Raw genomic sequence first — 72,089 nt, forward strand, 5'->3', positions numbered from 1 at the left:
GACCTCTTTTTCCCAAGTCGCCTCTTCAACCCCGTGGTTTGACCACAAAACCTTGACCAATGGAATCCTCGAATTTCTCAACTCTTTTACTCGGGTATCTAAGATCCTGATTGGTCGTTCCTCATACACCAAAGACTCCTCAATCAAAAGCGGCTCGTGAGCTAGAACATGAGACGGATCATGAACATACTTCCTCAACTGTGATACATGGAACACATTATGAACTTTTGCTAAACTTGGAGGTAAAGCCAACTCATAAGAAACTTCCCCGACTCTCCTTAAGATCTCAAAAGGTCCAATAAATTTTGGACTCAACTTTCCTCGAACTCCAAAACGCTGGACACCTCTTGTAGGTGAAACCTTTAGGAAAACCTTGTCGCCAACCTCAAATTGCAACATCTTTCGACGATTATCAGCATAACTCTTTTGTCGGCTCAGTGCTGCTCTCATGTACTTGCTTTTTGCATCAAATGACACCTTTCATATGAGCAGTTTGTGGATCCGTGCTATAATTCTCAAAGTTATGCAAGTACATATGAGCCTTGCTTCATGCCAATGATCGATAAGAGGTCATGGCCTCAATACACGGGCTTTGAACTTAGACATGATCCCGATCAAATTCGTGGGAAGGAAGGCCTAAGTCTAAGAGGATTTCTAATGAAATGGATGAGGGAAGAAAGAAACGCAATAGTTGTCGTCGTTGTGGGAGTGAAGGCCACGACACTAGAACCTGTAACTCCAGGTAATATACTATATATATTATAGTAGTATAATACTATATAACATATAGATAAAACTACAAAATATAATATTAAAGTTATAACACAAATGTATGATACATAATTAAATAATAGTAATATTAATTGAAGTCACTGCAAACACAGTAGTACAGGAGATGGATCCAACAGTTCTAGGACCCCAAGACGCTAGTGTCTTGACTATGTAGGAGGAGCATAGGAGCACTCCTCTTTGGGATGCCCAGGTTAGTATACTGTTTTGTATCATTTGCATTTTACTAATGATAACATAGTAATAACTTATTTAAATGTCTGTTTTCATAGGTGTCCGATACAGACACGTTAGGTATTAGGCATCCAGATTCTGTTCCATGGGTGATCGATAAGAGGATCATCCCGTACCTTAAGCGCACGAGGTTGTAAGACTTTCACCTCATTGCGTACGGTAGAGTTGACCATGCTATTATCACAGCACTGGTAGAAAGATGGCGTCTAGAGACGCACACCTTTCATCTTGCTCTCGGTGAGGCTACCATCACACTACTTGATGTAGCCTTACTAACACGACTTCCCATTGAGGGATGTGCCGTGTCTACCGCAGGACGCCAGCTATCAAGTTGGCGTGACATGGTTCTCCGCATCCTGGGAGAGCGCCCTCCAGTGGGTGTCATTAGGGGGAGCGGTTTGGGGTTGAAGACTCAACTCTCATAAATGATGATAATTAAAAATACATATTAATTAAAAAAATAAATTTAGTAATTATATTTAGTTGTTTAAATCGGTCCAAAATCAAATTAAATATAAAGTGAATAATTGATATATGAAGAGATGATCAAATGCAACAAGAGGGGGGGGGGGGGGGGAGGGGGGGGGGGTGAATTGTTGTGTATTGAGTTGTACTACGTTTTTGCTCTAACTTGCGGAATTTTAACAAACAAAATAATACTTAAGCTTAAGAAGCAAGAAATAAAAAGGAGACAAAGATTTTACGTGGAAACCTTCTTGGCCTAATAAGAAGGAAAAACCACGACCCCCCGGGATTTCAAAATTCTCACTATGTTTAGGCAATCAATTACAATTACACAAAACAATGTTTGCTTCACTTGAAGCTTCTCTACTCTAGGCCTTATTCTCTTTCTCTATTCTCCCTTTCTATTTCTCTTCTCACGTTTCTCTTTTCTTATACCCTTAAACTTCCCACAAGTCTAATTACAACAAATCACACATCAACTACCCTTACAAGGCCAATTATTAAAAAGATTAAAATTAAGTAGTTGCTCAAGAAAAATATAATGAATTAATTGGCAAATTCAAGAACAAAATATTTTTCTTATTTTGATCTCACCTTAAGGACACTCTTAGATGGATATCGGTTTAGCGTAGCATCCCTCGTTTATAAAGGGAACAGCCATCAGTGCACTCAACCCACGATTACAATGTAGTGCACTCACCCCATGACTTCCATTTACTTACTTGCTCCCAAAGAAAGTTGGGAAGTTATTGAAGATAGAGGTGGAAAATGACTGCAGTTCTCTTGTACGGTTAACAGACCATGAGTCACCAAGAAGATCCTAAATAATAGGAGACTCGTTCAAAGTAGAGAATAAATCTCTTGGGTGTCCGATTTTATAAGAGACTTATTCAAAGTGAGGAATAAGTTTTCTCCATATTTTTAGGCGTTTTTTGAAAAAACTTTTTGCCAATTAATAAATAAATTTAATTAAGCAACTAATTAAACTTTTAACCTTTTACATTAACCAAAAACAGAAAATAATTAATTCGCAATTTTCCTGTCGATGTTATTCTCCAGACCTGCTACGTAGGAACAGCGTACTGTCTCCAGCTTCAACTTCAGTCAGAATGTTCATTTTAGGAACAGTAGACTGTACGTCTATTTTGAACATTATAACACTTATCTAACATCTTGGACATATTAAGACATGTACATCTTCCACGAACCAAGTCATAGGCTTCATCAACGATTCAAACTAAATCGGATATATACCTACAAAACAATCTCTAAAAATATGTTTGTTTATTTAAAAGTGAAGTCATCATCAAAACCTTAAGAGGCCAACAAATTGATATATTTTTTAAGTTCGAAATATATTGATTGATGAAGTATTTTTTGTCCGAAATATTTTAAATGTTGGTAGATTATTTGATAAACTAGCTAGCTTGAAATATGCTTGAAATATGTTTAAATGACTTAAGTTTATCTTACGATTATTTATAAGTTTTGAAATAAGTTTAAATGGTTTTAAGATAATTATTATTTTCGTCATTATCATTTGAAATATTTTAATAGGTCAAAATATATTTAAAATTAACTTTGAAATATTTTAATAGGTCAAAATATATTGAAATTAAGTTTGAATTAAAAATAAGTTGTTTGTAATTTAAATGATGTTACACGGTTTGTATTTGAATATTTGAAATTAAATATGTTGTTAAGCTATACTAATTTTAAGCTTTCCTTTAAATAAGATGATAATTTAAATTGATACTAAAAATAGGAAAAGACAATTTAAATTAATGCTAAAAATAGGAATTAAATTTGAATTAAGCTTTACACGTTGTATTATCTGGTTTTGCTGAAGTTTTCAATATCTTGTATGAGTTCTAATGTGGCAGCATAACATTGGTTGTTAATAATAAAAAACAACACACAATGACGTAATTATATGAGTTATCAATGCAACGTCAGTTTGAGTTAAAGTTCAAGATCTTGAAGACTGGCACAGAATAACCAGATCAACGAAATTGACGGATGAAGCTTTGTTGCTCTACAAGGATATGTTGAGGCGTGACATATAAATACAAGGCTTCGTTCAAGGATTAAGATTGCACCTCTTCATACAATTTTCTCTCTTATTGATTTAAGATCTAGTATTCTCTAAACGTTCAAAAAGAGTTGTAATTCTTAGTTCATCTAGCTCTTACAATTTGTAATAGGATTAAGTGTTAAAAAGAGTTATATTTTTCATTGATTAATACGCCTAACCTAAGAATACTTTTTAAAATGTTCAACTTGTAATCTCTATTGTGAGATTTGGGATTTGTGCGTTTATTAAGGGACTTGTAAGACGTTCTTCAAGGTAAAGAACGTGGTGAGAGAAGATAGAGAGATCTTCTAGTTTGTCTTAAAGTCTATTAATCAAAGGCGTTGAATCCTACGAGTTGGATGAGAACCCATAGGCGGGGAGTAGGTTGTTTAGAACCGAACCTCGTTAACATATCGTGTGTTATTGTTTAAGTTTATTTTTTCACAAACATTATAGATCTATCAATCGACCTAAAACTGTTCTAGAAAACAGTTTTGAAGGGTCAACCAAGCTCTTGAGCTAACCTTCTCGACAAAAATTTTAAACGGGCATACTCGCTATTCACCCCCCCTCTAGAGACTATTCGACCTCCTATCAACTTTCAGGGGTGTACATGGTTGATGCAAAGCTTCTCACATCTCCCGGAGCGCGTACTGAACCCGAGTTGCACCTGATTTCACGCAAGAATCAGGGTACGGCGAATTAGACGGAGATCAACGGGCGCCTCATCGCTCGTTGGGATCATAGATTGGAGCTGCTTGCCCAAGGTGCGCCAATCGATGCTGTTGCCACGCCTACTACACGTGACTACATGCCGTGGTTCCTCTCTATCACTCACCGATGGATGACACCACGTGGCATCATTGCAGCGGCCCATTAGGCTTCTGCAACGCCTACGATGACCCAATTTGTAAGTCTTGATTCGCATTTAAATGATTAAGTTTCCGATTACATAATATAATATTACATTAACTAACTATTAATTGCAGGTACAAGGTGCGACAGCCGTGATCCGGTCTAGCCACGAGAAGCCGGTGAGGGGATTGCGCAAGGCATGCTCCTCGGCACGCAGTTCCAGTAATTCATACTAGAAGTCGCTGTGGAGTCATCACCGGCTATCGCCGATGTGTACGTCTCATCTCCTCCTTATGACGTTCATTTGGAGGAGATGGACTTGTCATACCCCGGTGACGTTGCGGGGACCTCGCAGGCTGGGCCATCCCAGCCATCAAAGTATCAGTCCCCTCCCCTACCAGAGCGACACACAAACACCTCTTATTACCGTAGGAGGCGTACGAGACCAACTCAGTTGAATAGGGTAGATGAGGGTGATGATCGTTAGCGTTAGGTTTTTTTGTATTTTAATTGACTATGTATATATATGTTTATTTAGTTGTATATTTCAAACATTTGTATATATTTAGCTGTATATATTTTTTTATTTAGTTTATCATAATTTCCAAGCTTTGAGTTACGAATGCTCGAACTTTTGGCGATGATTCATCCCGCCTGGAACATCATTGACTTGTAAAAACTTATGATGATGTCTCTATTGCAAATACATCAAACAAAAACGACTCAATAATTAGGGAGAATGATGCCAAAAATTCAACATAAATTCATTAACAACGATTACAAATACATAGGTAGTCCAAGAGTGGTATTTTAAAAGGGGAATGTTGAGTTTTAATAAGTTAGGGTTTTAAATTTGGGCAGCAGTTGTTGATGGTGTTCGCAGTTATTAACTGCGAATAGGATCAAACAAGTCAACAGGCCTGTTTGCAGTCATTAACTGCGAACAGCTTGTTTGCATTTTCAAAAAACTTAAGCACCTGTTCGCAGTTCGAACAGCACCAAACCTCAGGTTTGGAAATTAGATGCTTATTTTTTCAAATAAATTGATTTTTGTCTTATTTTGTGCTTTTTTTTAATAAAATATCTTATCTATTTCATTTTTTCCTAGCTAAGAGGCCCCCTCATATTACAATTTTCGAATTTTAAAAATAGGGTCATGGGCGGTAGCCCTTTAGGCCTCCTCAGGGCCAGGCCTGACTCCCTCTTTTCAGTCAAAGATTCCGTTTGCAAGTATTCTATTGTAGTAGTTGTAACTGAAATTTAAATAATTATTGAACAAATGAAATGCTTTATATTGACAATTGATATTTTGTAATTTAACTCAGTTGTTTACTTATAATATTCAATTATTAATATAAAAGCAAATATTCATATTTAATAGAGACATTGCATAGCATTTATGTTAAATTGAATATTTTAGAAGTAAAATTGAGATATTTAAAATGTCATAAGCGTTTTCAAATACATTTAGAGTATTCAATATAGCTATTGCAAGCATATATTGCAAATTGAATATGTTAGATTTTAAATTGAGATATTTAAACTGACATTTTGAAACCTATATTTGATAACAGAGAATTTATTGTACATTGTATGCTTAAAATTGAACACTTTAATGACAAAATTGATCATACCTGTATCAATCATTCTAATCGCGACATTACCTTCTTCGTTTTCACCATAAATCACCATAATTTGTTCATTGTCAATCTTCAAATATGTAAAACAACAGATTATCATTTAAATATCATTGAATACTACCATTTTACATACGACTTTTCATAATATTACTTTCAATTTCTTCTACATGTCTTCGTGATGTTTGTAATGTCATTTCCAAGTCGAATTCATTCATTAAATCCTCCATTACAGACATGTTTGAAATTGAAATGTTGATTTTCTTAATAATATTTGAAGAATTTCAGAGATTTTGAAAAGAATTGATGAGCAAATATTTTTGATTTTATTTCCTAAATGTCAAGTAAAGTTTGGCGGTTTTGAAAATGAATTTCCGTGTTTACTGTTTACTGTTTTAAATAGGAGTTATTATATTTATTGTTTTTCCTATTTTTAGTTGACAATAAAAATTGGATTGTAATTATTTGGGTCGTCTCAGACTGAGACGGTCTCGGCCAAGACTGGCTGTTAATATTTAGTCATAATCAGTATAATTAAAAAAAAATTAGATTAAATGAACTAATAAAAGGTTCCTAAGTGGAGACCAAAGGTACCTTGGAGCCAAATGAAATACAAAAGAGAAAATTTGAAATAAATGAGATTATTTATCTACTTAATTCCAATTATAAGATTCGGGAAAACTTATGTCCCAAAATAAGCTTCCGTACGTCCAAGCCTAGCCTCGGGATAAGTCGCTGTTAGTAACAGCGAAAGAGGAAAAAAAAAAGAAAAATAAAAACCCCAAAGTCGCTGTTAGTAACAGCGAATGAGGAAAAAAAAAATTAAAACCCCAAAGTCGCTGTTAGTAACAGCGACTTTAAGGTTAACTGATAACTTCTTAATCTCGTAGGTTGGAATGAGGAAGTAACTGAGAATTGAAAACTTAAAAAACATTAAGTCGCTGTTACTAACAACGACTTTGGGGTTTTTATTTTTCTTTTTTTTTTTTCCTCTTTCGCTGTTACTAACAGCGACTTATCCCGAGGCTAGGCTTGGACGTACGGAAGCTTATTTTGGGACATAAGTTTTCCCGAATCTTATAATTGGAATTAAGTAGATAAATAATCTCATTTATTTCAAATTTTCTACAAAAGAAGCATCTAAAATAAAAAACAGATTAAGAAAATTGGGCTGGAGGTAGTTGGGCCGTCTCAGAATAAGGCGACCTTGGCCAAGACTAGCTGTAAAATTAATATTCAGTAATGATCAGTATAATCAGAAAAAAAATAGAATAGCTGAACTAATAAAAGGGGCCCTAGGTACCTTGGAGCCTAGGCATGGCCACGGGGCGGGTTACCCGGAACCGAACCGGTCCCGAACCGCTTGGAACCGGATCCGGAACCGGAACCGTTTGCGACAGGTTCCGAACCGCCCCGAACCGCGAAACCGTGAAACCGCCGGAAAAAATCGTCGTGAATCGGGAAAAAAAACCGCGAATTGGAACCGGAACCGGTCCGGGAGAACCGGTCCAGCGGTTCCAGAGAACCGGAACCGGCCCGGTTGAACCGGCTCAACGGTTCCATGGAACCGGAACCGGGACCGGTCCGGGTGAACCGGCTCAACGGTTCCATGGAACCGGAACCGGTCAAACTAGCCGTTTTATTACCGTTTTCTAGCCGTTGGAATTTCCCCTATAAATACTCATCACTTTCAATCATTTTCATTCACAACTCATCTCTTCTCCTACTCTCTCTACTTACTCTCTCTACTTAATTCTTTAATTACGCAATTATTCTCTTAATTACATAATTAGTGTTTTAATTATTTCTTAATTTAGTTAATTACATAATTAATTATTTATTTATTTCTTAATTCTATATTTCTATTATTACTTCAATATTATCAATCATGTCTTCATTTTTGAAAAAAGCCACAAAAAAAGTTACTAAAGTGGCAAAATCATTGGGAGGTTCCAGTTCGTCCAAAAGAAAGACCACTTCTACTCCGTCGGTATCAACAACACCTTCCATTAGTAATTATAATTATGAACATAATTATCCGGAAGGGTACGACCCGGAGTTACATAATTATGCAGAAGAAATGGAAAGAGAAATACAAATTGATGAAGAAGAAGAACAAGAAGAGGAACCAACGACCCCAATTGGGATACATATATCTCGACAGTCATCAACAAGGTCACATGAAGAACAAGGAGAACAACAACAACAAAGACAAGCTCGTGGTAAACGAGTCAATTTCCAAACTATCGGTTAGTTTTATAATTTTATTCTTCAAATTAATTAAACTTTAAATTATTTATTTATTTAATTATAGTTTTATAATTTTAAATTATTTATTTAGATGAAGATGAACCAGTAAGACAACCTTTTCCGGCAATGCCACCTCCTAGTGGTAGAGCTGTTTCACGTGTGTGGTCGTATTTCACAAAAGAACCAACCGAGAATCCAGATGTTTTCTTATGCACTTGTCAAATTTGTGAAAGTCAAGGAGTAAAGCCCTTAGTTTCATACAGTTTCGCCAGAGGTAAATACTTTTTAAGTTTTTTATACATACTGACATACATAATACATTGATACATCATATATTCATATTTTATAAACATTTATTTATTGTGTTTTGTGAATACGTGTTAGGTGGTGGTACGGGATCTTTTAACAAACATTTGGCAAAGAAGCATGGAATCACAAAAGAAACTCATGCAGCAAGCGGGAGCGGGACCACAAGTGGAAGCCGAAAGACACAATGGGACATTCCCATCACAGGTATGACTTTTAGATACAATCGTAATGACATGATTGATGAATTTTCTAGGTATGTAATTTGTGATGAATTGCCTTTTAACCACGGTGAAAGTAGGGCATACGAGCGTCTCAATAGAAAAACTTTGCAACCACAATATAGAGCAATCCCTAGGAGCACTCTTAAAAGACGCACAATTAAATTATACGAATCAATGCGCTATGAATTAGTTGAAATGTTTAAATCGTTTAATGGTAGGGTTAGCATAACAACTGACATTTGGTCTGCTCCCCCACATTTAGAACCTTATATGTGTGTAACAGCACACTGGATAGATCGAAATTGGATTATGCAAAAAAGAATAATTGCTTTTGAGACAATGCCAGAAAGACATACCGGTGAAAACATAAAATATAGATTAGTAGAGATATGTAGAGAATGGAACTTATTAGATAAAATATTTTGTTGTTCAACTGATAATGCGACCGCGAACATTAAATGTATAGAACTTTTGTTTAACGAACCTGCTTTTAGTTTAATCCTTGGGGGTAGCTTATTACACATACATTGTTGTGCGCATATAATTAACTTATCTTGCCAAGCAGGCATAAAACAATTAAGTGATTTATTAGAACCAATTAGGGATATAGTGAAATGGCTTAGGATCGGAAAGATAAAAAGACGATATAAACAATTATGTGACCAATACCAACTTAAAAAAGTGTATTGGTCATTAGATACTCCTACACGTTGGGGCTCAACCAACGATTTATTAAGAAAGGCGATTGCTTATCGCCCAGTAATAACACAACTATATAGTGAGTGTACAGATAGTTTCATAGCTGATGACACTTGGGAATTAGCTATAGGTGTACATAACATATTAGAAGCGTATGACCACGCGACTAAGATTTTTTCTTATGTTTATGAACCGAACGTTCACTTAGTAATAAGTGAATGTATTACTATTTTTTATCATCTCCTTAAATATACACATGAAGATACTAACCCAAAATTAAGGCCGATTCTTGCAGATATGATGGAAAAATGGCAAGCATATTTTACCGATTTTCCTTATATTTATGGAATCGCAACCATTTTGGACCCACGTTTTAAAACTGAGGTCCTTACTAAAGTAATAGGATTTTATTACCAATCGTTAGATCGCCCGTCTACTGATGTACATAATTATGTAGGAACATGTAAAAAATATTTAGCAGAACTCTATGATTTTTACGCTAGTGTATATAACCCGAAACGCGATATGTCTAGGCGTGCTAGCGTTTCGACACATCCCTCTTACTATAATTTGGTAATAGCTAACATAATGACTCAAGATGATAGTTTTGTAGGATCATCTTCTTCTTCCTCGACCTCATATTTAGAACTAGATTGTTATCTTAAACACCACTTTGAAATAGACCAAAGTATCTATGATATTTTGGAGTGGTGGAAAGAAAAATCTGTTAAATTTCCCATTTTATCGAGAATTGCAAAGGATATCCTTGCAATTCCCGAGTCAACAATTACGTCGGAGTCTGCTTTTAGTGCAGGTAGAAGAGTTTTGGACGAAAAGCGATCTCGTCTTGCTCCACATAGTATTCAAATATGTGTTTGCAAGAAAGATTGGGATCAAGCGGAGATTCGAACACAAGGACTAAGGAATGATGATGATCAAGACGACGATGATGATCCATGGATGATGATGGATACATCTGCATCATCGTCAGGAGGAGAGTCAGCGGAAGCATCTAATCAACCACATGATGATGACGAAGACGAATAGGATCAATCCGACAAACGACAACGATAAATCAACATTCAACAACTATAAATAAAAGGTATGACAAAGAACTACGTGGGCTTTGATTCCTTCGGGATACGTAGGCAGCTTAGTATTCATTTGGGTACTAGGTTCAAGTCCATTTTCTCCCTCTTTTTTTATTAATCATCTTTATCGACATTATCATTGATTCGTTTCTTATTAATTTATTTTTTTCATTCTTTTTAGTAAATATTTCAATAACGATGACAACTTGACATGCAATGAATTTCGCTAATAATCAAGTAATCATCAAAGGTACGTCCGCGATATTATAGTATTTTTTTATTATATAAATATTTAAAGAAAAAATAAAAATGGAACCGATGGTCCGACCCGCCCGTCCCGTGAGTTGAAACCGCCGGAACCGCCTCATGAACCGCCAAGGAACCGTTTGGAACCGCCCGGAACCGGAACCGGAACCGGAACCGTTCGCGACAGGTTCCAAATGGAACCGGAACCGGGTAGAACCGGAACGGAATGGAACCGGAACGGAACCGGACCAACCCGGACCGTGGCCATGCCTAATGGAGCCAAATGAAACGCAAAGGAAGCATCTAAAATAAAAAGCAGATTAATTAAGAAAATAAAAACAAAGTAAAAAGGGGGTCAAAAACAGAAGCCGCGTAAGAGAGAGAAAACAATACTGCAAATAGTGCACAAGAAAGACTTGGTATATATCCGAACTCATTTGGTTGGGTCGAGTTCCAGGTTCGGGTCTACTTTGTAAAGAAAAGGGCTATTGTAGTGCGATTGATTTGAATACACAAATTGTCCATATTCATCTTCAGAGTTGAAGGAAGGAGGAGGTTTCAATGGTGAAGGAGACCGAGTATTATGATGTACTTGGGGTTAGTCCCACTGCCACTGAAGCTCAGATTAAAAAAGCCTACTATGTTAAGGTACTCGCTACTCGTTTTTCATTTCGATTCAATCTTAAATCCCAGGTTCTGTTCTGTGCTTTAGATTTCAATTTTGTTTAGTTTGATTGATTTGTTGTTGTCATTGTTGGTGATTGATTACTGGTCATATGAAGTTAATTTAACAAATTAATTGGTAGAAGTAATCAATTCTTTAGGCTGTAGAAATTATCATACCAAATCCCAATATCCATGGCAATACATTAACAACGTGTTTGGAAACACCAAACATTCATTTCATTTGGAAATTTAACATTGATCCAAATCATGTGTTAGTCAAATCAAAAAATATGAATTTGGATTTGGGCCAATTTTCACCTTTAGTTTAAAAATAGCTTAAGTTTAGAATTAGATAATGACTAACAATCCTTGTCATTTTCAAATTTTGAAACCAACAATCATATCCTTTCTTGCCCAAAGCAAATTTCTTACAATTCAATTTCTCCCTTATTCGCTTTCGCTCTTCTGTGTTAACAATCTTCTATTCTTAAGCATTCTGAAACATGGGGTTTTGGAATTTAAATTCTTCTTTATGCTCTCATTCACTTACTTTCCAAATTTAGTGTCCCTTCTTTGTTTTTTGTGTTGATTGTGGATTCTTTATTCCCACCGCATCGATATTGAATTGTTGACATGTACACTTTCCAAAGAGCATAGAATGAACTTTTATGCATCACTTATCGATAAATTCGTGCCCGCCATTGTTATCATAGCCAATTTGAATCTAAAACTGCTGGCTCAATGTCATTTCAAATTGTTGATGACATGGTTTGAGGAAAAATAAGATAGGAATAATATGGTCACAAAATCACATAATACTAAGTACTGTGCAAAAATAAGTTGGGTTGAGTAAAATTGAGTTCAATATGAAATCAATTTAGTGAATTAAGATGAACTAGATAAGGCCTAAAATCTAAGTTAGTGTTTCTGAGTACTTTATCAGAGGGACTCTTAATTACCATTTTTTCTCTCTTCTCATCTTTGCCCCTTCATTTTTCTGGATAAAAGCATTATTTTTTTTCCTTCTTTCTTTGTTTACTAAATTTTTTTGAATCATGTGTGTATGGCATATAGGCGCGACAAGTTCATCCAGATAAGAATCCAAATGATCCTCTTGCAGCTCATAAATTTCAGGCAAGTTTTCTACTATGATGCCTATTAGCTTTCTTTTTTTTTTTCACACAAGAATATATGATATGTGCACTTGTTGTTCTAGCATCATGTATCTTTGTTTGAAACTTCGACATGGGTATGACATTTGATGTCTCATTATGGACCAAAAACAATTAAAGATTCAAACATTATTGACTTTGAAGCTTTGGCACATACTTTAATCTTTTTTTTTTTTTTATAAGATGGATGGCATGAAAATTTCCTTGGAAAGTACCTTGTTGCTTCTAGTAGATAATGGAGAAAATCATGTTAGATACTACTACAAATTGTGCATCAATTCTATTTTTCTGCCTTGTATATATAGTTTGTATTCTCTAAAGTCAAAAAAACTGAGTAATTCTAACTCCATCACGTAAAATAATAATTTATAAAATAATTTTTAAAATAATTTAGAAGTTTAAAAGTACATAATTACATATCACTTAGTTAACTCCCAGGATAATAACATCCATAAAGTAATTTAGTAACAATAATGCTTATAATCCTTATATATATTTGAGATTGTCATTCAGATGAAATTGAACCATGCTAAAATTGCAGTCTATTAATTTGCTCGCCCGCTCGTGCTTGGACCACAAGTCAGTAGTAAGACTATATTATTAATCAATTAAATTTTCCTAGTTGGACCACAAGTTACGACAACAAAAAATCATAACATGCAAGCTAACTGTTGAACTGTTCATCACTTCCTCATTTATTTATGTGACCATACGTGATATTTATTTGTATTAATTAAAATTTGATTATTAGCCCCATTTGGAATTTTATCATACTTGTATCAATTGACTAATTCAATTCATGAATTTACCTCAACTTTGATATATTCATTTCAACCTCATTTTATATGAATTCAATTCATCCTCATAATATTTTATTTCTTAAATTCCTTTAATACATAAACAAATCCCAACCCAATTTAAGTATTTATTAGCATTATAAATATAACAATATCACTAGTAGTACTAATAATTCACATAGCATAAGTATTAATAAAATCGCCCGTCTCCAAATAAACTATATTAACATAATTAACATAGCACATAATATTCTAACAGGATCCTAATGGGATGGACATTAAAAATTACCTATCAGTACTCTTAATAATTGGGTTCACGAAATCTCCGTCTATAAAAATAAAAGTAACCCAAATACCCAAAAAATACATCTTTTATGAATTAAACTGCATTCGTATTAAATCGTAATATTTTCATCATGATTTTAAATACTCAAAGAGAAAGTTTGATTAAATAATTCGGTCTGAGATAGTACTACAAATAAAGTTATTGAAAGTTAGATGTAAAGAAACTAGAAATAGTTAATAGGATTAAGACAAAATGGAAAAAAATTAATAATATGAAACAAAATAAAAGGAAAATTATTTGGTTGGGGTGATAGAATCATGTGGAAAGTGATAAGATGAAGAGTAAAGTAAAGTAAAGAAAATTTTATCTTTCAAGAAATTTTATTGTTCAATCCCAATCGTGGGTCATTCGCGATCTGGATTGATCGGGGATGCAATCTGGATCGTCCAGTAGTCGTTTTAATCTCAGCCTTAAAATGCAATCAAATATCAAAAAAAATGGAGAGAAAGTAGAATAGAGAAGAGAACAGGGAGGAGAAAAGAAAAGGAAAAGAAAGAGATAAATAGAGAAAAAGAAAAGAAAAAATTACCATTAATGGGTGTTGAACTCAGCATCGATGGAGAAATCGTGAATTTTGTTTATGAAAATAAACCTTTCAGTTTTGCCGCTATTAATTTAGTTTCTTAGGGTTCTTGTGCTTTTGTTTTGATATAATACATCAATGGAGGAAAGGAAAAAAAATTATTCTTTTGTTGATTAAATTTAAAACTTCAAATTTAAATAATCTAATAAAATTTCTAAATTACTATATTATTTATGTTGAAATAATTTTTGGTCAAATTTATGGGTATTACACGGTTATTTTGGTGAGGGATGTTGGGCTTAGGATGATTAAAGGGTTGATTGATTTAGATTGAAATCAATATTAAGAATAGTAATGAAGTGCGATTAATCGATTATGGCAATACGTTTAACTTAGGGGGGATCTTTGAAAGATTTTCTAGTGGTTATGAGACTAAGGATGTTGCTCAAGGGTTGTTTTTGGTTAAAAATCCTATCTATAAATGTCTTGTCTTTGTGCTTATGTCCAATTGTAAGATAAACTTCACAAATATATTCTAGACTATTTTGGACTTAAGGGAGTGGCTTTTTAAAAATTAGCTAATGCCTAACAGACAAGAGTAAAGGCTTCAGACTCAAACAAAGAATGAAGTTCGAAAGAAAATAAAATTCCAGACAGCTTGTTCGAGCACAAGAAGCTATATAGATCAAGAAAAGAGCTAATACTAATGGTCAGTAAGGAAATTGGGAAGCTCATACCGAATAATTAACATAAATAAATTTTATATCTACAATAAACTTGTGGGTTTAATAGGACTAGCATTTCATTATCTTTTGGTGACTGGGTCTGTTGTGTAGATGGTCTTTGCGGACAATAGTTCTGTAGACTTATGCATCAAAAGTTTTCAGGTACTGGGAGAGGCTTACCAGGTATTGAGTGACCCAACACAACGTCAAGCTTATGATGCAAACGGAAAATCTGGAATATCTACGTTAGTTTTTTTTGCCCTCTTTTTATTCCAATAACCATTTGCATAAGCATTATACTTTCTTGCTTGCATGCATGAAGTATAAAAAATCATAATCGCAGGCTCGTTGATAATTCTTGTTGGCATATCTCAGGTGATTTTTTAGAAGTTAAGAAAGCATGAATTATGGCACCTCACATTAGTAACATCATATTGATGTCTTTCTAATGCATTTTATATTACATATTTTTTCTATGTTTATTGATCAACGTGTTTTTCTTTTTTATCTTGTGGACCATTTGTCTTCAATTTTTACATATTGTTGCTGTATCTGATATCGATTTGTCTTTTCTCGTAGATAAAAAGTACTCAAGGATAAATAATTGCAATAGAGAGCTAAAATCTTTTAACTCTATAATGTGTTAGATTTTCCAACATACCATAATCAAATATCTCGACGTAGATCCTAGTACATGATTGGCATAGTGCAAAAACAAGGTCGTATAGTATCGTATCATATCGTTCGTATCATCAAGGTTTTCACATTTACCAAACCGATATTTCTCGTATCGTAATGTTGTAAAAAAATCGTGTTTTAGGTCGTTTCAATCGATATTTCATGTTTTTGGCCAAAATTTGGTGATATGATAACCGCATCACCCTCGTTACAATATTACTAGTGTTTGTTACCACAACCACGACCATCATCGTATTTTTGTACCATGATGAAAGGTTATGTGTTGGATCCTTTGTGTTGCACAGTCTTTTGCCCTTGGAAAAGAGAGGAGAGAAACCCTAGAAGTACTTGCATCTGAGTTCATTGAGCATAGCTTGATATTTGAATATGGAACTTGTGGCATAGGAAATGCGTTGCATAACATATATATGTTTATTTCTAGAAAAATAACTCTTTAATTAGAATTGAAGGACGTGGGACTTAGAGAAGAGCATTCATACACTAAAGATGCTCTTTTCATTTTTGACAACGATGTTACATCATACATGAATAAATGAATGAACGACATTTAACAAGATTAGGTTTTTCTAAAGAAAGGTTATGAGGAAAATGAAGCCTTTTTTGTCACATTGAAATTAAATTAAGTAGCATGAGTATAAACTATTTCACATGAAAACTCATGATTGATGATTAGTCTTGAAAATTTAATTAATGCTGCCTCGTTCACAATTCCGCAAGGAGTACTTATACAAGATAGCATGCAATAAATTTTTCCATTTGTTCCTCCCATTGCCTTCAAACTTGATCTGTTGCATTGCACTCACCATGAGAACCAAAACACACGTAACTGATCCTTCTAATGGAAACACACCTATTTCATGTAAAAGATTTGAGCTCATAATTCTAGTAAATAGGGATCTAATCTTAGTTTTAAACGGCACGACAAGATGCAACGCATTAGTATTTTGTGCCTTGAACACGTGGACATGAAGCATTTTTGGAAGCACAAATTGAGGCACTAAATAATCTTGGTATGCCTCATGAAATTTCAGACTTGCTTCTAACGCTTCATAAAAACCCTAAAATCAGGGCTTGCTTCTGTTGATTCGTTGCCTTGTATATAGTGGGACATGTGAGAAGTCTAACATTCATTGTCGATCCCCTTGTGGTTGATAGTGATACGAGTCGCTATAACATAATATGTTGAGATTAAGGCTTTGGCATAAATGTTGTACTATTACTAAGTTTGATTATGAGAAAAACCATTGTAATTATGTGAGTGAAATTATTATTATTATTAGGTTTGGTTATAAGAATAGGGTGAAAAATTATTTCTCCTTATATTGCTTTGTAATCATGTTAAAAGTCTCCTTGGAATTTGTTATGTAATAACTGTAAGAGGAACCTTAAATTTTAAAGGAACAAGTAGAACCCTGAAGATAGTTCTTTTTGTTAGTACATGATATTCCCGTTCCTCCCCCCCCAAATGTATAATGCTTTTACATATCTTATAGGTCTTGTCATTCTCTTCCATCCATCTTAGTTGTGCTCGTTTGTAGTGGATTTGGTAAAATTGTTTGTCGGTGTCTAACATGGTTAACATTTAGGAGTTTTCCAGCTTTCTTTTGAAGCTTTTGGTTAATGTTATCATTGTACTTATTTTTTTGAAACTTTTCATTATGTGATACAATCCAATTCCAGTGAGGCAATCATAGACCCCGCTGCAATTTTTGCGATGCTTTTTGGAAGTGAGCTTTTTGAAGAATACATAGGCCAACCAGCCATGGCATCAATGGCTTCAATGGACCTTTTCACTGACGGAGAGGAGTTGGATACTAGGAAGTTGCAGGAAAAGATGAAGGTATGTTTAGAATCCTATTATTTCCATTGGTGTCTATGCTGGTGACATTCCGATAGATATTGGACAATGATTTTCCGGTACCGTAGAAATTATGTTTTGCATTTTTTTGTATGCATGTCCAAATTTGGTCTAGGAATTATGAATGTGGTCTCCTGTTTTAATTTTTTATGATTAGATGTGAGATGGTGGATTTTTCATTGCCATTATTGCATTTTTAGTTATACAATATCAATAACAATAGTATTATTTGTGGAGCTGTGTTCTTTTTGGAAAATGTTTGTAAGCAGTGTTACAAGTTATGACAATTTTTTCAAGCAACATAAGGATGCATTTTACTGTTGCACTTTTTTCCTTTGCTTAAGATCTTCAACTTCTTTTTAGAGTCAAAATGAATGGTGGTCACTTGGAGCTTGTCATAACTTGGACTTTTTTCTTGTATTAGGATTTATAGTTTTGAATAATAAAAAAGAAATTTTGCATTGTACTGGTTAAATTCAAGCTTAGACATATTCTGTGTTGCAAACTCATGTACTAGAGGGAAACAAGGAAGATATCTGTCACTAGTACGCTTTAGTATGTGGAAGGCGTACTGGTTTGGAGTTATTAGTTGCCCTTTATGTAATTTGTTGGGAGCTGGTGCTGTTTGGTATGAAGTTTTGGGTTAGGGTAAAATGTTGGATTTAAAGAAGATTTATATGCCATGATAGTAGGATTCTTTAAAAAAAAGTAACCTCATTTTTTCAAGAGGACATCTTAAAGATTTAAAATGACAACTTTACATGTTGTGATAAGGAGTCAGTATAAATTATGTCTTTGTGCTCCAATACCAAATCAAAAAAAAACTACAATCTGCTTGGACTATTCACTTCACTTCATGTACTCATGACACTCGGACATGGATAGGATACCTAGGACACTCAAATGTTGGGAATGTTTCACAAAATAGCCCAGTCGAACACAAGGACATAGTAATATTGACTACGGGTACCATAGATCCTCTATAGCCAACACTTTTATTAATTTTATGTTTTAATGATGCCAAATACCAAAACGCTGAGTTCGATTACATGAAGTGAATCAAATTAAACCATGAGATCATCGACAAAACCTTCCTTTTTTGTTCATTTAAACATGGGCTACTTGGTATTCAACTGACATATCCTTCTTTACCCTTGCATATGGGTCATCTTTTTTCCCATTTAGCTTTTTGTAACCTTCGTGCATGGAAATCTCTCAAATTACATAGATAGGAGGTCATTGTCACACATGCCCAAGTCAATGGACTCCATTCTTCACTCTATCCTTTATCTTATCTTAGTGTATGTCCGTACATCCATCTCAACAATTCATGCGTCAAAGCTTCTTGGCCGCTACCATCTTATTATGCTCCTTTTCTAATGCCTCATTGTATTGAATCTTTGTATACATTATTGAGTGGATCATACCTCACCTTGAAGGACCATACTACAACAATAATGCCAAGCCTATATCCCAACCATATAAGGCTGAAAAGTTCAAAATAGTGTTATTTTTTAAGCAAAATTGTTGCGAAAAGGGAAGGCCTTAGACATGGAGATAACATGGTCATTTCGTCATAAAATCACTAGTTTGTAACGAGTTTGAGAGCTAGCATAAAAAATATGCTAATTAAAGAAAATCATTACCAACTTGCTGCGTAAACCATTCATAAGGGCGTGGCATTTAATTTTAACCATCTCTGATGTAACTCGAATTTCCCCTACTATTAAATTTATGATTGTAGAGGACACTATCCCTATTGGTCGGTTGCCTAATGCAGCAGAAACCAAAGCTTTTGCAACCTTCCGAATCAAGCCGAAGGATCTAGGAGGTGAAGTACATACGGTATCTCCTGCTTTTACCTTTGAGAGGGAGCATTTATGAATCGCTGAAGTGTATGTTGTTGAAGTGATAGGTCACTCAAAGTATTGTTAATAGGAGCTTTAACTATGGTGTTTTAATTAAAGTATAATTAAAGAGGGAAAAGAGATAGGAGAAAATAAAAAATTATTGTAACACCCTCTAAATTAAACCCATACAACTTAAAAGTTTTTGTTTATTTAAAACATGATTTAACTTTGAGAGTGTTAACAACTACTAAGGATGATAAAAAACTACATCAAAATTATTCAACTTGAGATAGAAAGTTGAATAATACCGTTTCTTTACTAGGAGTACTGGACTAGCAAACAAATTGGTAGATGGTTGAATAATACCCATCTTCAACATGTCCTGTACTAGTCGTTCTATTTTTTTCTTCTGCACATATGGGTATCGATAAGGTCGAATACTCATGGGATCACTTCTCTCCTTGAGTACAATGGCATGATCTTGGGCACGAATGGGAGGTAGTTGTAAAATTGGCCGAGTAACCTGGGGGTATCTATTTAGAATATTGGCTAAGAAGTCGGGTATATGTATGGGGGTGTTGGTAACCGTTTAACTCAACCCATTGCACTCATCTAAGACTCCATTCGCCTTAGCTCATAACGTTCTATTGTTTTCAGTGATATTTTAGAACATTTAAGAGATTGGTTCCCATTAATGTGACTCCCCAGCCTTCCCACTCAAAATGCATAGTTTGGGTTTTCCAATTCACTGTTACATTCCCCAATTTATCCAACCTTTGAACCCTTAAAAATAATATCCAAACTTTCGAGTTCTAGGGAAAAAAAATTGGTCAGACATCTCAATCCCTTGCAAACCAACAACGCTCCTTTACAAATTTCGCCACCAAAAATTTTTGAACCCGTACCTAAGGCAACCCCAAAAGTTTTAGATGGTGAAATCTCAAGCCCTTATTGTCAGGCTACGAGAGTAGAAACAAAATTGCTGTAGCGCCTGAATCGATCCAAACTAATATCTTCCTTCTGCAATTCTTCCTTCCAATTTCATTGTTTTAGGCTTTGTAAATCAGATCAGTGATTGTAATGATATGCCTGCCATGGGATCCTCTGTTTTAGTGTGGGGCTCTTCTTTTTCCACTATTTCCTTATTGTCAACTTCTTCATCATCATCAACCAATACCAACCTAAGCTCTTTGTTTTTACGGATATGGTTGAAGGACTACTTTTCGTCACATTTGAAACACAGCATTTGGAACCTCTTTTCATGCATTTCTTTCTCACTCAAAGGAAATTGTCGATTTCGGTTTTCTAGGTTTGGTTTTGGGGAAGATGAATTTGGTTTAGCTGAAGAGAAGGGTTAGTGTATGTGACTTCGGTTTTCTAGGTATGTTAATGCTCTTGTCTATCTGAAAAACAAGTTCAAATAAGGGCTTGTGAGTTTTGGTAAAGCGAATCTCTCACGTATTTCAAGTTAAAGCTAATAAGTTCACGCAAGGGCTAGAAGTTTAAAAAGGTTTGAGTAGATTTATATACATATAGTAAATCATATTACTTCAAATAATTCATATCGGACATAGCCTAACTCTATATTCATGTAGATATCTAGAAGATATTACTGATGAAGTGATCTTAAAAAAATGATGTTGGTCATTTGCTCACTTACCATTTTATGGTTATATGGTTAGATATGAACATGATGCAAAAACACGATACTGGTCGCGGTTGTGGTAACGGACATGGTAATACGGGAACAGTGTTGACGCGGTTATCGTATCACCAAATTTCGGCCTAAACTATGAAATATCGCTTGAACGATCTAAAACCCGTTTTTTATACCTTTACGATACGGGTAATATCGGTTCGGTAAATTTAAAAACCTTTACGATGTGGCCGATACGATACAGTACGACCTTGTTTTTGCACCATGGATATGAATATGAGAACTTTGAAAGAGCATTTTCTATGGATGTGTGAGCTTGTAGTTATTTCTATTTGTGTTTGGGATTCTTCATTCGATTGATGTATGACTTTGTTTCTTTATTAATAGAACTTTTCTTTTAAAAGAAATTTACATTAAAAACTTTAGGGGTATTTTTTGAAAGGAATTTGGGATGAGGAGTTGGATTAGGATTAGGACTTCGACTTTCTTGTTTGTTTGAGGGGATTGAGAATTCGATTAAGACGAGGGATGAGAATATGGAAGGGAAAGTCCTTTTAAAAATCTTAAGAAGATGGTAGTATCTGAGGTTCAGACTTGATAAAATAGGGAAAGGATATATTTGCTATTATTGGAGGTAAAGAAAAATTGAGAGACTAATGGAAAATTTGTAACTTTCATCTACCAAATAAAGATATATAGTTTTTTTCGAGTCCTACTCAAAGTCTCAGCTCAAGTCTCACTCCAAAATCTCTTAATTTCAATTCCCATTTGCCAAATAAACCCATAGTGTATTTGGACGCATGAAAATGTCTCACTTACTAACTCAATGGTAGTTTATTTGTCTCTTCATAGTTGACTTAAGAATTGTGAGCATTGTCAATTTATTACTCTCTTATAAAATTTGCTTGTGAGTGCAATTAGCCTTTTGCTTGATTTTTTGTTATCATTTTTGCTTTTACCTTTGCTAACTTTCTAGAATATGTAATTATGAAAGGTTATTCAGAAGGAGAGGGAAGAGAAGCTTGCGCAAACATTGAAAGATCGTCTCAATCAATACGTGCATGGAAGTAAAGAGAGTTTTAAAACTCATGCTGAAGCTGAAGTTTCCAGACTTTCTAGTGCAGGTATCATTGCTTGATTGCCTTCTCTAAACTTTCTACAATGTTTAAGGGTTGGGAGTTGGGACTTAACCAAACTAATGTCACTTGGACTATTCATGTCACCATGCTGTATGTAAGCTCGAGATTCGAGGTTGCATATAAGGTCAAACAAAAAGAGAAAATGATAGAATGCAAGGGTTAGAATGTTGAGGTTGGAAACTGATTTTAATGTTGTTTATGATACTTTGAATAATATGTATGATGAATATTGGGATGTATTAGAAAGGAAATGATTATGATATTAAATTTTAGGTGAAACTAATTGATACAAAATTTCACCACAATTAAAGTCAAATAGGAATCGATTCAAATGACAGTATAAGAAGATATTTAGGCATCTTTAAGTTTTAGAGATACCTACACATCACGCTAAGAAGTTAGAGGCTTCTAAAAACACATGCAAGGCACTTAAACTTACAAAGCATAGAAACTTTCTTAATCGAATTCTAACCCAAGAACTCAAAGTAAGACATTATTTTTGAACAAAGTTCAGAATTTCGTATATAACTTTAACTATCTCAATTTGAATGCAAACTAAGCTATTTATGATGCTGTAACTCCAAAGAATTTCAGAAATTTAGTTATAAATCATAAGGATCAATGACTTGGCCTTTGCAATCGCTTTTCTTGTATAAATGGAACTGAATTCAGCTCTCTAGAACCTCCTCCATGTTTTCACGTTTCCTAGTATAACTTCCCATGCATTCAACTTCCTTGCCATATGTTCAACTTGCACAACTCCTTAGCAACCGCCACAATCGATAATTTGCATAACTTCCATGTATGACTTGTAAACTCCCCACTCCTCATTGTATAACCGCTTTACATAACTTCCCATAAACGGTCAAGTAACTCCTTTTACCCACTACTTGCATGAATGCTCCATGTCTTAATTTCACCGCACAGCCGCCCCCATGATCACTATCTTGCCTTGTGATGCGTAACCGGGGCTGATTAAGGCCTTGGTTATGCAAGGAAAAATGTTGTGCAGAATCTTTAATGATTACTACAAACAATACTACGAAATGATCATGAAAAGAACACGAAACAACCACAAACAGAACCAAGAACTCCGTTCTTGATTTTCTGATGTTGATCACCTGTGACGCTCCCCTATGATCGACACAAAACTGATATGTACAAAGCCTTCCAGACCTTGCACTCGAGGTTTCCTTAAAGTATCAAGGCTGCTCCACAACTCTTAACACTCCAAGGATCAAAGGATACTCCGTAACCTTTGATGAAGTTGCCTCCAACTTCGAAGAAGAAAACAGAAAAACACTTTTCTGAAATACCTCACTATATTGAATGATCAAAATGAAACATACTTGAACGTTTATTACATGGGTGAGGCCCTCCTTATATAGAGTCCTCAACTACCTTAACGGCTCTATTAGCACACGCCTCATTAAAAAGACACGTGCTATTTACAAAGTGCTTAAAACAGAAACAGAAAGCAAAAACACTTAGAACAAATTCTGATCTGCAAATCAGTCGAGCAGCCCTCCTTCAGCTCAGCCTCTAGGAGTCCACGTTGATTATTAGAGTGGTTTTAGGACCTTGATAGCAAGTTCCTAGTGTAGAGATTCCATTTCTACCCTTGGTGGCACAAGGTACCATGAAACACGATCTGGACAAAGCGTGCTAGGTCAGCTGGTCAGAACAAGCTTGCAACTTTGTTCTGTTCTGATTTGTACTTCCTGCTGAGTGGCTGACCTTCACGGCTCATTTCAGTGGGTTATTCATGATGTATAGTGATGTTCTTGGGCCAAGGTATGAAGTTCCATGTACCAAGATTTCATTTCCACTTTAGCCTAGGTCCTAGATGCGTATGTTTGGTCTCCACGTGTCGTGCAAGGTGGCCTGGTCGCTAGTTCACTGCTGTGCTGTTCTGAAACCATGAGTTGTTCTCTGAGGTCCGTATGCAGCCTTGTGTGGCTCCTTTGGTATCTTTTCTTGATGCAAACACATTTGCATCAATTCCTCCCTCTTTGAAAAGAATTGTCCTCAATTCTAAGTACTCCATGGCTTGCTGAACTAACGCCCAATACACTTGATCTGTGTTGCTGCTGAATTGTTATTGAACTACTGTTTACTGAACAATGCATCTGCTACTATTTGCTGCTGTGCTGGACTACTGTAATGATCCTCCTGCTTGTGATCTAAATCAGGACACCTACTGCTGGCTTGCTGTGATGGCCCGATGTTCTGTGCACACACATACTGAGCTATTGCTGTGTGTTGTTGCACAGACCCAAAACAAACTGCTCATAACAAATTTACCAAGTTCCCCATGATCATCACACATGTAAGCATGAATGATCTTGCCTTTACTTGCATAATCAACCATACCCATATGTTAAACAAGCTTACCAAGAAGATTAGCTTGCTTGTATTACCTAGACCATAATTAACTTGTATCATTCCCCCCTTCTTAGAAAAAATTCGACCTCGAATTTTTGTAGGGTTAAACTCCACAAACGTACTAACATGAACATATTCAACAAAATCATCAATAAGATACTCATGCTTCTTTGCTGGCTCTATTTGTGAATCATCTACAAAACTTGCATGAACATTGGTCACATGTAATACCTCTTGACTAGTACAACGCAAATCATCACAAGATGTCTCAACCCCCTCCTTAAGATCTTCAAGGTTCTCAATACAAGGTATTTCAACCACTTTTTCAAGGGTCTCAAAAATCTCTTTACAAGATGCTTCAACAAACTCTTCACAATCTGATTCTGGATATTCATCATAGATAGGAATCACATTTGCATACAAGTCAAGTTCCTCTTGCTTAGGAGCAATATCACCCTTTGGTTCTTGAATATCATCATGAGAAAGAGTCAATGATGTTTGTTCTTCAACATGCTTGGGAATGATCTCAACTTTAACCCAAGGCGGCTTAACATAAGGATCATACTCATGAACAATCACCAATTTTGAGTCACCATAATGCTTTTGCAAGGTTTGTTGAAATGTTCTCTTTCCATAAGAACACCACATTTCCCTTTTTAATTCATATATTTGTCTCCAAACATTCCTCAATTGTTCCTGCAAATCATCAATTAGCACCCAATACCCAAGTTGTACATAAATTGCCTTTAAATGTTCAAGATAGGCTTCCTCATCCTCCAATGATTGTAGCTTGATTTTATCCTCTAATGCATGATCTAGTTCATCAAATGCTACAAGCTCGTCCATGTTTAACTTTGATGATTTCATCTTTTAGACTCAATAAAGCGTGAAATAAAGAAAGAAAAAGACACGAGGTTTGGGAATTTTTTGTGTGCACAAAACAGAACACAAACAGAACCAATCAGCACAATTTCAGAATCTGTGTGCTCCACTTTCACTACTGTGAACCCAATCAAAGCAACTCCAATACTGATGAAAATTGGTGACAACACAGCTAAAGATGTCTACAAACACTCAGAATTGAAATTACTCAAAAATATTGTGTGGTTTGATCACAAATCAAATTTCACTACACACATAAAGTCTGAATTGACTCTGTGACCTTTGGTCAAAAACACTTGCGCATCTTTTTTTCCACAACCCCACTGACTACACAACAAGACTCACCAAAAACTAGACTCAAAATGAATCAATGTGAAAAAAAGAAAAAATGAAAAGGACTCAAAAATGAAAGAGAAATGAAGAAAATACAGAAGACACAAAAAAATGAACCCCCCTGTACTTTTTCAAAACAACACTGAAATGGGTCAATCAAGAAGCCTATGAAACGTAAGAAAAAATGCACACACGATGTGTTTTGATGAATATAGGATGTTAATTGATAATGTGATGGAAAATGAAGGCCAAAGGAAAGAATCTTGATAGGTTTTCGAAGACAACTTACCACACATGTACAGAACTGATCAATGGTGCGCAGTCTGTAACGAATCATGCATATCTCCTTCAATACTCCACCAAATCCAATAATTCCAACGCCAAAAATTCACCAACTCAATGAACAATATTGTGCAAAAAAAGTTTTGAAAAATAACCTCAAACGGTCCTCCAAAACGATCAAGTTTCAAACCCCAAAAACTGACAGAATCTGAACAATGGTTCCTCTGTGCGTACCTTGTCCCCTTCGTGAACCGTGCTCTGATACCAAGTTGATGCGTAACCGGGGCTGATTAAGGCCTTGGTTATGCAAGGAAGAATGTTGCGCAGAAGCTTTAATGATTACTACAAACAATACTACGAAATGATCATGAAAAGAACACGAAACAACCACAAACAGAAACAAGAACTCCGTTCTTGATTTTCTGATGTTGATCACCTGTGACGCTCCCCTATGATCGACACAAAACTGATATGTACAAAGCCTTCCAGACCTTGCACTCGAGGTTTCCTTAAAGTATCAAGGCTGCTCCACAACTCTTAACACTCCAAGGATCAAAGGATACTCCGTAACCTTTGATGAAGTTGCCTCCAACTTCGAAGAAGAAAACAGAAAAACACTTTTCTGAAATACCTCACTATATTGAATGATCGAAATGAAACATACTTGAACGTTTATTACATGGGTGAGGCCCTCCTTATATAGAGTCCTCAACTACCTTAACGGCTCTATTAGCACACGCCTCATTAAAAAGACACGTGCTATTTACAAAGTGCTTAAAACAGAAACAGAAAGCAAAAACACTTAGAACAAATTCTGATCTGCAAATCAGTTGAGCAGCCCTCCTTCAGCTCAGCCTCTAGGACTCCACGTTGATTATTAGAGTGGTTTTAGGACCTTGATAGCAAGTTCCTAGTGTAGAGATTCCATTTCTACCCTTGGTGGCACAAGGTACCATGAAACACGATCTGGACAAAGCGTGCTAGGTCAGCTGGTCAGAACAAGCTTGCAACTTTGTTCTGTTCTGATTTGTACTTCCTGCTGAGTGGCTGACCTTCACGGCTCATTTCAGTGGGTTATTCATGATGTATAGTGATGTTCTTGGGCCAAGGTATGAAGTTCCATGTACCAAGATTCCATTTCCACTTTAGCCTAGGTCCTAGATGCGTATGTTTGGTCTCCACGTGTCGTGCAAGGTGGCCTGGTCGCTAGTTCGCTGCTGTGCTGTGCTGTTCTGAAACCATGAGTTGTTCTCTGAGGTCCGTATGCAGCCTTGTGTGGCTCCTTTGGTATCTTTTCTTGATGCAAACACATTTGCATCACCTTGTTGGTGCTGTTTGAATCACCGCCCCTATTGCAATTGAATACCCGCCAAATTTTTGTTATTTGCTTCATTTATTTAGCCGCCACTTTCTTGCTTCAGTACAGGACTTTTGTTCCACATTGTTATGCTAAGAGGACTTCAGTTCCTTGGAAAGCTTGCTTGACTTGGCTTGTGTTGGACTTGGTGGTGTAACCCTTTTAGCTCCTTTCCTTGCTTGGTGCTTCTTACAATGTTGCAACTTGCATTTTGCTTAAAACATAAGATTTCTACTGACTAAGCCTAAGAGTTCTTATAGTTCTAACTTACATGCTTAAGTTTAAAAACGCAAAAACTTGAAACACAAAAAGTCTCTTGAAAATAGAACGCAAAAAAAGTTTCTTGAAACCTAATTGAAAACCAAATGTTAACCTTTTAGAACTAAATTTGATGGGACTTTCTGCATACCAAGAGGATCATGGGAGACATTAGAGGTGTAGGAAGTAGAAAGCACAAAGGTTCCTCTTCCTCAACATATAATATTTCTACTACATGTTTATTTCTAAAGGCACGCCTGAGACGCACATGAGCACATTTCTTGTGCCTTAGTGTGCCTCATACTTTTCAAAACTAAGCTTTGATGCAACATAAAGGGTCCAAATTGATAAATAAGCTCACGTTAGAGTCTACTTTTATGCGATATGATCATAATATTTTTTCTACAAACTTGTCATACCCGGTACAGAGACAGAAGGGGTACCTTATTCAAGACATATCAGAGGCGTGAGTGGAAAAGAGGAGAAGACAGTTGAGCGGGCAAAATGGTAGGTTGGGTTGTAAGAATAGAAGAGAAAATATTTTGATATAAATACTTTCTATATAAAGATTCATTCTTGTCTTTGTTCTTTTATGTGCGTGTGTGGGGGAACCAGAGACTTGGTGTGTCTCAACAGTATCAGAGCAGTTATTCTGAGTTTCCTTTGCAACAGTGGGGAACCAAAATCCTCAACATAAGATTGATCAGATGGAGCAAGATTTGGAAAGACTGAAAGGGATGTTTACCAATCAAGTGAGGGTCGAAGTGGCGGCCGTAAAGGAAAGATTTTCCAGGAAGCAGGAGAGTACTAATCAATCTTTGGCCATTTTGATGGATGGGCATGCCAAACTAATAGAGATGGGAACTCAATCTGATGGAAATTGGAGGAATCAGCAAGCAAGAACTCACGAAGGACAGAATCTTGGCTGGATGGGTAGAAGGGAGAATGAACAGCAACATCCGCCACATGAGGGGAATTCTCATGGAGGCTCCAATTTGAGGATAAGGAGATTAAATTTACCCTCTTTTAATGGAGAAGATACGGATGATTAGATCTTGATGGCTGAAAAATACTTTTCTTTTTACAATCTCAGTGAAGATGAAAAGGTTGAAGCGTCGGTGGTGTGTTTTAAGGGAGAGGCCATGTTGTATATAGTTGGGAAAATCAAAGAACACTATTAACACATTGGGAATACATGAAGACTTGATTTTGGAACATTTTCGTCCGTTTGAGGATAGAGATCTTTATGAGCAGTGGATGGTGGTGGAGCAAACGGGTACCGTAGCGGAGTATAGACATGAGTTTGTGAAGAGATTGACTCACCTGAAGCAAGTAGCAGAGATGATGATGTTGGGGGCGTTCTTGAGAGGATTAAAGGAAAAGGTCAAGGCGGAATTGCGACGCTAAAGCAAGCTATGTCATGGATTGGATGGGACAAACCTAGTTGGGAAGAAGACAGGTTACAGTCCAAAATTACCTAATTAACCCCTAAAAAAATCTTGCCCACCCAAAGTACCAAAATACCCCTCAGACAACCAATTACATCACAAACCCTAAAATCCCTAGAACCCAACCAAATTCATCCAGAACTTGACTACCCTACCACACCCAGGCGACAATGCCAGTGAAAGATTAAAAAGGTTAAGTGATAAGGAATTCTGAGAAAAGAGGTCCAAAGGAATATGTTTTCAGTGTAATGGAAAATGGTCCTTAAACCATGTTTGTAGCAAAAAAGAGATGAATGTGTTAATAGGTGTGGCGGAGGCAGACGAAGAGGCGGGTGGCGTGGTATTCGTCGAAGAGATTGAGGAGGAAGAATTGGACGTTATAAACATCTTATTGAATTCAATGGGGCATTACAAGTCTGAAAAAGATGTAATTATTAGGAAATATTGGCGAAAATGAGTTGATAGTGATGATTGACCCAGGGGCTACCAATAAATTGATTTTTAATCAAGCTATCCAGAAGCTCAAGATCCGTTGTGAAGAATGTGAAAAGTTTGGCGTGGTTTTGGGGAATGGGCAGGAAATAGTGGGGCAAGTCATTTGTAGGTTGGTGACATTGTAAATACAAAGGTTGGAGATAGTGCAAGATTTTCTCGCTTTGGAGTTAGGGTTATTCTGATTTAATCTTGGGTATTCAATGGCTCGAAATGTTGGGCCCCATAACAACAAACTAGAAGATGCAAACGATGCAATTTTTGTGGCAAGGGAGGACATCCATGTTAGTAGGTGATCTCTCGTTGAAATGGTCGAAAATTTCGTTGAAAGTTATGATTCAGATGTTGCGCAGAAAGGGAGAAGGAATTTTGGCAGAGATTAATGGTATTGAGAGTTGGTTAAAGGAGACATTGATACCTGCCACACTGTTTGACACTTATTCGGCTATATTCTAGCAGCAACTTCCCTTACCAGCCAAAAGTGCTCAAGATCATGCCATAAACCTTAAGGAGGGGACCGATCCTATTAATGTACGACCGTACCGTCATCCCCATAGTCAAAAGAATGATATAGAATGGTTGGTGCAAGACATGCTTAGAGCCGGGATCATACATCCGTCAATTAGCCTATTATCGAGTCTCGTGATATTGGTGAAGAAGAAAGAGAAGGGTCATGAGGTTCTGAGTCGATTATAGGGCTTTGAATAAAGCTAATCTTATTGTTAGTAATGGCGCCCCACCCTCATCTTCAAGTCCAAGTCCATTTTCAAGTCTCTGAACAAGCACTTCTTGTTTAGACTTTACATATTTAAATTCAAGAGACATTATTAGTTTTAATAGGTAGTTTAAATTTAAAAGACTTTGGGTTTGTTTATATAACTTTACTAAAACTTTGTTTAGACTTTTGTTAGAATTTTATGAACATCCTAGGATAGTTTTAGTTAAAATAAATGACAGTGCTTATGCAATCAATGTAAGGAACTGCTAGCATCGAGTCAAGTAAAAACGAGGATACATCCAATTAATCGTGGGAAATGACGGGCAACAATATGCGTTTATGTGTTTGTACAAGTGAAAAGATCTACGGTTAAAGTGGCCAACAACCATCAACATCATGAGTGGTTTCAAACATCGTGGGGAGTTTACATAAGAACATGGATTGAATGTAAATAATAATCGTACAACACATAAGGTTAGAGGAGGAGTACGTGGAAGCTACATCGTAGCTACCTACGGTTGTAGCAGGTATGGAAAACGTGGGAGAAGCACATGAGCAGCCATCCATGAGAAGTTAGTAAGAACATGCACCAATTCCATTCCCAAAGAAGTTACAAAGCTACGTGTGGTGTGTATGCTGAAAATGAGAGTTATGCATTTACGGTTACGACATGCAGTTTATGGGTAGTTGAAGGTGTGCAAGTGATTGTGAATGGTTATGCACAAGATCATGGAGTCATGGATTGATGAATGAGGTAACTGTATAGCTGTTTAGGAACTTACACAGAGCATGGGTGATTGGAAAGACAACTGTACAACAATACCGAAAAGCAACCAGTAGTAACTGTTTTCCTTCTTAGGTTTTCTTAAGGAAATTTTAGGTTTATTTCTTAGTTTTTAAAGTGCTTATAAATAGCTTTAGATGTACTTCATTCAGTAGTGGATGAATCAATGATAAAAAAGCCCGAAGCATTCTTGTTTCAAATTTTTGTTGTTCTTACGATTCTTGGATTGGAATTGTGATTGCAAAAGTTCTTATTCTTAGTGTAATTGGCGATTGCACTTGTGCCTTAAGAGCCTCTTAATTTGCTAAATAGATTTTTACTGAGTTTTGAGTTAGCCACCTATCTTTTCTTTTGATTGTTGTTCGAAAATCATAATTCCATTCGACATTCCACACGCCACAAACACACCTTCATTGCTCGACATTTGTTCTTCGTTGATGATGAAGTTGGTGGTGAAGTTGCTAGACGAGTCACCTGGAGCCAAGATCTTCGCCAAGTTGGACCTCAAATCGGGGTACCATCAAATAAGGATGAAAGCTCAAGATGTTCACTAAACGACATTTAGGACTCATGAGGACCACTGTGAGTTTCTAGTCATGCCCTTTGGCTTGACTAATGCTCCATTGACATTTCAATCGTTAATGAATGAAGTTTTTAGACATTCTTTACGTGTTTGTGTTGGTTTTCTTCGATTACATACTCGTGTATAGTAAAGGACGGGAGGAACATCGTGAACATGTGAAGTTAGTGTTTCAATGTTTGAGGAGCAAGGAGTTGATTATGAATGGAGGAAAGTGTGAATTTGGAGTGAGTAGCGCGGCATACTTGGGTCACATAATAACAGAGGAAGGGGTTTTGGTGGATGAAGAGAAGATGCCTTTCCGCAGTTGAAGGACACAATGACAAAGGTGCCGGTTCTAGCCATGCTGGATTTTCAAAAACAGTTTGTGGTGGAGACTGGCACATCACATCAAGGGTTAGGGCTGTTTTAATGCAAGACAAACATCCTATAGCCTTCTTATGCAAAACATTAGGAATCCCGGCTAGTAACAAATCCATTTATGAGAAAGAGCTAATGGCAATCATGTTTGCCATTTTGAAGTGGAAACATTACCTACTTAGGAGAAGGTTCATGGTGAAAACAAATCAAAAAAGTTTGAAGCATTTGTTAGAGCAACAGGAAGTCAATAGTGATTATCAAAAGTTGGTGATGAAGTTGATGGGGTTTGATTTTGTGATCGAGTATAATCCGGGGAAAAACAACTTGGTGGCGGGCGCTCTCTCTCGTATACCCTACTATGTGATGGAGCTTGGGGTTTTATTGAGTTCAACCGGTATAGATTGGGGATTGCTACAGGAGGAAGTCAAGAAGGATGCAACCTTGACTAGGGTGAGACATGCTGTTGAAAAAGGGGAGCATGTACCCTTAGGTTTCGAGTTGGTGAATGATCTTCTGTATATTAAGTGTAAATAAGTATTAGCTTAGTCATCTCCCTTTATTTCCATCTTGCTACGTGAATACCACACTTCTCCATTGGAGGACAAGCGAGATAGCTTATGACGTATCTTCGAATGGTAGCTAAGTGTATCTGGGAGGGAATGAGGAGGCAAGTCACACATTTTGTTAGGGAATGTCACATATGCCAACAAGCTAAGGCCTCTTATCAAAGCCTAGTAGGCTTGTTGCAAAATCTTCCAATACTTACCCATGCGTGGGAGCATATTACTATGGATTTCATTGAAGGGTTAACCAAATCGGAGGGGGTTGATATGATAGTGGTGGTGGAGCGGTTGACCAATTATAGACACTTCGTGGCTCTCAAGACTCCTTTCACGACTCTTACGGTGGCTGCCCTATTTGTTATAGAGATGGTTAGGTTACATGGATTTCCTACTTCCATTGTGTCGGATCGGGACAAGTTCTTTATGAGTATATTTTGGAGAGAAATGTTACGGTTGCAATAAACCCAATTACTTAGAAGTACAACTTTCCATTCACAAACGGAGAGCCAAACGGAGATTGTGAATAAGGTGGTGGAAACGTATTTATGTTACTTTGCTAATGAGCAACCTAAGAAATCGGCAAAGTGGTTGCAATTGGTTGAATTTAGCTACAACACATCTCCGCACCTTTCAACAAAATTGTCTCCTTTCCAAGCTTTATATGGGAGAGTACCTCCCCATGTGGTACGCATAGGTCACCAACAGACACTAGTGGAATCATTAGATCAATTATTGCAAGAAAGGGATGCCGTGTTAGGTGAGCTAAAATCCAACATCATGAAAGCTCAACATCGCATGAAGCATTATGTGAATAAGAAGAGAAGAGATGTCACATATGTAGAGGGGGATTACGCTATTATGGGCCATAAAGAATCAATCAGAGGATACGGCAAGTAGCTTACAAGCTGGACTTACCAAAGGATTGTCTATACACCCGGTGTTTCATGTGTTACAACTTAAACGGGCTGAGGGAGTGCACGAATTAGTAGCTGTTGGCTCTCCTTTATCAGCTTATTTGGAGCTTTTAGTGCAGCCAACAGACATCTTGCGGGTGAGACAGCTGAGGTCACAACCAAGGGAGGTGTTGGTTCTTTGGAATGGTTTGGATGCAAATGAAGTTTGGCGGGAGGGTATTGTCATACCCGGTGCAGAGACACAAGGGGAACCTATATTCAAGACGTATCAGAGGCGTAGGAGAGCAAAAAAAATGAGAAGACAGTAGAGGGGGCAGAAAGGGGTAGGGCTGGGTTGAATGAATAGAAGAGAAAATATTCAGATATAAATATTTTGTGTTTTGTTTGGTTTTGTTGGTTGGCCTTTTGTCTATATAAAGACAGCTTGTACATTTTAATAAATGGTTGTTAAGAAATTAAATAAAGGAGCACATAAGGAGTTGCAGTGCTTGAAACTGTGTGTGCATTTTATCATTCTTGTCTTTGTTCTTTACGTGTCTATTCTTGTGTGTGCGTGTGGGAACTAGATACTTGGTGTGTCTCAAATCTTTTAAGCGAATTGCATTAAGGCTACATGGAAATTCTTTCTTGGGATGAGTTTACTATATTTCCACGTTACATGAAAATGTGGCATGGAAAACACATATTTTTCCACATATTTTTTTTGAATAATTGAGGTTGATTAAGAGTATTCGTTCGAATAGGATCATTTGTTTATCCTTGTTGAAGTTATTGGCGCCTTGAGTGCACCATTCAAGTCTATGCATTCATGGGTGCGTAGGGACGGAATCTCATGAGTTGATTAATATGTGTGTGACTTAATGTCGAGGTTTATGATGGAGTTTAAGTGCTTGGATTAATTCATGAAGTTATGAAGGAATTAAGGGGTAACTTAAATGACATGATGAATGATAATATTATTGAGGAATTACAAGAGTTTATGGCTAAATCAAAGATGCCTTGAACAAGGCATCCAAGCAAAGCACCCTTGCCTTGAACGAGCGAGTAAATCAGAACAAAACAGAAGCTACTGATCTGCAAGTGCTCGAACGAGCAGAATGTGGCTCGAATGAGCACACAGTCCAGAACACTCCAGAGCCTGCTGCTGTAGGGCGCTCGAATGAGCAGGGTATGTGCTTGAACGAGCGCTTGTCCCTGCTTCACGTAGGATGCTGTGTCGACATTCCAATTGCTTAGGAGCTGCTTCAATTCTCATTAATTAGTCTTTATGTGTAATACTCATTAAATATAATTTAGCTCTATAAATAATGAGCTCATTTGTTCATACAAACACATCAAACACAAACCCCACGCCCAAACACATAGCCATTGTTTTTCTCTTACTCAATTGTAATTCTTAATTTGTAAGAGTATTATAATCCATTGAAATAGTATAAACAAGAAACTACACACCACGGAGGACGTAATCATAATTAGGTGAACCTCCTTAAATCACTGTGTCATTTTATTTGCATTTTATTTCTTTTCAAACATTGTTAGTTCATTGAAATTGATATTGTTCATCAAGGTACTTCAAACCTTATCGATCATAGCTCACATTTCAATCCTAATTATTTTAGTATTTTAATCCCAACTTCATTTAGCATGCTTAATCAGATTAGAATGCATGCTAATATTTTATTGTTTTTATTTCATTTGCAGTTCTAATACAAATATTTACTTATCCTTACTTTTATGGGTTTGCAACATGGTGGTGGTGGATGTGCATTTGCAATATATTCCTAAATAAATGTTTTCTATAAATATGCTTTTTAAAAGTATGTGTATATGCATTTGTTGAATGTGCATTTGATTTTTTGGTGAAATTGCAATCATTTAACTTTCTAATTAGCCTTTCTCTTGCTTGCAGCATATGGGGTTGATATGTTAAACACAATAGGTTATATTTATTCAAGACAAGCAGCTAAAGAGCTTGGAAAAAGGGCATTATACCTTGGTGTCCCTTTTGTTGCTGAATGGTTTAGGAATAAAGGCCATTTTATTAAATCTCAAGTAACTGCTGCAACAGGTGAAAGAATTATGATGGCTTTGTTTCCGCTTACCATATTTTCCCATGAATTCTTTGCCTTTTTCTCTCTCCATCTTTATATTCATTGTGTTAAGACATAATAGATGGTAACAAAATGCTCTAAAAAGAATTATATATAGCTTCACAGATGAGTGTTCTAGCTTGCAAATAAGTATGTTGTATGTTAAGCCATATTATATCTGTTCCAATTCCAATAAGGCTCTCAGAGAGAATATTATGTGATCCATTGGATATGAGGGTATTATGGGTGTATTAGCATTAGTTATTTAGAGTATAATAGTATAAATTAGGACAAGGGGAAATAGAAAAGACATTAGAAAAATATTGTGATCACTTTAGTATACATGCATCTTGAGACTAGTTTGCAAATGATTGGTAATCTCTAGTTGTAATCGTTATAGGACTGGTTTTTTCTAGTTGAGGTTGTTTCAAAGTATGTGTGAGGCCAATGGTGGATCTTCAATTGGGCCTATCCCCTTCAAAATTTTGGTTCATATGAAATTAAGATATTTTTTATTATTTACAATTAAAGGAAGTGGTTTAATAGTAAAATGTGTATTGAACAAGAGATTTAGATTTAAAACCTTGTCCTTCTAGTTTTGTTTGAATAATAATCTTTGGATTTGGGGGAAAGAATATGATTTGGATGAAAGATGGTAGAGTTAGGGATTATGTTTTGGGGGAAAAAGGGTGAAATTGATGACATTTGAAATGGTGAGTCGCATAAATAGGCATACAGCAGCCTTAAAGCTTCGAAATTGACGTTTGCTAACTTTTTATGTGCAAAAAAGTCACGGTGGAACAATTTGGTAAACCTTAGGGTTACCGCATGGATTCTCTAAAAGTTTTGGTTACCACATGGAAAACCCAAAACCTCGGGTTTACCAATTGGAATTTCCCTTATTATTATTATTATTATTATTATTATTATTATTATTATTATTATTATTATTATTATTAATAAAGTGCATACTACCTCAATTAGCAAGTTGAAATTAAGTATTAGAAGTAGGTATTTTTGGAGTTTGAATTTTCATCAAGTCACTTACGTATTTTGGCAGTTGAGAGTTGAAAGTTGTAGAGTGTATAAAGAGCCCCAATAAATACTGGCACAGTCAATAAAAAGAAAAGATAAAAAGTTAAAGCTTCATTTACAAGCTTATTGTAAAAGATTGAGCACTTAACACAAGAGTTGGGTACTATGAGGGAGTTTTTCACCAATCAGTGCATGCAGAATTAGTTTGTGTGGAGGAAAGATTTGCAAAAAAAAAAAAACTCAGGTAACATAGAAATGAGGCTTGCCATATTGATGGAAAGAAAGACTAGCAAAGTTGTTAAAATAGGGAAATCATACTCAACGCAATGAGAGTATGTGACAGGACAATTCTTCATAGCACAGGAGTCTGGATCCAAATCTGGTAAGGATAAATGGTGAGGGATTTGAGTTACATTCATCAAGAACATGGGAGCCAATTGGAAATACCGCAAATTAGATTTACCCATTTTTAATGTTGAAGACCCTGATGGTTGGATCATGAAGGCAGAGTAGTACTTTTCTTTCTATTGTTTGAATGAGGAAGAAAAAGTGTGGAGCATCAATAGTGAGCATGAGGGGGAAGCATTGCTTTTGGTATCAATGAGAGAATCAAAGAACTTTATTGATTTGAAATCTTTAACTCTTAAACTTTTCTGAGCACTGGATGAGGGAGACCTGTATGAGCAATGGTTAGCAGAAGGGCACAATAGAAGAATATGGAAGATTTGGTGAAAAAATTAAGCTACTTGGAAAGAGTTCCTCAAGCAGAGGGCACTCTGTAAGGATTGAAAGTAGAAGTCTGGAAAGAATTTGAGTTTTTAGGACCCACTATACTGGAACACACAATGAGTGTCGAGTAGGAGAGTTGAGCCTACCTACAAAACCTATACCCAAAAGACAAAATCAACGACTTTCCAATCTAACCCATCCACCACCAATTACCTTACCCATTAAAACAAACCCAAACTAATCCAATTGCCTTATGGAACAATCCCCAAACTGAAGAAAGATAGATCTTAGCGTTTTAGGCACTAAATAGACCAATTGTTCCGGATAAGACGATTCCGATGATTAATGAGTTACTACATGAACTTTATGGAACAATGTCTTCACCAAATTAGGTGTCAAATCTGTTCAAGATACCCACAAAACTATTTTCGATCCCATGAAGGGCATTAAGAATTTTGAGTTATGCCATTTGGCTTAATAATGCCCTATCTACTTTTCAAGCCTTCATGAATGAAATTTTCTGACCCTTTCTTTGAAAATTTGAGTTAGTTTTCTTTTCATGATATTCTAATTTACAACAAAAACCAAGACGAGCATAGGCAATATGTGGAGCCGAGTTTTCAATGTTTAAGAGAAAATGTATCATTAATCAATGGAGGAAAATGTGAATTTGGCGCAAGAAAGGTGGGACGTTTAGGGCATATCTTATGCAAACAAGGATTAGTGTAGATAGTAAAAAGGTTGCAGCAATAGTCTCTTGGCCCATACCATGAAGTCTAAAAGAATTGAGGGGTTTCTTGGGACTTACAATATGTTATTTTCCTTTTGTGAATAGTTATACTCAAATTGCGAAGGAATTAACAAATCAACTTAAGAAAGATGCATTTTTTAGGAATAAGGAGGCTGAAGCATAGTGTAGAAATGCGTTACGGGTTACGATAGCTATAGAAGGATAGTAATGAGGTAGTAGGAGTGATGTGGTTCTCGTGACACTTAAAGATAAGTCGAAACCATAAGATATCCCTTGATACAACCCATAACACATTTTTTCATACCTTTACAACACGGGCAACATCGATTTGTTGTTTTTGAAAACCTTTACAACGCAACCGACGTGGTGCGATGCGACCTTATTTTTACACTATGGGTCGAAGCTTTTTCTTAGATATCAATTTATTAATTTTGAAAACCTTATTTTTACCCAGGTCCCGGTTCTTGCCATGTTAAATTTCCGGAAATTGTTTGACATTGAGGTAGACTGTTCAAACAGTCTTGCAAGAAAAGCATCCTACAACTTAATATAGCAGGATGTTCGGAACTCGAGCTAGAAATAATAATTTCAACGTTAGCGGTTTTCGATGGGGTGGAAGTTTGTAGTGAAAACTTATCAAAAAAGTTTGAAATACATGTTCGCAGGAAGTAGGAAGTAAGTACTAAAAACGGGTAATGAATTTGATCGGTTGATTTTCTATGATTCACAATCCGAGTAAAAATAATGCTAATGCTCTTTCACGAATTAATCATGAGAAGTGGGATTTCGGGACCTTATTTAGCTGAAATGGGATAGATTGGGAAGAAGAAAGCGACGTTTCAGTAGGATTCACTTTGGAAAATAATGTTCTATGTTGTAAGGGAGGATATATGCTTGCTAACTTTTCTCCGTTCATACCAATTTTGCTTCGAGAATACCATGATTCACCTTTGAGCGAGCCCTCAGGAGAATTAAAACCTCATCTAAGGTCAGCCGTGAAATGTTATTGGGAATGAATGATTAAAAAGTTACAAATTATTTGAGGGATTGTCGGTTGTGTCAACAAGTGGCATTACAAATTTGGGAGAATGCTACTATAGATTTCAATGAGGGATTATTAAAGTCAGAGGGATAAATCGAATTTCGGTGTTAGTGTATTGTCTTACCAAGTACGCGCATTTTGTGCTTCTTAAGCACTCTTTTACCACTGTGGCTGCTAAGTTTACTAAAGAGGTGGTGAAACTGCACGAATTTCCTACAATCATTGTATTTGATCGAGCAAGGTATTAATCAGAATATTATGGTGGGAACTTTTTCGTTTCCAACAAATGTAGTTGCTATGGAGCACGTCATTCCACCCACAGACAGATGGGCTTAACAGAGATCGTTAACCAGGAACTAGTAACATACTTGCGCTGTTCCAAAGAAGTGGATGAACTGGATGCAATTGGCTGAATACTGCTATAATACATCCCTACTTTTATGGATTAAAATGTCCCCATTTCAAGCTTACTCTGACATATTGTACGCTTTCGACCTATGTTACTCGGACTCGCCATTTTTGGTGCCTCACCGTTGTCTAGTACGGATACTAGTGTTGGACTCGTGTCCGGTATGTTGGACTGTACATGGGTACGGTAGAGGAGAAAGATGTGCCGCCATTTTCAGGGTCTGCTCTCGAGGGAATATTGTCGATCACATTCCTCTCTCTACAGGGTTCTCACCTTTTGGGGGTTAAATTGACTGCTTTCCTTTCGCACTCTCTCTCAAGGGAGTACGAGTATGAATTGTCCGTCACCTTTCCTCACTCAGACCCTGTTTTCGAGCGGGATATTGGGTTGATGATGATGATGATGATGAGACTTCTCCATCATGGTCATTCTTCTTCTCTATTGTAGTACTTCTCCATTTTAGAAAGTAATGCTTTTTTTCAAACTTTTTCTCTCCCCAAAATGACAGCTATTACTTATTTTTTTATATTTTAAAAAAGTAGACAGCTGTTAAATTCTTTCATGTCTTTTTGTTTGACTAACAAGTTACTATTTTCTTTAACCTTTTCTCTATCGTGGTTCGCTCACTAACACTATTTTCTTTTTAACGTTTTGTTTATTTTAGTAAAAAATGGATAAATATTAAAATTTTGTTATGTTGAAGTATTTTTATCGACTAACAAGTTGACAATAATATATATTGAAACATGCCCACTAATTATTTTAATATGTGTCTCTCTTCCCATTAGACTTTATTTAATTAAGATTTATGAAGGATCAATTGATCATACATATTTAATTTTTAGTTAGTATTTAAATTTAGTAAATACTTATTTTATAAATAAACTTTTATCTTTAAGTATGTATTTTTTGTTTCGTTTGAAATCTTTTTAACTTTCTCTTATCCCCGTACCTGTATCCAATACTAGGACGGTGTTCCCGTATCCTTAAATTCTAAAAATAATGTATCGGACACTAGGATCCATACCTGTATCCGATACCCGTACCTGAGTCCAGGTGATATAGCTTTCGGCATAAGAAAACTTAGGTTGACTCCTTGGAAAACTGCTACAAGAAAGAGATGCAATACTAGATGAATTAAGATTTAGTCTCATCAAGGCAAAGAAGGGATGTTTCATTCATTGAAGGAGATTTAGTTTATCTCAAATTACAAACTTATAGACAACGTCTCTAGCCAAACAAGTAAATGAAAAGCTTATACTCTCCATTTGACGTTTTGGGTTGTTCCATTTGTTGTTCTCATAAAGAATTTTTTTGGACAAAATTATCGTTCATCATCATTTTAATATTTGAGTGATGTTTATGGTCTCTACAAATCACTAACTTTATTTATATCACTAATTTATTTTAACGTTTATATTTCTTATGTTCCCCACATGTTTCCCACTAACTTTATAAAGATCTGTTTTAATAGTTTTTGTCCCCATATTTTTTTCACTAACTTCTTATGCTCCCTACTTTTCTTCCATCAAATTTATTAGTCAATAAAATAATATATTCACCATCTAAAAGATTTTATTTTTCTTAATTCTTGTTAACATTTCTTGTGGGAACAACTTTAAGGTACGGAGAGAGTATTTAAAATTATATTATATATTTATGTTCAAAATTATTAAGCAAACAGAAACTTGAATTAATCTCGACTATTCTTGACTTTCATCATCCTAGGTAAACTAAAACATATTAAACCAAGAATTACCTTATTAGGTCAACCTTTGCCTTCTTCACCTTCTCCAACTTCATTAAAGCATAGCCTCGTCCAAAATTCAAACCACTCTTTCTACATGTTGATCATCATTTTGCATTAGGATTTCAAAAGTTTCTTAACTTGATCGCACATGTAATAAGATTTAATTAAGTGTAATGGTCGGAACAAATCTTAGAACTCGAGAGTCTCTTCACTGCCTTCCTTTGTAATAAAGCAAAAATTATTTAAAGCCTTTTTGTACTTGAGGAAGCAGACTGATTGTTCTTTAACTTGCAAGAGAAATTCCTTTTCTCTTTGAGAATGTTTACAAAATTAATAATATCAAGATAAATGTTGGTGACTGGTGAGATGTGTATAGTGATTTGGGTAAGACTGACGTCCCAGGATAAGGTGGGTTTAGAGTTGGAGTAGAGGGATTGTGAGGTATTCAAAGAAGGAAGTTGTGAAAAGTAAAATGCAAATAATGACAACCAAGCAGCAAGTAAAGGAGTTTGAGGAGATGAGTACCTTTTCTTTGTTGATTACCCCTTCAAACGCTTGTCAAAGCAAAACATTCACTGATACACCTATTAACATAAAACAAGGACATGGAGCCAAGCAAACTCACCAAAGAAACAAGGAAAGCAGCGAGAACTAAGCACTAAACCACAACAAAGATAGAAAAAGGGAAAAGAACCTGGAAAAATATAAGCTAAGAATGATATCACCAAGGAAGCTTCTAACAGGGATAGAGAGCATTAATAAGGCTCACCAACCCTAGAAACGAGCTGAAAGAACTTAGGCGAGCCCAAACTTCCCAAAAGTAAAGTGGTGGGTTGGTGTGGTCAAGAGAGGGATTTATTGTTCCTTCTCGCTCTAAGCCTTTCTGGATTTATGAGCTTAGTTGTTAATACTAGTGCTATCTAACTCACTACCACTTTCGTTATAGGATTTGAAATTTGTCAAAAATGTGCCAGCCAAAATTACGTAGCAGTGGTTAATACCTCTGATTTATTTTTTTTTTCCTTAGATATATGAAAGATATTACATTGTGTTAATTTTCATCTTAATTTTTTGCTGGCTAGTACAGGTGCCGTTGCTTTATTTCAGCTACAAGAGGACCTGAAAAGGCATCTTAGTGCGGAGGGTAATTACACTGAGGAAGAGCTTGAAAACTATATGGCATCACACAAGAAAGTGATGATAGATTCTCTGTGGAAACTCAATGTTGTTGATATCGAAGCTACTCTTTCTCGTGTTTGTCAGATGGTTGTCGTGCTATATCTATCCATTATGCATCAAATAACTAGGTAGTAGTACTAGAGGTGGTTGTTTTCATTCTGATTTCAATGTCCCTGTTATCTAATAGGTTCTGCAGGACAACAATGCCAAAAAGGAGGAGCTCCGAGCACGAGCAAAGGGGCTGAAAACACTGGGAAAGATATTTCAAGTGATTTTTCTTAGTCTTTTGTCCTCAGTAATATCATCTGACATTGTGAAATTTATTCACTGCATTGCTGATGTCCGCCATATACATTTTCCCTTGCAGCGGGTAAAATCACCCGATGCCAATGAGGCTGATACTACAGTGTGCACTGATTTCAATAAGTTAAATGGAAATGAGTCGAGCAATGATCCGTTAGTTTCAATGACAAATCCAAGTATGGAAGAGCTATCTTATAATGGAGCTGGATCACAGGTAACCTACTGTGTGCTTTATCTAGATGTAAGCATCTGGTGAAATTGTGAAATATCACCAAGCCTTCAGACTTCATGTTATTGAAGACAGTTCATCCATAAGACATGGTGAATGTTAGTATCTTTTATCGTATAATGGGTACGTCATGCTGTCTTGATCGAGGAACCACGTAAGACTACATATACATGATAATCCACATAAGTAGTCATTTGGAGGCTTTTATCTTTATGTTTAAAACATTCAATTATTGTGAAATAGCTTTTTGAGTCTGATTCATTGATCATGTAACATTCTAATATAGATGTTTAAGTGAGTTCAACGTGATACCTAAGAAACCCAAGCTGTGAAAAGTTCTTTTAAAAGCTCCTGATTCCGATGTACCCAAGCAAGTCAACATGAGACTGTCACTAACAAAGATTTTACCTTCATACCCCTCATCTGATTCTCGTTTAAAACTAAGCAAATTCGTTCCAATGATCATTCACATAGTTTCTTTCTTTTACTTCGTAATAGTTTATTTTCATATCCACTTGTAGATCCCAATTCATGCCATTTTTTTACTATGTTGTTCGTGTTCGACTTACTTCGTCCTCTTCTAAGCTTCTCTGAATTCCAACTTTTCACATTTTCTGAGTAATGTATTTTGTGGTCTTTGCTCAAATATCAATGTAAATAGTCTTTCTCCATTTTGTCTTCAGTATTTGCAATTCCAAGAGCATTTCTTGTGTCTTCATTTTAAATTATATTCATCATGTTCACTCATTTATTTTAACATACTCATTTTAGGTATGTTCACTTATTTATTTTAACTTGCTCATTTTTCTGAAATGATATCTTCCGAGGCCCACACTTCTAACTCATAGAATAATATCGGACTAATGGTAGTCTGCTACAATTTTTTCTTAAACCCTAGTGACTCACCTCAATCTCTTTACCCTATAATTAGGTTTAATTTTCTCGGATTCAATAGTTAGGTTTAATTTTCAAGTACACTTTTAAGATGAAAAATATGAACTAAGTTTTAATCATGGGAGAGTTACCATCATATCTATTTCAGCACAACTTAAGTATTAAATTATATGAATTATAAATGGTAAATAGTAATAGTATAACTTAAGTATTTATTACGTACATTATAATATAATTTCAAAATCATACATCATATTATACACATTAGCACAAAAACTAACAAGATAGCCTAATGACATGGACATTGAGAATTACCTTTAAAGAGAACCCAGAAAATTAAATGTATATGATTTTAGAATTCTTGGTTTTCAAATTCGACATCTAAATTTCTTGTAATCATGCAAGTTGAACATAATTATAAAGAGTTTGATGAAGATGATTAGTGGCCAAGCGAGTTGAGCTTGACTTATTGTTATCCTCCCTAAATGTTAGGGGGAATGATCTGATTCATACTTAATGTGGTACTTTTTTTGCGTACATACACCTAGACATGCCCGCATATTATTCTCTTTAATAAACATCCCAAGAATCGTTTCCTCATCAAAACCTCTAGTTTAGAATTTAGAATCCACTGTGAGAAGTTTTCTTTGTGTAATGAATGTTGCAGATTCCTTATGTCGTTGCTCCCCAGTTTGCTGATGCATCTCAATGCCATATTAGCTACCCAATGCCAACTGCTCCTCCCGGTGTTCAAAGAAGTTATTCAACCAACAAAGACTGATAGTCGCAGTTGGTATCCCCCCAATTTGGCTCTTGCTTTGCCCTCTGTGAAGAAGTGATATATGGTGTATGATATTACTTGATATATCATCATTGGGTCATATGAGGGATCCATGTTTTCATTGCTGCCATAGATTGTGATTTTGGGTCATTTTGATAGGTGATATGTCAAATGCGCTAAGCAACCTTTAGTTTATCGATATGTTGTGCTATACGGGGTTGGAAGAGATGTTTGCAGTAATGTGTAATAGTGTGTGTGTGTATATATTGATTCTTCACTGTCGCTTCATGAAACTGGCATTACCACCTGTTGGGCTTGGTTAGATTAATGTGTTGATATGTCAAATTCTTTATCATCAATCTAATATAGTTATGGTGTCTTCTGAACCAAAAGAAGTCAAAGTTCCTCAGTTTGGGGAATTTATGTCTTTCTATAAACTCTATTTCTTTGGTTGTAATTTATTTGTTTACTGATAAATCCTTTTTAGTTGGCACATTTATTCATCGTTGTACTTCCATTTGCTCATAATAGTAGTATCCATAACACAATACTCAAATAAATATCTCAAAAGGCCAATATTCTCTACTATTCTCTTTTATTGTCCCATTTGAGTTGGGCACAAATATTGAGAGAGGGAACTACACGAAATGTAGATTCTCATGTGGTGGTTCAAATGTTATAAGAAAAGTGATTAATTGTAATTCTTCCTTCCACTTTATTTAATGAAAAAATATTTGGAGAGAAAATTAAACCGCTCAATTCCATTTGATTCAACTTACACAATCACATACTCCAACTGTTAACATTTAAGTACATTAATTCTTAAACAACTAAAATTAAGTACATTTATTCTTACTTAAATTAAAATGACATTAAAAATATTAAAGTTTTAGTTTTTTCTTGATTTGTTCAAAGATTTTTAGATCGCCACCAACATTGAATAGTCGATTCACGCCATGTATATACGGATATTAAATTTAAAGACAATAAACATTTAACGTATAAATTAGCTACAAAAAGAAGTAAAAACTTCCATCAATGTGGCAAATATATTTGATATACAAGTCATCATAATCTGATAAACTTTCCAAAAACTTTTCTAAATTACCAAGAAATTAAATAGTCTTGCTAGAAGGTAAGAGAGAATTGTGCCCAAAACTAACCGTGGCTAGACCCCAATGATGGTGAATTAATTTTTGATAGAAAGATATTTTTATATCATATGTATTAGCTCATACGAGTTCCAAGAATAGGAAGTGAGGGGAGCCATAAACAAAACTACAATCAATTATTAAGAGTCACATGAGGGATATGCTTGTTGATAAGGTTTTACCAGCCATAAGAAACAAATGGCAGAAGGAGCAAGGAAGACTATTTTCATACAACAAGATAATACAAAGCCACAATTCTTGAGAAAATTTGAAAAAAATAAGATTATTTAACAACTTTATTCAAAAAACAAGCTTCGTTCAAACTTTATTCCCAAAATAAGCGTCCTTGCCTTCAAAGCTAGGCTTGGTGTATACTTGCACTTACTAACAGCGAAATGAAAGAAATGGTCAAAAATTTAGTCCAGGGTCAAGTCGCTATTACTAACAGCGACTTAATGGTTGACTGGTCAAACTATTAAGTCGCTGTTAGTAACAGCGACTTGACCCTTCACTAAAATTTAACTTTTATTGACTTTTTTGTATGATTTAAACTAGCCGTTGTAAAATTGAAAAATAGCCGTTATGAAGTTGAAAATAGCCATTGTTAATATGTTCTATAAATAACTCCATCATTTCCCTACTTCATTGTATCCAAACTCCTTCATTCTTGTTCTAGTTAATCGATTACGAAGGTAACATAAAGTATTATATTAGTATTATTCTCAATTTATAAATGTTAATATTATTTTTGAATGTTTACTTATGTTACTATATCGTATGTGTTCCTTAGATATCACAGGAGCATTCTGTTGAAGAGCTTTGTGATTGTGGTTATGAAGTTGAGATTAATACAGATTGGAGCGACGTCGATGTTAGTCGTGATTTTGTTGCTTGTCCTTTCTACTTGGATGAAGGATTCGGATGCACGTACTTTAGGTGGGTTGCTCCGAAGGGTACCAAATGCCTTGAAAAAGAAAAACCAGAGCTTAAAGATGAGGTACTTAATCTAAAGAGACAAATAGATGATATGGAACATAGGAAAGAAGAGACTGAAAGGATTATAAGAAAGTTGAAAAAGCAATCTTAGTTAGCAGCAGTGGTTTAAATTAACGAATGAACTATGTAATTTGATATGGATTCGTTGAACATGAATGAAATTGTGTTGAATTTTCAAGAGCATTTTCCCTATTTGAATATGATTGTATGTTTGATTTTGATTAAATTCATACTTAATTTTTGGCGGAATGACTCATCACCGAATACTATGAGTAATTAACGTCAGTTCATTCATAATAAGCATGTGATAATACGATAAAAATATATACGTCTACATATTATATTACAAATTATAGACGAATGTCCAAATGTTACAAATATTCAATATGTACAAATGTCCAATATATACAAAATGTTACTAATGTTTAATATATACAAAATGTTACTAATGTTCAATATATACAAACAGTATACTAATGCTAATCCTCCTCCTGTACCCTGTCTAACTGTGACGATTTACGACGCCTCCTACGATAGTAAGAGGCCGTCGCATGACGCTCGGGAAGGGGAGGTGATTGATAATGGGATGATCCAGCACCCTGGGAAGACCCGGCACCATAGTCGGGGCATGTTAAGTTTACCTCTCAAGATGAACATCGGCATGTTGAGGAGATGACTCATGCTCGTCCATAGTGGTGTTAGGCACAGCGACTTCTGGAATGAAGTGCTGAAACTGTGTCCCTAGGAGTATGCCTTGGGCAATCTCCCGTACAGGCTCCTCTTGGGTGGAGCTGATGACAGCTGCAATGCCCTGTGCCTGCATTAAAGCCGTGACTAGCGCCCGAACGAAAAACCTCGCTCGCTGAAGGTAGGGGATGATCCGTGCGTCAATCTCCCACGGAGCAGAGTCGAGATGCCTGGTGTATATGGTCTCTGTGTTGGACACCTGAATGTAAAGATTATATTAGCATAAAGTTAAAGTGTTAAGGCATATACATTCAAAATACTAAGTTGACAAATCTGGACATCCACATAGTACACTGCTCCTGTGATCCGCCTGCATCGTCAGCACACTAGGGTCGCGAGGGCCTGGGGCTACTGGATCCATCTCTACTGTAATTCAACAATAACTAAGTTGTAGTTATGATTATACGTAAAAAGAGTTAAGAAATACTCAAATTGCTTATTTAAGTTATTTATTTGTTTCCATAGTCTTTATGTTTATATACTCAAATACAGATACCGTTTACCTTGACGTGCAAGTTCTAGTGTTGTGACCTTCACTACCACACCGTCGACAAGCGCTACCTCTTCTTAATCCTTCGTCCATCTCGTTGGTGATCCTCCTGGACTTAGGTCTTCCTAATCCACGAATGTGATCTGGATCGTGTATCACCTCAACACCGGTGTACTAAGGCCATGACCTCTTATCAATCAACGGCATGAATATGGATTCATATGTATTCACATAGCTCTGGGTCGTGTAGTAGGAGTCTACAAAACGCTCATACGATAAGTTTCTTTTAATACAAACGGCAAAAACATGAGAACAAGGTAAGTGATATATGGAGGGTTTTGTACAAGTGTATTTCATCTCTCTCAAATCCACACTTTGTTTACCACCCTTGGCGGATCCTCTATTACCACGTCCAGTCTTAACTTGAAAAAGGCCTCGTCTGTAGTCAAATGCGACAATCTCATGGAAGTTTTCCTTCTTAGTGTTACGGGTGATAATTCTTGTGGCGTGTGAAGTGTACTTACTTCCCCCAATTAGCCATGCATTTGCATTCTCGCGTCTTTTAACAAAATAATCATTAGCACGGTAGAAGGTGAACTCCACAAGAGTAGTTATAGGCAAGAAACGTACACCCTTCATCACGTTATTGAATACTTCGGCTAAGCTAGTATTAGTAACACCATACCTATACCCTCCGTCATGACATATTAACCATTTACACACATCACCAACTTGATCAATCCAAAAAAGAGCTTCTCGATTAGGAACACCAATAGCCTTCAATCCCTCGATGACCTTATGTGGTTGTCTTTGCTCTGCAGTCCTTCCATACATCTTCTTCAGCTTCACATTACCCATTTGACGGTTGAAGTTACTTAACAAATGCCGCAAGCAAAACCTATAATGGGCATTTGGAGGTTGCCATTCCGGCTCCTCCATGGTGGCTAGAATGCCCGCATGTCTATCAGAAATAACACATAAACCTGGACTATGCATCACATGCTTACGAACACACGCCATAAACCAAGACCACGCGGCTATGCATTCTTTCTCCACAAAAGCAATGGAAAGCGGGAGGATTCCCTTGTTCCCATCTTGAGCAATCGCAGTTAACAACGTATGGCGATACTTACCATACAAATGTGTTCTGTCAATGGTAATAAGGGGTTTGCAATACTTGAACCCCTCAATACTAGGTTTAAAAGCCCAGAACACATGTTGGAAAGTTCTAATACTAGGACGGACATACACACCAACATCATTATCTTCTTTAAAGAACCACTCAACTACAGTCCGAGGGTTAGAAACTTACATTGCTTTCAAGAAGTATGGAAGGAGAGGATAAGAATCTTCCAATGTCCCATAGATGGAGAGAAGAGCTTGTTGTTTAGCACACCATGCCCGCTTATAGGTCACTTCGACACCAAATTGGTCTTTCACCATTTGTCGCACTACAGATACCTTAATTGATGGGTCTTCAGCAACACAATTTCTAATAAGATTGTTAATCACGGAAGATGTCAAATGAATATGTCCAGCTGACACATTTTCAGTACTTAATACACAACCACCATGCTTCCCTTTATATGTAACAATCTCCCATGAAGGTGAATAGGAGCTCTTCCTAGCCCTAAGCCTCCAAGCACACCCTCTCTTACACTTCAAGGTGAGCACGGTTTGATTTGAAGTGTCAGTTTGGTACTCAACGTTTCTACGAATATGATACAATCTAACAGCATCCAACAAGGCATCCTTGTTATCAAAAATCATACCCTTTTGAGACTCTCCTTCGTTGATATAGGTTGTATCACATGCCCAAGACCTCCAAGAGTTGTCCTCAACGTGTTCATCTAGAGGGGGAACTAGTGCATAAGGTGTAGAAGCAACGATTGTTGGAATGTTGCCTAAGGTCATGTCATTAGCTAGAGCCTCCTCATCAACACCCACATCGTCCTCAGAAAGAGCTTCAACGAATTCATTACTCTCACTATTAACATCATCCCAAGGCTCATTTGTATCTTCAAAGTTAAAAGTATCATCATTTGAGACTTGAATTTGAAGTTGATTGGGTTCATTAGAAGGAGAAGAGGAAGATGGTATAATAGGATTTCGGGTTTCTTGGGTAGGGAAGGGCGTATGAGAAGGAGCAGAAGAAGTTACATTCAGGAATGCATTTGTTTCTACAACATTGATATCTTGATTCCCTAGGGGTACCTCTTCTACATATAACTCTAAAGACGGAATAGAGGTAGACTTTGGATACTCCCACATTGCATCTATAGCCTCCTCATCCTCAACCGGAAGATCTAACAATTCTCCACTCATATTGTATTTAAAACTTTTCATTAACAGTACTTCTTGTAGTGTCAATGCCAATCTTAGAGCATATAAGATGTTTAAATTCATTCAAGTCCATGTTTGAGTTGCATGCAAACACTTTACGTCTTCCCCCAGCATACTTAACATTGCTACTACTTGATCGAATTGAACCATTCCAAAAACATACGACAGTCACACGAAATGAAGCCATTTCTACAACAATACGTACAAAATCAACATCACCATCAAGTTCATAAGAAAGCAAGTACATTGTTCAGAATTAGGGTTTGCATTCAAATATTCTCTACATTAAAGTCAAACATTTTCTACATTAAATTCATGAACAAACAACCCCATTATGAAAATTATAGCAAATAACAAGTACATTTGACATATTTATAGAGTTTAAATATAAATGACCACTTTAAATGACATAGTTTTAAAAAACAAATAAAAATAAAAAATTTATAATAAAAAGGTACCTTAATAAGCTGTAGATCACCAAGGAGTAGTAATTTGCAAGTTTATGAACCTGCATTTAATTGAAACTTCATGAACAAATATAAACCCTAGATTTTCGAAAAAAAAAAATTATTACCTGAAGTGAATATAGTAAGATGACGGTACTAATTGGTAGTACAAACTTGGAATTTGATGAGATTAATTAAAGGATTGAAGTTGATTTTAATGGTGGAAAGAAGAGGGAGATTTTCGTGGGTTATTAGACCTCTCAACGAAGTAAAGTGAAATGAGAAAGAAGGAGCTTCAGCAGAAATTTAGAACGCATGAAGTCCCTGTTACTAACAGCGATTTAATAGTTTGACCAGTCAACCATTAAGTCACTGTTAGTAACAGCGACTTGACCCTAGACTAACTTTTTGACCATTTCTTTTATTTCGCTGTAAGTAAGTGCGAGTATACACCAAGCTTAGCTTTGGAGGCAAGGACGCTTATTTTGAGAATAAAGTTTGAACGAAGCTTGTTTTTTGAATAAAGTTATTAAATAATCTTATTTTTTTCAAATTTTCCACTTCTTGACTTGGATGTTGTTTTCAGGGAGGTAGCAGTATTAGATGGACTTATTTTTCATTTAGTTCAATAACCACTAAATTCTCCAAACATAAATGTGTTAGACTTAGGGTTTTTAAGGTCTAATTAAGCATTGCAACATGAAAAGTCAACATACAACTATAATTAGTTTGTCAAGACTATGAATTCTGCATTTGAGGCATTACAACCAAACACTTTCAAATTTGCATGGATTACTTTTACATGCATGTAAAATTTGTATGCATATCTAATCATGTTGTTAAACACTAACATTGTAAAAGAAAGGATAATTGTTAAGTGTTAAACGATTGCGCATCTCTCAGGGAACATGTTGTTCTCATCTTAGAGATCCAAAAAAAATATTTTTGCTCTTAAATCATGTGATGAATATAGCCTCCTAGAAAAATTGTTACCATTATGAACTCAAAATATAGACTGGTGGCATTTACAATTTTTTATGGATTTTTTTGCTTCCAATTAAAAATTTTACCATATTTCACAAAAATCACTAAGTAATTTCATTATCATCATCATCCAATCCAGTATATCCCGCTTATAGAAAAACTATGGACAGGGTCTGAAGAGGAAAGGACGGTGGCAACTCATACCCATAGAGGAGAGCGCGACCAAAGGAGTCCCCCCGCTCGAGAAAAATACGATGACGTAGCTACATGGGAAAAAAGACCTATACGAGAAAAAAGTAGACCCACCTACAAAAAAAGGGGACAAGAAAACTAATAAACGAAACGAGAGGAGCGGGATGGCAAGAACCTACAAGGACATCAGTAATCTAAAACATGGATATGCCGCCTCCAACTACCCCTATCCCTAGTGAGAAAGATAAATATCATAATCGACTTCAACATCATCATCAACAACCATTTCTTCTTCTGAATCTCCAAAAAGATAATCAAAATCAGAAAGTTCAAGGCCCAAATTGAGCATACCCCCTATTTCTTCATCATCCGTATCCAAATCTTTCCCATTTTGGATCAGGTTCAATAGACTTTGTTGGAGAAGGAATACCAGCATAGTGAGCAAACCAAGGGTTTGAGGGAGCATCATTTTGAACTTCTTCTAATTCACCAAAAAAAATCATATTCAAAATGAAAAAAGCATGATATTGGAGATTTCTTTACTAGATCCAAATGGTTTATAGATAAAAAAAATAAAAATCTAGATGAATACTTAAGTGAGAGGATAAAATACATAATCCAAGTGAAAGGATAAAAAAGATAACCTATGTGAGATAATGAAAAATCAAATTGAAGAGAAGGCAAAAACTCAGATGACGATGAAATAGATAAAGATGCAAGAACCTAAATGAAGAAGGAGAAGAGGAATATTGTAGAAGAATCGAGAATTAGAGTTACAGGTAGGGAATGATTAAAGTTAGGGTAGGTTAGGTTAAATAGAAATGGAGGGAGTGATTAAGTACTTAATTTGGATTAAGAGTGGTGGTAGTTTAGGTTATGTTGTGTACATAGGGATTAAGGATGTACGTATTTTTTGTAAATATCTTGTGTTCATAGGGATAAAATTGTAAAAAAATTTTTTTTACCGTGAATTAACAAATACAAACATGAGACAATAAAAAAGAATAGGTTGGAGTATTAAACCCAAACAAGGTTATGCACTCTAACAACTCATACATTTTTACATATTCATGCATTAAAATATAATAAAACTACATGTGCTTGCTCAATACAATTACTCAATCACATTTTATAGTTAATAGTAACACTTACACTATTTTGGATACCATTTTATAAGGAAAAGGAAGGAGAGCAAAAGATTAGTGTGTCTTTCTTTTCAACTTTTCCAATATTAGAAGGATTTTTCTTGTATAAAAGGTGAAGAAGTTCTCTCCACCAATGCCATTTCTTCCTTTTTCATCCCTTAATTCTTTATAGACTAAATGGAGAAAATACGATCGTTCTATTTAGGAGGGAAGAAATACAATAAAAGGGACAGAGGGAATAGAAAAGAAGACGAAAGAATGATAACAAAGGAATTCCTTCTTTGTTTAGAGCAAATCTTGTATGGACTTAATCCACACCAAAATATTGAGCAACTTTTTTGGAATTTTCTCATTTTCTATTTAAATCACTTGATTCTACTTTTCAAATGGAAAGACGTACAATGATTTAATACTCAATCCTATTCACCATATGTGTCACATTTGCTTTTTAGATACTATTCGTCGATTACTTAATATATTTGTCTTAATCTATTAGTTAAAATATAGCCAAGTGGGGGTATATTATATTCATCTTAATGTAAATATTGATGATATAAACTTTTTATAATTTTTAACTAAGTAAAATTAGATATGTTTTAAATTGAAAAATACATTAGATAAAGTGCAAAAAGTATATAAGACATGTATGGTAAACAATAGGGGGTATGAATTAAGTCTATAAAAGAATTTTACTATAAGGAAAGGTAGAGAAATGAAGAAAAAACTTATTTTTCTTATTTATTTTAACCGAAAAGACTACCTCCTCAAAGAGACAGAAGTTACAAGCTACTGGTTTACATAGTCCATATCCTTAAGCATTGCTCCCAAAGCACATAGTCTAGGGGGTATGAATTGGGATGGTAGTGGGATAAACTAAGAGAATAAAGAGAAATTGGAAATTTTCTTTCAAAAATCACAAGCAATGAGGACACAAAAATCAATAGAAGAAAAACAACACAAGATTTACAGAAACAGAACACTTCATTGATTATCATCAAATTACATTTACAGAAGAATTTATAAATAAGTACAAAGAATCTATACAAAGTGTAAACTACGAACTAAAAAAAAGTTATACAAACAGCTCTACAAAAATCTACTTTGCCAGAGGAGGAGGAGTACAGCCTAAAGGGGCTTACTTCTGCCCAACTGACTCTTTCCCAGGTAGATGGAGAAGAGGATCACCCTTCCTCAGGAGATGCAATTTACACTCAATTTTGGGAGCCCCAGTCAAAATCAGGATACTCTTTGAGATAAGCGTTCTGCAGAGTAGTCCTAGCCTTGACATCCCGTCTTTCTACTGAAAAGCTACAACCTTATATATTTGGGCCTTTCCAAGAGCATCCCTGGCTCCAGCTAACTCCTCCCTGGCAGTGTCTAACTTGAGCTATAAGCCCTTAGAGCGTAGAATAACTTCATTGTTCTTCGACTTGGAGGCCTAGAGATCCTTTTCCAAGTCAGAAAGACAGAACTGATATTCCTTACATTGGTCCTCAATTTTGGAGATCCTCTTCTCGGCGTTATCAGCTCTAGCTAGGGCATCCTTGAAAATCTGCCCTGAAGCCTTGATACAAGTTGGGACAGAAGCCAAAACGTCCTCCAACTCTAGAGGGGGACCTAGAGATGAGACAAAATTTATGAGGGTTTCAAGTTGGGTTTAAAGCTAAACCTCAAGGTCAAATATACGAATGGACTTCTCCACACTGATGGCTTCAAGATCAGCTACCCTCCGTTTTAAAGCTTTGACCTCAGAAACCTTGGCATCAACAGTAGAAGTTGAGTCGTTGCTTCCTTAGAGTGGCAAGCTAAGACTCGAAACCAGCCCTCTCCATTTACGGTCAGATATTTCATTGCTTAGGAGCTGAATCTCGTCCCTGATGCTAGCCAACTCTGCTTCATACCTCTCCTTCTGCTATCTCATGTCCAAGCAGAGTTGGGTTCAAATACCCTCATACTAATTGCTCTTGTTGATCTGCTGCTCCACTTCAACAGACAAGGCCTCTTTAGCTTTCAATGTTTCCTTCAAAAGGATAGAATCTTTAGAGTGTGCATCACTCACAACTTCAAAATAAGCACTTAGTTTCTCATACGCTTCATTTTTTAAAGCAAGCTGGGCCTCAAGTCTTTTAACCTCTAAGATAGTTCAGTAGAAGGCTCTATTTGAGCAAATTTCTGCTCCAACTCCTCCAACCTCTTCTCCAGGGCATTGGCCTTGCCAGGAACAATGGGGAACATGGACTTTAAGTCCTGTTATAAAGCCTCTTAGTATTCCTAAGCAGGGGGAATTTGCCTAGTAATAGTCCTAGACTCATTCAGCTGCTCCAGTAGATGGAGTCGCTTTAAGTGAACTGTAGTCCCTAGTTGTTGAAGTTGGCCACAAATAGACTGGAAATAAACATATAAAAATAAGATGGAAGAGAAAAACAGAAAGGACATTAAGAATAAATAAAATACTCGTTTCACAACATCCATGTGTGCTCGTTTTAGAGCATATTTAATTCCCCATTATAATGTCGAGTCTCGCTACTTTATATTAGTTTTATACATATTCCGCTCGATCTTACGTTGTTCTTGTCTCTGAGGTGTTTTGAGGATATTTCAGGTATTTTCGGAGATTTCGAGGTCAAGTAGCACGAGTTCGAGACTTAGAAACCATTATCGAAAATGAGGCACGCGTATTGAAGCTCAAGCACTCATTTCAAGTCATTCATACAAGCCTCGCAAAGTTCAGAAGCCTTGAGATACATCAAAGACACTCGTTGCAATGAATTAAGACCAATTCGGCCGAAGCATTCACCCATTCGGTCGAATGAATGGCCAATGCTCAAGATAAGTTTCTCGAAGTCCCTGAAAAGGTCGAATGGCCAAGGATTCGGTCGAATGCTTCTGATTCGGGCGAATGGACATGGGCATTCGGGCGAATGGCTGCTGGAAACCAATATTCATGCTCACACTTGCTGTTTTATCCGAATCAAGCCCATTCGAGCGAATGGAAAAAGCTCAGGCGAATGACTTATGCCATTCGGGCGAATGGCGCCTAAAACTCCGCGTTTTGAATTCTTCGCAAGCTTAACTCATGGGCTAATTTTAGGGCTTTTGTTCCGTTAGTTCCTAGGCTATATATACCCCACTTTTCTGAATGTAATGTTCATGCCTATTTGAGTGTTCATTCCTCAACTTAGAACATCAAACATTTATGCTTTCCCTTTCATTTATGCCCTAGTATAGTTTAAGCTTTCCTTTATTGCGTTCATTTACATTCAAGCTTCGTATTTTTGGATTCCTTTTGTCCCTTTCCTTCAAGGTTTGGTTTATGTAAGTTTATTTCATCTTTATTGATTTCTTGTCTTTCAATACTTTCATTTAATGCTTTTATTGCTTTCTTCACATTTGTTTGAGTAGTTGCTACATTTATTGTTTACTTGTTCTTCAATATTGCTTACTATCATTCATTGCTTTCTCCTTTCTTTCTTGTTGGTTCATTTCTTGTTCTTCATGCTTTCAATCATGCTTCCATTTACTTGTTTTGTCTTAGTTATTTCTAGCATGAGTGAGTAGTTTCTTTAGGGGTTGTGGTTTGGTGAAGCCCTAGGTTTGGGTCTTGTTTTTCATGTGTTAGGTTAGGGTTGAGGTTGTTGTTGATTGATTGATTAATATTTGATTCGAATCTTGTCCTGCCACTCTTTAGGAGACATAGGGCGATTATAGGTTGTTCGTGTGGCTTATAGGGTCACAAACTTCCTCTCGTTATCTAGAGTGTCTCGATTGATAACCGTTCGATCTCCTTCGACCTTTCCTTCTTCTTAATTATTAAATTTTAAAAAGGAAAATGCATCATGAACTTCTATAATTCTTAAATTCTATAATTCCTAAATCTAACCCATCCCAAAGTTTTACAACGCTGCTCCCATTAACCAGATCTGATAATGAGAAATTACAGAAACTACCCTTGGCATTGAAATCATCGTAGAAAAATCTAGAAACGTCTTCTGATATACTTTCATCTTCGTTTTCTTCTTCTTCTTCATTAGAATAAGACCCAGAAACAGAGCATACGCCGTCGTTTTCGTCATCATCAGTAAGAAAAACGTCGTCAAAATGAGATAAAAACGGTTCTGATTTAGCTAACAAAGCTTTAGATTTATTGTGATAAAAAAGCATTAAAAGCTTGATTTTATTAACAAGACTACTTAAAGCATAAAGTAAATCTAAAAACAGAGCACCCCATTTCCATTATGCCTGGAAGAGGCTGAAATGAAGAAGAAGGAAAGGTTTATAAGGTCACGTGACTATCACGTGATAGTCAACGGTTAATTTAAACGGTCAAATACTAAAAACCGTTATAAGGTAGTGTTTTGCAAAGAAATGTATTATATAAGGTAGTTTTTTGAAAAAAATTTTAGATAAGGTAGTTTTTTGCAAAAAGGGGTATTGAATAGGTAGTTTATTATAATTTTCTCATTAAATAATTCATAAACATATACAAGTGATTTTTAAACATGAAGTACAAGTTAGATAACTCATTACATGTACAACAATTTTTACCCAAACATTAAACTATCTTAGATAAACCTTTCTTACACCATAATAGACCAAATTGAGGACAAAAACCACCTAAAATCAGCCGTAAATAGCAGCCCCATATGGCTGTCACCTACCCCCTTTTAGCTCTTTGTACACTTACATACTCAAGAAAATATTAGAAGCAAAAACACTTCAATTTCAGACCATTTTTTTCAGCCATAATCCCCAACAAATTGCTCTAAAATTCATCCAAGAACAAACACTAGAATTCTTCAAAGTTTCAACTACTAAAACACCTTCTTTTCCAATCAAATCTTCTTCAAAAACCATCTAAAACTTCTGAAAATTTATGTTTATAAACTAAAATCTTCCATAAAATTAATCTTCATCTTAAGAGCTTTCCATAGACACCAAACTTGAAAAAATACACCAAGTATAAAGTAAGTTATGTTCATTTCTTTATTCCACTAGTTTTTGTTAAAACTTGTTCATGTAAAACATTGTTTTTACATGATTCTTTCTATAAACTAAGATCATTATAAAATGAGTATTTTATCTCTAAACTAAGAAAGTCATCACTTATAAATTTATAAAAATCGGCCATAATAGAACGTAAGAAGATGTATTTCCACAAACATATAAATTTTGTTACATAAAGAATTCAAGTAAAACTATGGGACTTAACTTAGTATGTTGCTCAACATAAGAAGTATACTCCAAATATTTTAAAATCATCACAAGTATTAGTTTAACAACTCCAAAAAGCAAAGTGCATGTCAGAAATCCAAAATTATTATTGATTTTTGGATGAATACAATATGCTTAGTTGAAGAGTTGGAGTTGAGACTTAAAGGGTAAGGACCCGAAGTTGGAATCACTTCTAATAACGCGTAGGAGCTTACGTGGGAGCTTACGGAATAATTATATAGACTTGAAGTCGAGGTATGTCACATGATGTGATTCTTAAAGGATTTAAGAACAAATTGGAAAAGTTTTGTATAAACTTATTTTTTTTTAAAATAAAACTTCCCAAAGGGAAGTTCTTAAATCTTGAAAAATGATATCAAAATGATAATTTTTAGTATGGGATGATTTATTACATGTATTATAATTGTGGGCATCATGCATGTTGATTTTATGAATTGTTCTATGTTTAAAGGCATGATTAACACTACTTTGTGAAAGTAATTGTGATGGAAATGGTTATATGGACTTGGAAAATATTTGAAATTCATTATAAAAGTAATTTCCAGTAGCTATATGTTAAGAAAATCTCTTGGATATTTTTGTTGAAATTTATTCGTTAAATTGATAATACTCTTATTTTTAAACATGGTATTAGATAAACTCTTGATCATCAAAACTAATTAATAAAACCATGTTATAATGTCTCCAACAAGATTTGACCAGAATATATTTAGTTTGGAATTTTTCATGATTTTTGACTAATCGTTAAATTGTTTATCGATAAATTGTAAAATAGTAAAATATAAAATAATTACCAAATAAAGAAATATGGATTTGAAATATTTATCACATACTCATATGGACAGTGACTAAAATTGGTAAAAGTTTGGGAAAATTTTGTTTACGTTAAAAGACCTTAATAATTTTTACTCGGTTATAAATAGTCGATAAGTTAGAAAACGGTAATATATAAAATATATACTAAATGAATTCTTTTGGAAATGGAAATATTATGAGACATTTACATAAACAGTAGATACATGTTCAAAAATTTATATGGATTTTTGTGACCATATATGGAGTTAAATAAATTTTATTCGGTTTATCGGTAAAATAACGATATTAATTACTAAAAATAGGTTCTAGAATATCATATAGTTTTTATAATATTTTATTCGGACTCAAATACTTTTAAACCTATTTTATTCTATTCATCGATAAAATGTCTATACAAAATAATAAAACATACTTTTATAAGTTTGAATGACCTAATAAACATGTTATATGACTTTTGTAACTTTGGAATAATTTTATTAAGCTAATTATTAATAATTTACTAATTTATCAAATTAATAAAAAATGTTTATTTATTAAAAGGTTTAATATTGTTAATTAAATTTGGGTAAAAATAGACCTATATAAAAAATTTATAATTATATTAATAACCTAATGCCTATATTATAAAATAAGTTTAACTTATATGGTTTATAAATGTTACGGATTTAAGACACCATTTAAATAACGGTAAATACCTAAATTATCGAAAATAATCGTAAGATCGTTATATATTCGCATAACCAATTATAATCTGATGGGACAACCTTAAATTCATTTTAAATAAGGTATTATAATGACTATATTAATTTTGGCCTTGTTGGAGAATTAATATGTATTTTGTAAATCAATTATCGATTTTATTACCGGCAAACTATCTCGTATTTAAGAAAATAGTGTTTTATGAAATCTTCTGTGATAATGATTTTGTAGACTTATTAATTATATTCTAGTTGTTTTGAATGAATTTCGAAACTCTTTTAAGTTATATTTACTTTAAGAAGGATTGAAACGAAACATTTTAGTGGTTTCCTTGAAAAATCGTATTGAACTTTAATCACTTTTTGTTACGATGCATTTCCATACATGCTAGTGATGCCCCAATATAATACAAAGGTGATATTTGATGATACGATTATGCGAAGCATGTTTTACCCATGTGGGAATATTATGATTTAATTTTGCTAAGTCGCAAATAAAGTATGTTTTGCTATGTTGCAAATAAAAGATGTTTATCATATAGAAAAAGTTGATATTTTTGACTTTTCAAATGCTATTGAAATTACAAGATATATATTACATACAAAAATGTTTTAGCCTAAATGACCGGTACATATGCCATAGCAAATGTTGTGTTCATGATTAAACGGCTCACCAATGCTGAGCGCGTATTGTTCACAATACCATTATGTTATACTTGCCGGACATGTCGCGGACGGTAGGCCGACTATCAAACGAGTCACAGCATGACTCACAGAGTACCCATCCAAACTTATGATATGAGTTTGAAATTGATTTAGATCCATTGAGATCTTATGATTATGATGAAAAATGAGAATTTGAAATGACTATAGAACCATTGAACTGGGTTTGAATGATAATATGATTTATCAAATGAAAAAGCATATTTCAAAATGAAATTACTCAAATCAAAAAGGTTTTAATAACTTGTTTGACGGACACTAGTGTGTTTATACTCAGCCTTTTTGTTGACACTATACTTTGTATGTTTTCCAATGGTTTTGTTTTTAGAGTAAACCCCCATGGCACCTTGACGGAGAATTGATATGCGAGTGGAAGAGGAACCTGAGTTGAAGTATGACCCCTTTTTGTTTAATTCTCTTTACTGTATTTGAGAGACTATGAGTTCAGTTGTTTAGGTTTGGGATATTTTAAAGATGTAATTTGAACTTTGGACTTATTTCGATTTGGTTGTAATTTTCTTATATTTTGGACAGTTAAGACTTCCGTTATATTGCTTTGGTGTTGTTCAAGTATTTTACTTGGATATTGGTTTGACCTTTAAGTAACCCCTTAATTGTGTTGGCAAAAGTAAGCTTCCGCTTGATTAATACTAAATTCCAGTTAGTGTTTGCGTTCATAATCCGAGGCGGTTACAGTTGATATCAGAGCCAAGGCTTTGGAAGCTTGTCTAAAATATCAGGAAAATTAGAGATCGAGTTTAACTTAGAGAAGTTGAAGTTTGGAGTAACTAATAGAAGTAATTAGGAAATGAACTTAAAATTTAGGGATTATTGGTAAAGAAAGGATTTAAATAGTAAGTCTAACTTATATCAGATTATTGACTAAGTACCATTAGTAAATTAGAAGTCTTAAAGGTTCCTAGTAAGCAAGTAATGATCCAATTATGTGGCTAAGTTGCCTAAGCATTAAGGTAAATTAAGTTGAGGGTGAAATCTTCATTAAAATTGTTGAAATCGTTAAACAAGTGATCCAATGGGAAGGAAATTGATGAAGTTATTAAGTCAATAAATCAATGAAGTTAAGAAAGAGTGTTATGAAAGTGCATATCTATTTGTCTTAAAGGCATAATTATTAATTAGTTATTACCTCTTGGCAGCAACATAGAGGAAATTGGGGAAGGAATGGAACTCCAAGCCCAATTAAATCTCCTAACCGAGCAACTTAGAGTCATCCAAGAGACCAATGCTCAATTAGTCCAGTTCATAGTGAACCAACATGCTAGTGTGGATGACGAGACTAAGTTCTAAAAAAGGCTTGCTACCCATAGGTCTAAGACCTACAATGGTGCTACAGATCCAGTTGTCCTTAAAGATTGGATCAATGAAACCGAGAAAATTCTTGAGGTGGTAAACTGTCCAGAAAATCTTAAGGTTAAACTTGCAACATTCTATTTAGTGGAAAGCCCTAAAGGGTGTCTCAGCTGCCTCCACATCTATTGGTGGAGTAGCATAACCCACAAGTTGGAGATGAGAAGATTTCTTGAAGAAACTAAAGGAGAGGTTCTACCCAGCACCTCTACAAAGACAAAAAGAATCAGAATTTCTTTACTTGAGGTAGCATTCTCTTAGCGTTACTGAATATGCTAACAAGTTGTTGGAGTTGGCTCGATTTGCTCCAGATTATGTGCTTGATGAAAAGAAAAAGATTGATCGCTTCTACAATGGTCTCAACTTCAGCTACTTGATGGGCCAACATGAGTTTTTTCAAGCTATGTATGAACATGCTGTGGAGAAAGAAATGGTCTGCAAGAGAGAGGAAGACGTGAGGAAAAAGAGATCTAGAGGAGACCAGGGAGGTCAGAGCAAGAAGCTCAGAGCTGAAGGAAACTTCAAGGGGAATCAAAACCAAAACCCCAAAATTTTCCAAAACCAAAACCGCTTCAACAACAACAAAAACCCACAAAACTCCAACTCACTAAAAAGTCAATTGTGTAATAGATGCAAGAAATGGCACTCTAAGGGAGTCAACTGTAAGGGTAAGGCTGTGTGTCTGAATTGTGGAAAACCAGGTCATTTGGCTCGAGATTTTTGGGGCGAGAACCGAGGAAACCCCGGGAACGGTGGAGCACGATACTCAAGAAATCAAGGGAACCAGCGTAACAACAACTCTCAGCTCCGCCTTGAATATAAAGGAGGCAATAGAGCCTCATCTTCTAAAGGCCAAGGGAACCAGCGCCCGGAAGGAGGAAAATTCTTTGCCATTACTGCAGCGAGGGAGCCTAGCACCTTGATTCCTAAGACAGAAGGTAAAGTCATTTTCGGATTACTATTCTTGCTTGGTAAGTCCGCCCGTGTCTTATTTGATTCTAAGGCCGACAAGTATAATGTTTCTAAGTCATTTGTGAGATCCTTGAACTGTTCTGTTAATGTATGCCCTATAATGCATAGAGTTGACTTACCCGATGGATCAACGGTATCATATAATAAAAAGTTGATTGATTGCCCATTAGTGATCCAGGGTAAGGAGTTCCATGTAGACCTAATTGTATTTGATTTAAAAGGCTTTGATGTCATTCTGGGAATGGACCAGCTAGGTAAACACAGGGCAGTGATTGAGTGCTATAAGAGGAATGTAAAGGTTGGGAACAATCCAGGGGATCAAGTAGCTTTTAGTGATGGGACCATACCTAATATTGAGCCAGAGATGATTGAGAGGCTTACCACCTTTCCAAAGAGAGGCGGGGAAGCCCATGTCTACCATATGAGCGAGTCAACATACATGGAGGTCGACTTAAGCTAGATCTTGATAATGCGAGAACTTTCTGATGTATTTCCCGATGATCTACCTGGGTTACCTCCAAAGAGAGAGATTGATTTTCACATTGACCTAGTTCCAAGGTCAAGCCCGATTTCAAAGGCACCATATAGAATGGCACCACTTGAGTTGGCTGAACTAAAAACCCAACTCGAGGAGTTACAAGATAAAGGGTTTATCAGACCAAGTGTATCACCATGGGGAGCTCCAGTGTTTTTTGTGAAGAAGAAAGATGGGTCTTTGAGGCTCTGTATCGACTATTGGGAGCTGAACAAAATTACCATCAAGAACAAGTACCCACTTCCTAGAATTGATGATTTATTTGACCAGTTGAAAGGAGCCGGAGTTTTCTCTAAAATTGACTTGAGATCTGGTTACCATCAGTTGAGGATAGCAGAGGAAGATTTTCCTAAAACTGCTTTCCGCACCAGGTATGGGCACTATGAGTTTAGAGTGATGCCGTTTGGGTTAACCAATGCCCCTACAGCATTCATGGACTTGATGAATCGAACATTCCACGACTATCTTGATAAATTTGTGGTGGTTTTCATTGATGATATCTTAGTGTACTTGAAGACGGAGAAAGATCATGAGGAGCACTTAAGATTGGTATTGACATGATTGAGGGAAAGAAGCTTTTATGGGAAGTTGAGCAAGAGTGAATTCAGGTTGGATCGAGTTGTCTTCCTAGGTCATGTAATCTCAAAAGATTGCATAACGGTGGACCCCGAGAAGATAAAGACTATCATTGATTGGCCAACACCGACTAGTGTAACTGAGGTAAGAAGCTTTATGGGTTTGGCAGGTTATTACCGAAGATATGTTGATGGGTTTTCTAAGATCGCACTACCAATCACTAGTTTGGTTCGAAAGAATACCAAGTTTGTGTGGTCACAAAAGTGCGAAGACACTTTCCTAGAATTGAAGAAGAGGTTGACAACTGCTCTAGTACTTGTATTGCCCGAGGATGGGAAAGAGTTCACAGTATACAGTGATGCATCTTTAGAGGGCTTGGGCTGTGTACTCATGCAAGAGGGGAAAGTGATTTCCTACGCATCAAGACAATTGAGGCTAAATAAGAAGAACTACCCAGTGCACGATTTAGAATTAACCGGAGTCATATTTTCCTTAAAAATTTCGGGGCATTATCTCTACGGCACTACTTGCAAGATCTAAACCGATCACAAGTTTGACTTATCTGTTTACACAGAAGGAGCTTAACATGAGGCAAAGAAGGTGGCTAGAATTGATGAAAGATTATGACCTCACTTTAGAGTATCATCCTGGGAAGGCAAACCGTGTAGCAGATGCCTTGAGCCGAAAATCGAGAATGGTCATTAATGGACTAATTTCAGTGCCCTATGAGATTTATGTGGAGATGAAGGAGCTAGAATTGATTGTGGTTAAGAAGGGATCATACGACAGTGTCCTCAATGCTATGAGTATAACGCCGAGTCTACATGAGGAGATCTGCGAGCTATAACATTATGATGACTTCTTGTCAGAGTTGAAGATTGGTATTGAAAAGAGTGCAGTTAAAGACTTCAGTATTGCTAAAGATGGGAGTATTCATCTAGAAGAAAGGTTATGCGTGCCTCGAGATCCTGAATTGATAGAGAAAATACTTAAGGAGGCACATTAGACTATGTATTCTATCCACCCAGGGCGAGATCAGATGCTAGCAGATTTAAAACAATACTTTTGGTGGATGAACATGAGGAAGGATGTCGAGGATTTCATAGCTCGATGTCTAGTATGTCAGTAAGTCAAGATTGACTACCAGTGCACTCCAGGAGAATTGCAACCACTTCTCGTGCCTAAGTGGAGGAATCAGTGAGTATGGACTTTGTTGTCGGATTTCCCCGTTCGAGAAGGGGAAATGATTCTATTTGGGTGATTATTGATTGACTCAATAAGACTGCCAGATTTATTCCTGCTAAAGTAACTTGGAAAGCAAAATAATTGGCCGATGCTTATATGAAAGAAGTACTTAGGCTATATGTATATACCGATAACAATAGTTTCAGATCGAGATCCAAAATTTGTGGCTCAATTTTGGAATGAGATACAAAGGGCATTCGGCATGACCTTAATTACAACACCGCTTTTCACCCATCTATAGATAGGCAGATAGAGAGGACCATCCAGACTCTAGAGCATCTGCCCATGATTTTCAATGTTCGTGGGAGGACATCTTACTATTCATAGAATTCTCCTACAACAATAGTTACCAGAGTAGTATTGGTATGGCTCCGTATGAGGCCTTGTATGGCCAAAGGTGTAGGACATCGCTTTATTGGGATACGAGGAGGCCCGGCGTGGTCATTGGACCAGAGATGATCAGAGAGACTGCAGATCAAGTTAGAATCATTAGAGACCGGATAAACGCTGCCCAAGATCGACAGAAATTCTATGCGGATCGTAGGAGGAGGAAACTTGAGTTCCAAGTAAGTGAGAAGGTGTTCCTTAAAGTCTCGCCAACGAAGGGAATCAAGAGGTTTGGAATGCACAGGAAGCTTGATCCTTGGTACATTGGACCCTATGAGTTTTGCGTAGAGTTGGGGAAGTAGCTTATGAGTTAGTACTACTACCACAATTAGCTAAGGTTCACAATGTGTTCCATGTGTCGCAATTGCGCCATTATGTGTTTGATCCATCACATATTCTCCAGTATGAGCCGATTCAACTTGTTGAAATCTTGGAGTATGAGGAGAAGCCCCTAAGGATTCTAGGTCGAGAGGTTAGAAAAGTCCCTAGCCGCACGATTTCACTTGTGAAAGTACTATGGAGTGGACAGGATGACGACAGTGCTACTTGGGAAAAAGAGGAGGACATGTTAATTAGATACCCTTACCTATTTGAGTGATGTATTTATATCCATTAGTAAGAGTTAGTTTCGAGGACGAAACTCTTGTAAGAAGGGACAACTGAAACAGTCATATTATTAATGAAATTTCATTAGTCGTTTTTAGCGCCTAATTTTTTTATATATATTTGTTCATTAGTAATTAAAATTAAATTAGTGATGGTAGTAATTTGAAATTTTTCTACGATGATTAGAAACTTGTCAACTCGTAACGTAGTTATGAAGTGTAACAAGTAACGTAAAGTTTAGAGGTAAAACTTAAAGTTGAGCAACTACCCATAACGTTTCGCAATAATTATAAAACTTACCCAAAAACTTTATTTACCCATGTTGAGAATAAATTAAATATTTCATAAACATGTACAAGTGATTTTTAAACATGAAGTACAAGTTAGATAACTAGTTACATGTACAACAATTTTTACCCAAACCTTAAACTATGTTAGATAAACCTTTCTTACACCATAATATACGAAATTGAGGACAAAAACCACCTCAAATCAGCCCCATGTGGCTGTCACCTACCCCCTTTTAGCTCTTTGTACACTTCTATTCAAAACCCCCTTTGTTCTACCCAAAGCTTATGCATCATTACAAGCGTGCAAGAGGCAAATATTAGAAGAAAAAATACTTCAACTTTAGACCATTTTATTCAGCCATAATCCCCAACAAATTGCTCCGAAATTCATCCAAGAACAAACAATAGAATCCTTCAAAGTTTCAACTACTAAAACACCTTCTTTTCCAATCAAATCTTCTTCAAAAACCATCTAAAACTTCTGAAAATTTATGTTTATAAACTAAAATCTTCCATAAAATTAATCTTCATCTTAAGAGCTTTCAATAGACACCAAACTTGAAGAAATCCACCAAGTATAGAGTAAGTTATGTTCATTTTTTTATTCCACTAGTTGTTGTTAAAACTTGTTCATGTAAAACATGTTTTTTTTTTACATGAATCTTTCTATAAACTAAGATCATTATAAAATAAGTATTTTACCTCTACACTAAGAAAATCATCACTTATAAGTCTATAAAAATCGGCCATAATAGAAAGTAAGAAGATGTATTTCCACAAACATATGAATGTTGTTACTTAAAGGATTCAAGTAAAACTATGGGACTTAACTTAGTATGTTGCTCAACATAAGAAGTATACTCTAAATATGTTAAAATTATCATAAGAATTAGTTTAAAACCTCCAACTAAGGAAAGCAAAGTGCATGTTAGAAATCCAAAATTATTATTAATTTTTGGATAAATGCAATATGTTTAGTTGAAGAGTTGGAGTTGAGACTTGAAGAGCAAGGACCTGAAGTTGGAACCACTTCTAAAAACGCGTAGGAGCTTACGTGGGAGCTTACGGAATAATTTTATAGGCTTGAAGTCCAAGTATGTCACAAAGGGTGATTTTTTAAAGGATTTAAGAACAAGTTGGGAAAGTTTTGTATAAAATTGTTTTTTTTAAAATAAAAATTCCCAAAGGGAAGTTCTTAAATCTTGAAAAATGATATCAAAATGATAATTTTGAGTATGGAAGGAATTATTACATGTATTATTATTGTGGGCATTATGCATGTTGATTTTATGAATTGTTGTATGTTTAAAGGCATGATTAACACTACTTTGTGAAAGTAATTGTGATGGAAATGGTTATATAGATTTGGAAAATATTTGAAATTCATTCTAAAAGGAATTTCCAATAGCTATATGTTTAGAAAATCTCTTGGATAATTTTGTTGAAATTTATTCGTTAAATTGATATTTTAATGGATTTTAAGGTGTTAAATACTCTTATTATTAAACATGGTATTAGATAAACTCTTGATCATCAAAAATAATTAATAAAACCATATTCTAATATCTCCAACAAGATTTGACCAGAATATATTTAGTTTGGAATTTTTAATGATTTTTAAGTAATCGTTAAATTGTTTATCGGTAAATTTTAAAATAGTAAAATATAAAATAATTACCAAATAAAGACAAATGGATTTGAAATATTTATCACATACTCATATGGATAGTGAATAAAATTGGTAAAATTTTGGAAAATTTTGTTTACGTTAAAAGACCTTAATAATTTTTACTCGGTTATAAATAATCAGTAAGTTAGAAAACGGTAAAATATAAAATAAATAATAAATGACGAAATTTTATGTGACACTTCCATAAATAGTAGATACATGTTCAAAAATTTATATGGATTTTTGTGACCATATATGGACTTAAATAAATTTTATTCGGTTTATCAGTAAAATAACGATGTTAATTACTAAAAATACCCCACATGATTTTTTATTAGAAAATATTTATTTATTAAAAGGTGTAATATTGTTAATTAAATTTGGGTAAAAATAGACTTATATCAAAAATTTATAATTATATTAATAACCTACTGCCTCATTGTATAAAATAAGTCTAACTTAGATTTTTTATAAATTTTACGGATTCAAGACACCATTTAAATAACAGTAAATACCTAAATTATCGAAAATAATCGTAAGATCGTTATAAATTCGCATAACCAATTATAATCTGATGGAACAACCTTAAATTCATTTTAAATAGGGTATTATAATGACTTAATTAATTTGGGCCTTGTTGGAGAATTAATATGTATTTTTTAAATCAAATTATCGATTTTATTACCGCAAAACTATCTCGTATTTAAGAAAATAGTGTTTTATGAAATCTTCTGTGATAATGATTTTGTAGACTTATTAATTATATTCTAGTTGTTTTGAATGAATTTCGATACTCTTTTAAGTTATATTTACTTTAAGAAGGATTGAAACGAAACATTTTAGTAGTTTCCTTGAAAAATCGTATTGAACTTTAATCACTTTTGTTGTGATGCATTTCCATACATGCTAGTGATGCCCCAATATAATACAAAGGTGAAGTTTAATGATATGATTATGCGAAGCATGTTTTACCCATGTGGGAATATTATGATTTGATTTTGTTAAGTCGCAAATAAAGTATGTTTTGCTATGTTGCAAATAAAATATGTTTATCATATGGAAAAAGTTTATATTTTTGACTTTTCAAATGCTATTGAAATTACAAGATACATATTACATACAAAAATGTTTTAGCCTAAATAACGGGTACATATGCCATAGCAAATGTTGTGTTCAGGATTAAACGGCTCACCAATGCTGAGCGCGTATTGTTCACAATACCATTATGTTACGTTTACCGGACATGTCGCGGACAGTAGACCGACTACCAAACGAGTCACAGCATGACTCACAGAGTACCCATCCAAACTTATGATATGAGTTTGAAATTGATTTGGATCCATTGAGATCTTATGATTTATGATTAAAAATGAGAATTTGAAATGACTATAGAACCATTGAACTGGGTTTGAATGATAAAATGATTTATCAAATGAAAAAGCATATTTCAAAATGAATTTACTCAAATCAAAAAGGTTTTAATAACTTGTTTGACGGACACTAGTGTGTTTATACTCAGTCTTTTTGCTGATACTATGCTTTGTATGTTTTCCAATGGTTCTATTTTTAGAGTAAACCCTCATGGCACCTCGACGGAGAATTGATATGCGAGTGGAAGAGGAACACGAGTTAGAGTATGACCCCTTTTTGTTTAGATCTCTTTACTGTATTTGAGAGACTCTGAGTTCAGTTGTTTAGGTTTGGGATATTTTAAAGATGTAATTTGAACTTTGGACTTATTTCGATTTGGTTGTAATTTTCCTAAATTTTGGACTGTTATGACTTCTATTATATTGCTTTGGTTGTGTTCAAGTATTTTACTTGGATATTGGTTTGACCTTTAAGTAACCCCTTAATTGTGTTGGCAAAAGTAAGCTTCCGCTTGATTAATACTAAATTCCAGTTAGTGTTTGCCTTATTAATTCGAGGCGGTTACATTATTTTTGCTTTCTTTTAGTTTATTGTTTAATAATCTTGCTTGTGAGTGATTATGCTTGGTTTCTTGTGTTGTTTGCATGCAACATAACACTCGGAGATCACAGCAATAGCTAGTTCCTTACAATCCCGAAATTCAAAGGGTTACAGGACGATCTCCACCTCCCGTTCAACCACAACCATCCATACCCGATCCTCCTACACCACTAATGGCCGAAAATCAACTTTTGTTTGGTTTGTTTGGGATACCTAGGTCTCAAGAGTTTCAAGGGGGTGTTGTACTACCCGTTTCCCCAGGTCCATTCCAGGTTCACCCTCAGTTTACCCGCATGGTGTAGGAGACTCCATTCTATAGGTTTAAGAATGAATGCCCTCTCCAACACTTAGAGGCATTCTTAGATATATGTGTGCTCATCCCTCCATGCTCTAACAGTCTAAATTATTTGCGGATGCACCTCTTCCATGTGAGTTTAGCCGGTGACGCCAAGGATTGATATAAGTTCCTAGAGCCCAACTCCATTACTACTTGGGCTCAGTTGAAGACTGCGTTTCTAGAGAGGCTCTATCCTACGGTCCGAACACAGGAATGACGCAAGAAAATCGCGTCATCTACTCAAGAAGATGATGAGAACCTTAGTGTTGCGTGAAGTAGGTTTAAGAGAATGATCCAAGCTTACCCCCACATGAGTACTGGGAAAATCACTTAAACACCTTCTTCTAAGATGGGCTCAATAACTCCACTAGGGCACTTCTAGACTCGACGGTTGGTGGGCAACTCTCGAAAGTCCCATGCAACCAAGTGAAGGCGAAAATCAAAGAGGTAGCCAAAAATAGGTCTTGGGGAGCAGTGAGGAGTAGTGGACTACCTAGGCGGATGATCGATACGAGCAACTTGGACTCTATCGGGGCTAAAATCGAAGCAATCATGGATAAGAAATTATCTAAGCTCAAGTTGGCTCAAGGTAGCTCCAATGTATCTGCTGCAAAAGAAGCCAAATCCTTCTCATGTAGAATCTGTGGGGACACTAATCATGACACATCCTATTGCGAGGGTTCGAATTTTGAGCATATGGCAGCGGTAGACTAGGGAGGAGGCATTCTGGAAAAGACCCCAATCACGAGTTATGATGGTTATGGGTAGGGATGGCAATGGGTATTGGACCCGACCCGGATCCGTATCCGTTTTCACGGATCTGGGTCCTAAAAATTGGACATGTCGAATCCAGGTCGGATCCGGATCCGTTTAAATTTCACGGGTCCGGATCCGGATCTGAGAAAAATACCCAAACCCGGACCCGCGGATCTGGAGGACCCGTTTTTTTTTTATATTAAATATATAATAAAATTTAAAACCCCATTCCCCTCCCTCACACTCACAGTCACTGCCTCACGCCTCATTCCTTACTGCCATTTCCCTCAATCCTCATTCCTCACGAACTCACGACGCATCCCATTTGCCATTTCCCTCCCAGACTCGAAAGCCACAGCCCACAGATGCCCTCACTGCCTGTCGACAGCCGGAGGCGGCCACCGCTTACTCCTCCTCTCTCCTCACACGCGGCTGGCGAATTTGAGGGTAATAAACCCTAATTTTGATTTTTTTTTTCCTACAATACTTTTGATTTATGTTGAATTGTTGAGTATTTTTTTATTTATTTGAGTTTAGTGGTTGATTTATGTTGAGTTCAATGGT

At 35.6% G+C, this 72,089-nt stretch overlaps 1 protein-coding gene across 1 annotated transcript; it reads left to right on the top strand.

Annotated features, from left to right (window-relative positions):
* The first annotated feature begins 11,225 nt into the window (after positions 1 to 11,225).
* On the top strand, positions 11,226 to 45,345 carry LOC130799025 (chaperone protein dnaJ 10-like). The gene is made up of 10 exons (XM_057662134.1): positions 11,226 to 11,518; positions 12,611 to 12,670; positions 15,262 to 15,344; positions 17,479 to 17,638; positions 22,158 to 22,287; positions 35,568 to 35,726; positions 42,552 to 42,730; positions 42,831 to 42,911; positions 43,011 to 43,160; positions 44,737 to 45,345. The coding sequence occupies exons 1-10, from the start codon at positions 11,432 to 11,434 to the stop codon at positions 44,848 to 44,850; spliced, it is 1,203 nt and encodes a 400-aa protein (XP_057518117.1). The 5' UTR covers positions 11,226 to 11,431; the 3' UTR covers positions 44,851 to 45,345.
* The last annotated feature ends 26,744 nt before the right edge of the window (positions 45,346 to 72,089 follow it).

This window comes from Amaranthus tricolor, chromosome 13 (assembly GCF_026212465.1).
Source record: "Amaranthus tricolor cultivar Red isolate AtriRed21 chromosome 13, ASM2621246v1, whole genome shotgun sequence".
Lineage (NCBI taxonomy): Eukaryota > Viridiplantae > Streptophyta > Magnoliopsida > Caryophyllales > Amaranthaceae > Amaranthus > Amaranthus tricolor.

Coding starts and splice junctions, on each gene's coding strand:
- LOC130799025 (XM_057662134.1), top strand. CDS start 11,432: ATGGTGAAGGAGACCGAGTATTATGATGTACTTGGGGTTAGTCCCACT. Junction 22,288..35,567: donor TTCCAGACTTTCTAGTGCAG/GTATCATTGCTT, acceptor TCTTGCTTGCAG/CATATGGGGTTGATATGTTA. Junction 43,161..44,736: donor ATAATGGAGCTGGATCACAG/GTAACCTACTGT, acceptor TGAATGTTGCAG/ATTCCTTATGTCGTTGCTCC.